The sequence below is a fragment of the Epinephelus fuscoguttatus genome, linkage group LG19, assembly GCF_011397635.1.
Source record: "Epinephelus fuscoguttatus linkage group LG19, E.fuscoguttatus.final_Chr_v1".
Taxonomy (NCBI): Eukaryota; Metazoa; Chordata; class Actinopteri; order Perciformes; family Serranidae; genus Epinephelus; species Epinephelus fuscoguttatus.
In genome coordinates, this window is record NC_064770.1 from 41,103,872 (window position 1) to 41,174,925 (window position 71,054).

Here is a 71,054-nt window from a genome sequence, read left to right on the forward strand (position 1 = left end):
CATTATTAATTAACTATCAAGTCAAGTTTATCATCATCAAACATGATGTCATCACGTCACCTGTCGGCTGTGTCTTGCCTGGACAGCGTGTTGTAAATTTGCTCCCTGGCGAGTCACAGCTGATCTCTCACCTGTGACAGGTGTTGTCAGACACACTCACGCACCTGTTCCATCAGAGCAGGGCTGTTCTGATTGGCTGTTGGTAGCAGGAAGTAGACAGACAGCGGTGGGCGGGGTTTACACAGTTTTATTGATTTATTCTGTAACGATGATAAAAAGAACATAAAAAACAGCTGTGATGTCAGAGGACGCGCTCGATGACATACAAGGGGGGGTGGGGGGGGCTTGAGGGCAGCAGCAGTCTGTTTCAGCCAATCAGAGAACAAGGAGGACAACTGAGGAGGAGCTTAACTGAAGACCTGTCTGTCAGAATGTTGCCTAGCAACAGTACTCCTCCAGCCAGTGGCAGGGGCGGGGCTTGGCTTGAGCAGGGGATGTGACGGGGGCGGGGTTAAAGGACGTCATCACTCTCAGCCGTGTGGAGCTGCGTGTCATCGGCGTCAGTCATGATGCTGCTGTCCTGACTGTCATCCACCTCCGCAGCTAGACAGATGGAGACAGAGAGACAGGTCAGAGACAAAGAGACAGGTCCGAGACAGAGACAGAGACAGAGTCAGAGACAGAGACAGAAACAGAGAGACAGGTCAGAGTCAGAGAGACAGGTCAGAGACAGAGAGACAGGTCAGAGTCAGAGACAGACAGACAGGTCAGAGACAGAGACAGACAGGTCAGAGACAGAGACATGTCAGAGACAGAGACAGAGAAACAGGTCAGAGACAGAGACAGAGAGACAGGTCAGAGACAGAGAGACAGGCCAGAGACAGAGACAGAGAGACAGATCAGAGACAGGACAGAGTCAGGACAGAGACAGAAACAGAGACAGAGAGACAGGTCAGAGACAAAGAGACAGGTCCGAGACAGAGACAGAGTCAGAGACAGAGACAGAAACAGAGAGACAGGTCAGAGTCAGAGTCAGAGAGACAGGTCAGAGACAGAGAGACAGGTCAGAGACAGAGAGACAGGTCAGAGACAGAGACAGACAGGTCAGAGACAGAGACAGACAGGTCAGAGACAGAAACATGTCAGAGACAGAGAGACAGGCCAGAGACAGAGACAGAGAGACAGGTCAGAGACAGGACAGAGTCAGGACAGAGACAGAAACAGAGACAGAGAGACAGGTCAGAGACAAAGAGACAGGACCGAGACAGAGACAGAGTCAGAGACAGAGACAGAAACAGAGAGACAGGTCAGAGTCAGAGTCAGAGAGACAGGTCAGAGACAGAGAGACAGGTCAGAGACAGAGACAGGTCAGAGACAGAGAGACAGGCCAGAGACAGAGACAGAGAGACAGATCAGAGACAGGACAGAGACAGAAACAGAGACAAAGAGACAGGTCTGAGACAGAGACAGAGTCAGAGACAGAGACAGAAACAGAGAGACAGGTCAGAGTCAGAGAGACAGGTCAGAGACAGAGAGACAGGTCAGAGTCAGAGACAGAGAGACAGGTCAGAGACAGAGACAGACAGGTCAGAGACAGAGACATGTCAGAGACAGAGACAGAGAGACAGGTCAGAGACAGAGACAGGTCAGAGACAGAGAGACAGGCCAGAGACAGAGACAGAGACAGAGAGACAGATCAGAGACAGGACAGAGTCAGGACAGAGACAGAAACAGAGAGACAGGTCAGAGTCAGAGAGACAGGTCAGAGACAGAGAGACAGGTCAGAGACAGAGAGACAGGTCAGAGTCAGAGACAGAGAGACAGGTCAGAGACAGAGACAGACAGGTCAGAGACAGAGACATGTCAGAGACAGAGACAGAGAGACAGGTCAGAGACAGAGACAGGTCAGAGACAGAGACAGGCCAGAGACAGAGAGACAGGCCAGAGACAGAGACAGAGACAGAGAGACAGATCAGAGACAGGACAGAGTCAGGACAGAGACAGAAACAGAGACAGAGAGACAGGTCAGAGACAAAGAGACAGGTCCGAGACAGAGACAGAGTCAGAGACAGAGACAGAAACAGAGAGACAGGTCAGAGTCAGAGTCAGAGAGACAGGTCAGAGACAGAGAGACAGGTCAGAGTCAGAGACAGAGAGACAGGTCAGAGACAGAGACAGACAGGTCAGAGACAGAAACATGTCAGAGACAGAGACAGAGAGACAGGTCAGAGACAGAAACAGAGAGACAGGTCAGAGTCAGAGACAGGTCAGAGACAGAGACAGGTCAGAGACAGAGAGACAGGCCAGAGACAGAGACAGAGAGACAGATCAGAGACAGGACAGAGTCAGGACAGAGACAGAAACAGAGACAGAGAAACAGGCCAGAGACAGAGAGACAGATCAGAGACAGAGAGACAGGTAAGAGACAGAGAGACAGGCCAGAGACAGAGACAGAGAGAGAGATCAGAGACAGGACAGAGTGAGAGACAGAGACAGGTCAGAGACAGAGAGACAGGTTAGAGACAGAGACAGAGACAGGCCAGAGACAGACACAGAGAGACAGATCAGAGACAGGACAGAGTGAGAGACAGAGACAGGTCAGAGACAGAGACAGAGACAGAGAGACAGGCCAGAGACAGACACAGAGAGACAGATCAGAGACAGGTCAGAGACAGAGACAGGCCAGAGACAGAGAGACAGGTCAGGGACAGAGACAGTTGGGGTCAGAGTTAGTTAAATTAATACCTGTCTCCTCTCATCAGAGGCTGATGTGTACCTGTCTCACCTCATCAGAGGCTGGTGTGTACCTGCCTCACCTTACCAGAGGCTGGTGTGTACCTGTCTCACCTTCGTCCTCTGGCAGGTATCTCTTGTCGATGGCTTCTTTGATCTGGTTATTGGCTCCTTTAGGATCCAGATCCATCGCCCAGCTGAAGTTCATCAGAGCCAGGTGAGTCTGACCCAGCTTCTTATACACCTGACAGACAGACAGACAGACAGACAGACAGACAGACAGACAGGGTTACTGTAACCATCGGCACTGAGACAGCTGTTGACCATCAGTAGTTAGAGAGCATCACTAGTTAACCCGTCAGAATCTTTACCCCAACTAGTTAACATGTAATATGTTCTAGTTAACATGTGAGATGAGTTAGTTAACATGTAATATGTTGTAATTAACATGTGAGATGTTCTAGTTAACCTGTTAGATGAACTAGTTAACATGTAATATGTTGTAGTTAACAAGGTAGATGACCTAGCTAACATGTAATATGTTCTAGTTAACATGTGAGATGAACTAGTTAACATGTAATATGTTCTAGTTAACATGTGAGATGAACTAGTTAACATGTAATCTGTTCTAGTTAACATGTTAGATGACCTAGTTAACGTAATATGTTCTAGTTAACATGGTAGATGAACTAGTTAACATATAATATGTTGTAGTTAACATGTTACATGAACTAGTTAACATTTAATATGTTGTAGATAACATGTTAGATGAACTCGTTAACATGTAATATGTTCTAGTTAACATGTGAGATGAACTAGTTAACATGTAATATGTTCTAGTTAAAATGTTAGATGAACTAGTTAAAATGTGAGATGAACTAGTTAACATATAATATGTTCTGGTTAACATGTGAGATGAGCTAGTTAACATGGTAGATTAACTAGTTAACATGTATTATGTTCTAGTTAACATGTAAAATGTTCTAGTTAACATGTAATATGTTCTAGTTAAAATGTGAGATGAACTAGTTAAAATGTGAAATGAACTAGTTAACATGTAATATGTTCTAGTTAACATGTGAGATGAGCTAGTTAACATGGTAGATTAACTAGTCAACATGTATTATGTTCTAGTTAACATGTGAGATGAACTAGTTAACATGTAATACGTTCTAGTTAACATGTTGGATGAACTAATTAACATGTAAAATGTTCTAGTTAAAACGTTAGATGAACTAGTTAAAATGTGAGATGAACTAGTTAACATATAATATGTTCTAGTCAGCATGTGAGATGAACTAGTTAACATATAATATGTTCTAGTCAGCATGTGAGATGAACTAGTTAACATATAATATGCTTTAGTTAACATGTTGGATGAGCTAGTTAACTAGCTGCAGTTCCTCAGGCTAACATGTTAAGTAGAGTGTAAATTACAAGTTACTAACTAAATCCTGAGTCCTGATTGGTTGGTATTATTTGAGAGCCAAAACATTTTTGCTTCTTCTTCATCTGGTGCAACTACTGAACATCTAGAGCGCCAACAGGTAACTAGGTAGGACAAAAAAACGCTCATTGGTGCAACTAGCGAAGATTTTTGACCTGACTAAAGAACTAATACATTAAAAAGAAGACTTTCACTGATGTAACCAGTAAATATTTAGAGCCTCACTAACCAATAAGTGAGGTCAGAAAAGATTTACACTGTTCAATGTTTCAATGTTTACTAATTAACTGATGATGTCATAAATGTTTACTAAAACTGATGATGTCAAACATGTTTACTAATAAACTGATGATATCAAACACGTTTACTAATAAACTGATGTCATATATGTTTACTAAAACTGATGATGTCAAACATGTTTACTAATAAACTGATGATATCAAACACGTTTACTAATAAACTGATGTCATAAATGTTTACTAAAACTGATGATGTCAAACATGTTTACTAATAAACTGATGTCATATATGTTTACTAAAACTGATGATGTCAAACACATTTACTAATAAACTGATGATGTCAAATATGTTTGAGTTCAGTAGCCTGAGATGAGACGTGACTAAAAACCAAAGAGGTGGTAACCTGTCAGGTCAGAGGTCAGCTGATGTCTCCTACCTTTCCTATGAGGAAATAAACCAGAGACTCTTTGGGAACGATCTGTTTCAGCTCCTCCAATTCCTGAAGAGCTGCCTGCAGAGAGACAGACAGAACAGACAGACAGGTCAGACAGACAGAGACAGGTCAGAAACAGACAGTCTAGCTGTATTGATGAGTATTGATTACCTTGTACTTGTCGTTGGCGAACAGTATGGAGGCTCGGTGAAACTTGCAGAGCGGGTTTTTGGGGTCAATCCCGATCGCTCTGTTCAGAGTCTCTAAAGCCGCATCAGACTTCTTTAACGCATGCTGCACCTGCACACACATCAATTATCCATCACTGTTCAATCAATCATCAATCAGTCACTGTTCCATCACTGATCAATCAAGTACAGATCACTAGCATAATGATGCCACGTGCTAACACAGCAGCTGTTGTGGACAGAGGATGCTAGGTGCTAACAGAGCAGCTGTTGTTGATGGAGGATGCTACATGCTAACAGAGCAGCTGTTGTGGACAGAGGATGCTAGGTGCTAACAGAGCAGCTGTATTGGATGGAGGATGCTAGGTGCTAATGGAGCAGCTGTTGTGGATGGAGGATGCTACATGCTAATGGAGTAGCTGTTATGGATGGAGGATGCTACATGCTATCGTACCACTCCGATGTGACACAGCAGCACGGAGCTCTGAGGGTTGATGCTCAGAGCTTTCTTAAAGTGGATTTCTGCCAAGTTGAACTTCTCCTGTTTGTAGTAGATCATGCCCAGACCATACCTGAACACACACAGACAGTTTCACACCAATCAGGACATCAGGGTCATGTAATTTATCGTCAGAGACACTGTATATACGGCTAACTACACTTGTTACTGTGGCTACCATACCATGCGTTGTAGTGTCTGTTGTTGACTCTGATGGCGTTGCGAAAGCAGGCGAGTGCTCTATCCAACTCCTCCGTCAGGACAAACTCATGACCCAACAGAGTGTACGCATAGGCAAAGCTCGGGTCCACCTGAGAGACAGACAGGAGGACAGAGACAGATGGGTCATGGAGAAAGACAGGAGGGCAGAGTCAGACAGGAGGACAGAGACAGACGAATCACAGAGACAGACAGATGGATCACAGAGACAGACAGATGAATCACAGAGACAGACAGATGGATCACAGACACAGACAGGAGGACAGAGACAGATGGGTCACAGAGACAGACAGGAGGACAGAGACAGACGGGTCACAGAGACAGACAGGAGGACAGAGACAGACGAGTCACAGAGACAGACAGGAGGGCAGAGACAGACAGGAGGACAGAGACAGACGGGTCACAGAAACAGACAGGAGGACAGAGACAGATGGGTCACAGAAACAGATGGGGACAGAGACAGACAGGAGGACAGAGACAGACAGGAGGACAGAGACAGACGAGTCACAGAGACAGACAGGAGGGCAGAGACAGACAGGAGGACAGAGACAGATGGGTCACAGAAACAGATGGGGACAGAGACAGACAGGAGGACAGAGACAGACGAGTCACAGAGAGAGACAGGAGGACAGAGACAAACAGGAGGACAGAGACAGACAGGGGGACAGAGACAGACAGGGGGACAGAGACAGACAGGAGGACAGAGAGTGAGACTGGAGGCTCACCTGGATGGCTCTCTGGAAGAACTTGATGGCGATGTCGTGCTCCCTCTGAAGACTGAAACAGTTTCCTGCTACACACCAGGCCTGCAGACAGACAGACAAGTCAGCAGACAGGCAGACAAACAGGTCATCAAAGACACAGACAGACAGGCAGTATACGGACGGTGTGAGGACAGTATGTGGAAAGTGTGAGAACAGTGTGTGGACACAGGGTATATGCAGGAATCCTGAGGTTAATTTCAATACTTTTTTAAGACCTTCCAAAAAAAACCTTAAGACCTCATCCCCACTTCAAGCTGTTGTTAGCAGCAACGCATCTTTAACTTACTAAACAGTTGTAGTTTGCAATTAAATCTATGGAGCACAAACATACAGCAGAACTCAGATAAGATGAGAAGGAATAAAGCTTGAAAGAATAAATTAAACCAAAGGCAGGTTTATTAAAATACACCTTAGGTCATAACAAGTAACACGGCTCTACAGCTCAAAATCAGCTATTCAAGAACGCAACACTAATCATGCCGTCCGTTTACGGTTGTTTTTTTTCCCCCTTTAGCCATATGTAAACTCAAAGAACGAGAAGCAATGTCTGTTGGGCATATAAGATTTCATGTTCCAGTTCCAGTTTGTGTTTTTAATTGATTGATTGTTTTTGGTTGGTTGACAAATAAAGGCCGGCCCCATTAGGCCGAGTAAAGAAGTCATCTGGTCTGATTGTTGCATGAATTGCCTAAAAAAGTTTCACAGTAAATCAGAAAACAGGGATATTATTATTGCCACAGCTTATTTGAAATGGACAAAGGTATTCTTTACTGGTGAGTTAAGGGAGAAAAGCCATCATGTAATTAAAAAAGAAAACATCTCCGACAAGGAAACAGAAAGCCTGACGTGCAATGAATGGAGACCTATTATCCTGCTTGAACACAAACGACTAAATTCTTTAAACGATGTGACTCAAAATAATGATAAAATAGATTTTATTGATGTAAAATGATAAAATGCTGATGGTGACATTTCCACCGAGCCGCTGCGCTCTGAGTCTGGTGTCAGTGACACATGCTGCTCTGAGTCGTGCATCTGTCTGCTTGCGCTGCGGTACGCCGAGGGTTTTAATTTTTAGTGTTAAATCAAAAGTTAAACACTACTTATCAGCAACCAGAAGTGTTTTTTTGTTTCTGAATATTTTTATCTTAATTCTAGAGTTGCAAGAAACTACCTTTTGCCATAAATTGAAAGTTATTAACTTTGTTGGACTTCTTAATTTTCCTACATTTGATTTATCAACTTTTAATACATTTTAAGACCCCGCAGACACCCTGGGACAGTGTGAGAACAGCGTGTGGACAGTGTGAGGACAGCGTGTGGACAGTGTGAGGACAGTGTGAGAACAGCGTGTGGACAGTATGAGGACAGTGTGAGGACAGCGTGAGGACAGCGTGTGGACAGTGTGAGGACAGTGTGTGGACAGTGTGAGAACAGTGTGTGGACAGTATGAGGACAGCGTGTGGACAGTGTGAGAACAGTGTGTGCACAGTATGAGGACAGCGTGTGGACAGTGAGAGAACAGTGTGTGGACAGCGTGAGGACAGTGTGTGGACAGTGAGAGAACAGTGTGTGGACAGCGTGAGGACAGTGTGTGCACAGTGAGAGAACAGTGTGTGGACAGCGTGAGGACAGTGTGTGCACAGTATGAGGACAGAGTGTGGACAGTGTGAGGACAGCGTGTGGACAGTATGAGGACAGTGTGTGGACAGTGTGAGAACAGTGTGTGCACAGTATGAGGACAGTGTGTGGACAGTGTGAGAACAGTGTGTGCACAGTATGAGGACAGCGTGTGGACAGTGAGAGAACAGTGTGTGGACAGCGTGAGGACAGTGTGTGCACAGTGAGAGAACAGTGTGGACAGTGTGAGAACAGCATGAGAACAGTGTGTGCACAGTGAGAGAACAGTGTGTGCACAGTGTGATAACAGTGTGTGGACAGTATGAGGACAGCGTGAGGACAGCGTGAGGACAGTGTGAGAACAGTGTGTGGACAGTGTGAGAACAGTGTGCGGACAGTGTGTGGACAGTGTTTTGAAAGGAATTGGCGATTAACCAAACTGGAAGAATCTCGTTTAATCTGGACAGACAGTCTCAAAACTTATAAGAGGGGCCTCCGCAATGCCAGAGCAAACTATTACTCAGCATTAATAGAAGACAATAAGAACAACCCCAGGTTTCTTTTCAGCACTGTAGCCAGGCTGACTGAGAGTCAAAGCTCTATTGAGCCTTGTATTCCTTTAGCCCTTAGCAGTAATGATTTTATGAGCTTTTTTAATGACAAAATTCTAACTATTAGAGGCAAAATTCATGACCTCCTGTCCTCAGATAGTACCTATCTAACCTCAAACACAGCTGTAAGACCTAATATATATTTAGATTGCTTCTCCCCAATTTCTCTTCAAGAACTGACCGCAGTGATTTCTTAATCTAAATCATCAACGTGTCTCTTAGACCCCATCCCAACTAGGCTACTTAAGGAGGTCTTTCCTTTAGTTAACACTCATATATTAGATATGATCAATATATCCTTATTAACAGGCTATGTACCACAGTCTTTTAAGGTAGCTGTAATTAAACCTCAACTAAAAAAGCCCACCCTGGAGCCAGAGGTGTTAGCCAACTATAGACCAATATCTAATCTTCCCTTTATATCAAAGATCCTTGAGAAAGTAGTCGCAGACCAGCTGTGTGATTTTCTCCAGGATAATAATTTATTTGAGGAATTTCAGTCAGGATTTAGAGTGCATCATAGCACTGAGACAGCACTAGTTAAAATTACAAATGACCTTCTGATTGCTTCTCTGTACTTGTTTTATTAGATCTTAGTGCGGCGTTTGACACAATTGACCATCAAATTCTACTGCAGAGACTGGATCACTTAATTGGCCTAAAAGGTTCTGCACTGAGCTGGTTTAAATCTTATTTATCTGATCATTTTCAGTTTGTTCACGTTCATAATGAATCGTCCTTACGTACCAAAGTTTGTTTTGGAGTTCCACAAGGTTCTGTGCTCGGACCAATCCTATTTACTCTATATATGCTTCCTTTAGGTAACATCATTAAAAATCACTCTATAAATTTCCATTGTTATGCGGATGATACTCAGTTGTATTTATCGATGAAGCCAGAAGAAAGTAATCAATTAACTAAACTCCATAACTGCCTTAAAGACATAAAAACCTGGATGAGCACCAATTTCCTGATGTTAAATTCAGACAAAACTGAAGTTATTGTTCTTGGCCCCAAACAACTCAGAGACTCTTTATCTGATGACATAGTTTCTCTAGATGGCATTGCTCTGGCCTCTAGCACTACCGTAAGAAACCTCGGAGTAACATTTGATCAAGATTTGTCTTTTAATTCTCATTTAAAACAAACCTCACGGACTGCATTTTTTCATTTGCGTAATATTGTGAAAATTAGGCCTATCCTGACCCGAAAAGATGCAGAAAATTTGGTCCACGCTTTTGTTACCTCAAGGCTGGATTACTGTAACTCTCTATTATCAGGTAGCTCTAGTAAGTCCTTAAAAACTCTCCAGCTAATTCAGAATGCAGCAGCACGTGTACTAACAGGAACTAAGAAACAACATCATATTTCTCCTGTTTTAGCTTCTCTGCACTGGCTCCCTGTAAAATCCAGAATTGAATTTAAAATCCTGCTGTTAACTTATAAAGCTCTAAATGGTCAAGCTCCGTCATATCTTAGAGAGCTCATAGTGCCTTATTATCCCAGCAGAACACTGTGCTCTGAGAACGGGAGGCAGACACCGTCTCCACATTTAAGACTAGACTTAAGACTTTCCTCTTTGATAAAGCTTATAGTTAGGGCTGGCTCAGGCTTGCCCTGTACCAGCCCCTAGTTAGGCTGACTTCGGCCTAGTCTGCCGGAAGACCCCCCTATAATACACCGGGCACCTTCTCTCCTTCTCTCTCTCTCTCTCTCTCGTATTCTATTACTGCATCTTGCTAACCTGGCCATTCTGGATGTCAGTAACTCAGCTTCTTCTCCGGAGCCTTTGTGCTCCACTGTCTCTCAGATTAACTCATATCACAGCGGTGCCTGGACAGCGTGACGTGTGTGGTTGTGCTGCTGCCGTGGTCCTGCCAGATGCCTCCTGCTGCTGCTGCCATCATTAGTCATTAGTCATACTTCTACTGTTATTATACACATATGACTATTGTCACACTTGTATACTGCCAGATAGTAATACATACTTTCAACATATTGTACCACAGTAGCCAGAACTATAACTATAATATTATTACTTTCAATAATGTTGTTGTAAGCTACTGTCATTACCTGCATCTCTCTCTCTCTCTCTCTCTCTCTCTCTCTGTCTCATTGTGTCATGTGGATTACTGTTAATTTATCATGCTGATCTGTTCTGTACGACATCTATTGCACGTCTGTCCGTCCTGGAAGAGGGATCCCTCCTCAGTTGCTCTTCCTGAGGTTTCTACCGTTTTTTTTCCCCGTTAAAGGGTTTTTTGGGGAGTTTTTCCTGATCAGCTGTGAGGGTCCTAAGGACAGAGGGATGTCGTATGCTGTAAAGCCCTGTGAGGCAAATTGTGATTTGTGATATTGGGCCTTATAAATAAAATTTAATTGAATTGAAATTGAATTGAACAGTGTGAGGACAGCTTGTGAACAGTTTGTGGACAGTGTGCGGACAGTGTGAGAACAGTGTGTGGACAGTATGAGGACAGCATGTGGACAGTGTGTGGACAGGTGTCGTCCTCACCTCAGGACAGTTCTTGTCCATGTCAGTCAGGTCTTTGGACAGGGCGGACAGGGCGACGTCTTTCTGCAGGTGCCACAGCGTGGTTGAATAAATCTCCATCCCCTCGACTCGGTACGACTCGATCCTGCGAACCTCGCTGAACAGACGCTCCGCCTACGAACACATCACCATGACATCATGACTCACCTGAACGCAGACACCCACAGCAGACCAATTCTGGTCGCTCACTGACTCCCACTGGCACAGGAAGAGTGTTACCTGTGTCAGGTGAGTATAACCTGTGTCAGGTGAGTGTTACCTGTGTCAGGTGAGTGTAATCTGTGTCAGGTGAGTGTTACCTGTGTCAGGTGAGTGTAATCTGTGTCAGGTGTGAGCTACCTGTGTCAGGTGAGTGTAACTTGTGTCAGGTGAGTGTTACCTGTGTCAAGTGAGCGTTAGCTGTGTCAAGTGAGCGTTAGCTGTGTCAAGTGAGCGTTAGCTGTGTCAGGTGTGAGTTACCTGTGTGTACTCGGCCAGTTCAAAGTAAGCCCTGCCGATGTGTGTGAGTACCCAGCCAGTGTTGTAGTGCTGAGGAGGGAGGGAGGTCAGGATGTTGATGGCTTCTCTACAGTTGTATGAGCACAACGCCTGGTAACCACGCCCCAGTTCCCTTAGCAACGCCATCACGCTGTCTGTGCACACAGAGAATGTCCATGTTCCCATATATGTAAACAACTTCCTGTTCTGATTACAGCTGAGAATCACAGAGTGAGGACAGGTTGCCCATGGTAACAACAATTATTATGATCCAGCACACCTGTCACACTACAGGACTCACCTGCAGCAGCTCTCTGGTACTGGGGGATCTTGGTGTCTGGTAGACTCAGACTGGGATCCAGTCTGAGGATGTCCAGACTCTCGTTCAGGTTGCTGCTGTTTGACGTCTTTGCTGATTTACATTTAGTTTTCCTGTTTGGGATCTTTGTAGGAAACTTCATCTTTAACTTCTTACTGTTCTCCTGCAGAGACACAGAGACAGAAACAGAGGACAGAGACACAGATAGAGAAACAGAGACAAAGACAGGGGACAGAGAAACAGAAACAGACAGAGGACAGAGGACAGACACAGAGGACAGAGACATAGGTTAGGCAGCTGTAGGACCGTATCCGTGTGTCAGTACAGTGCTGTAGTCCTGTAGTTTGGTACCTTGGCAGTAGAGCTGGCACTAGTAAACAGTCTGGAACTTCTTCTGGGCTGAACGTTGGGAGGACCAGACATACTGGGACTTAGGACCTGAGGGGACCCACTAAGGGACAGACAGATAGACAGACAGACAGGTCAACAGACAGTTTGTAGGTTCTGTCAGTTGTTACAAGGCTGAATCTCAGGTGGAACCAAAGTTCATGAGCACAAGTTCCACCAGTGAACTACACCGTTAATAGCATATGCTAAGTTAGCACTACAAGCTAATGTTAGCACTATAAGCTGATTGGCTGTGAGTCAACCACACTGTGATGATATCAAATAAGAGGCAGAGCTGCAAGACCAGCAGCAGGTTCCAAATAAGCTTAGCATCCAACACACACCCAAAATGCTAACACACACCCAACATGCTAACACACATCGAACATGCTGACACACATCGAACATGCTGACACACATCCGACACACTAACACACATCCAACATGCTAACACACACCCAACATGCTAACACACATCCAACAGGCTAACACACATCGAACATGCTGACACACATCCGACACGCTGACACACACCCGACATGCTAACACACATCCAACATCCTAACACACATCCAACACGCTAACACACATCCAACATCCTAACACACATCCAACACGCTAACACACACGTAACACCATCCAGCTGTGCTGATCACCAGGACAAAAAAAACATGCCACAGTCCAATTGTTCGTCCCCGCTGCTGTTACACAGCCTTCAGACAGGTACAGTCACCTGGTGTGAGGAGCAGAGGTCTGTGATTGGTTGAAGGGGATGGGGAGGACATCTCTGCTGTTACCACTCTGACTGAAGACAGACTTTGACTGACTGATCCTGGAGACAGACTGAAAGACAGACAAGTGAGACAGGTGAGGAGAGTCAGCAGGTCAGCAGGGGATGTGGCTTCCCTACAGGATATACAATACAATGAGTCTTCAGAATAAAAGTCCGGTGGAGCTCTCATTTTGAAACTCAGACACATGGAGTTCTTCCTGTGTGTGTAGTATGAGTGTGTATCCTGACTGTGTAGTACGAGTGTGTACCTTCTTGCTGGGAGCTGTAGACTGTGTTTCCATAGTAGCTGAATAGTTCTGTAGATATGTGGGGTCTCCAGGGCTGGGCTCCAGGGGCAGGATACCAAAACTACACAAACACAAACAAACAGGAAATGTCAGGTGTGATGGTGATGTGAAGGTTTCCATAGAAACACTTCAGACTGAAGAAACTGTGGACCGTGTCCTTAAGACACTTGTACAGGTAAGCTAACACACAGGTATCCTAACACACAGGTAAGCTAACACACAGGTGGACTTACACACAGGTAAGCTAACACAGAGGTGGACTTACACACAGGTAAGCTAACGCACTAAACTGAATCAGCTCTGTGAGAAACGTTTGATGTTTTCATGTTGTGTTCAAGACGTTAACCTCCACAGGTGAATATCACTTTAGGACGCAGGAACACAAAGTGCTAACATGCTAACATGTCTCCAGGTTCTCAGACGCATTCCCTCATCACTCTATTAAAGGTGAATGTTTGTAAGACACAAGTGTCATGTGAGCTTAACCTGTACAGGTATAGTTAAATAACTCACCTGGGCGTCAGCGGGCTGAGTGCTGCAGGTCCACCAAGTAAACTCCGCCCACTTTTGGGCTTGTTCTGTTTAGCCAATAAGGTGCCAGCTGACGCCATGGAAACTGTGTTACCCAACAGGGAGCCGGTCTCCGGGGAGATGAGGGAGGAGTCGATGTAAGAAACCGACAAATCAGACGTCAGTTTTCCATTAGAAGATTCTAGATTCAGACGATTCAACTCCTGTAGAGGAGAAACATATTTCAATCTGATTATCAGACTACATTCACCTCGGTAAACTCAAACACTGACTGAGGTGATGATGTCACATAGTGACAGGAAGAAGGGCTCCCGTCTGTATCACAGACTGAGTGTTTATTTACACAGATCAATAAAGTTGATCAGTTTGAATGTTGAATATCTGTAGACTCTGGGCTCAGACAGAGTTACAGATTATTATTATCTGGTTTGACGAAGCATTCAGACTGATGACGATATAACCTGATCCCTGATTTTAGATCAGACTAAAGTAATCTGAATAACCCATTAGATGACTTCACTGAAACCATGGTAGCCATATCCCTTTTGTTAGCCCATCTGTAAGCTGTTTACAGGAATACAACCATGAAGTAATCTGATTACCAAACCACCATTACATGATGACGTGTTCAGAGAGGATGAGAGGTGCGTTTGTATTACGTACCAGTGTGTCCTGGGGCGTCTCCATAAGGGCGGTGTCTAGACGGTTGGAGGGATTCTGGGCGGGGCTAATTGATGGAGGGGGCGGGGCTATAGAGGAGTTCTGTAGAGAGGACAACCTAAAGACCTGATCTGGATCTGGTTTCTCACCTGGAACACAGACCACGATGAATACAAGTCAGTGACATCATCATGTGATGACGTTTGTAAGTGTCACCTGGTCAGGTGTGTGTGTATATGTGTGTGTGTGTGTGTGTGTGTGTGTGTGTTACCTAGGTGACAGAGGTTCTGAAAAGGCGACCACAGGAATGGGTTGAGAGTTAAACTTCTCTGGAAACACTCTGCACCCTTAGCAACACGATCTGTCTTACTGCTCCAACAGACAGACAGACAAGGACACAGACAGACAGAGGGACAGAGAGACAGCGAAACAGAGAGTCAGGTAAATAATCAGCGTGTCCATCACAGTGAACTGGTTGAACTGGTCAGTCTGTGTTTGACACCAGTATCAGACTGATTATTACCAGTAGATGTGTCCCAGTAAAGACAGTGTGAAGGAGGCGGAGTCTCCAAACTCTGTGATGATGTCATCCTGACTCTTCTGTTTGTTCAGCACTCCACCAATCAGAACCTGCTCTCCTTCAGCCAGCCTGAGAGACACAGAGACAGACAGACAGGTGGAGACGGCGACAGACAAACAAGTGAAGACAGAGACAAATGGAGACAGAAACAGGTAGAGACAGGTGGAAACAGAGAGACACAGGTGAACACAGAGAGACACGGGTGGACAGAGGCAGACAGGTGAAGAGACAGAGGCAGGTACAGTAAGAAGTTTATGTAACTACTACATATAACTACATCTGTCCCCTACCTCTATACAGCTACACCTGCCCCCTGCCTATATCAAAACCTGTCTCCTACCTTTACATAACTACACCTGTCCCCTACCTTTATATAACTACACCTGTCCCCTACCTTTACATAACTACATCTGTCTCCTACCTTTATAACTACACCTGTTCCCTACCTTTACATAACTACACCTGTCCCCTACCTTTACATAACTACATCTGTCTCCTACCTTTACATAACTACATCTGTCTCCTACCTTTATATACCTAAACCTATCCCCTACCTTTATATAACTACATCTGTCCCCTACATTTATATAACCACACCTGTCCCTTGCGTTTATATAACTAACCCTGTCCCCTACCTTTATATAAACTACACCTGTCCCCTACGTTTATATAACTAAACCTGTCCCCTACCTTTATATAACTACATCTGTCCCCTGCCTTTATAGAACTAAACCTGTCCCCTACCTTTATATAACCACACCTGTCCCCTACCTTTATATAACTACATCTGTTCTCTACCTTTATATAACTACATCTGTTCCCTACCTTTATATAACCACACCTCTCCCCTACCTTTATATAACCACACCTGTCCCCTACCGTTATATAACTACATCTATCCCCTACCTTTATCAATCAGGTGTCTTCATACACTAATAGCACCTGCATTAATTCTGTGTGTGTGTGTGTGTGTGTGTGTGTGTGTGTGTGTCTGTCTGTATCTGTGTGTCTGTGTCTGTGTCTGTGTGTGTGGTGGGTGTGTGTGTGTGCTCTTACTTGCTGAGTTCGACGCAGCACTTTGCCAACAGGAATCGAACCTGCGGCGTGGAGCAGCTGTGAGCCTTCAGCAGCCGGTAAGCTTTATAGGGTTTCCCCGAGCGGTAGTAACATGTAGCCAACAGGTAGAGGGCCTCCTCTGACCTCACTGAGAGACAGACCGGTGGACAGAGACAAACAGCTGTTCAGACGGACAGACAGACAGATGGACAGACAGACAGGTGTTCAGAGAGTCACACAGGTGTTACCTTCAGCGTATAGTCTCTCTGCCAGGAAAACAGCGTCCAGGAAGGCGTAGTGGTTCAGAGCCTGCCACACTGCAGCCTGAGGGGACAAAGACAGAAACAGACAGGGACAGAGAGAGACAGTTTAATGTCCTTGCGTTTGACACACATGTCGGTACTTGGCGGCACAGGTTAAAAGGGAGGGGCCACATGTAGGTACCTGGCGGCACAGGTTAAAGGGGAGGGGCCACATGTAGGTACCTGGCGGCACAAGTTAAAAGGGAGGGGCCACATGTAGGTACCTGACGGCACAGGGTAAAGACTTTTCACATCAGCAGGGTGTCAAGGGACTATATTCAACAGTGTTTTCCATTAATTAACGAAACTATGGCGGCCCGCCATAGTTTAATTTGACCTGCCATAGTTTCTAAATAAAAGATTTAGGCTGCCAAAAGTACTGACTTCTCATGATATAAATAATATCTCGAACGCCGTAGAGTTTTGTGCCGATGTGCTCTGGCTGTCAGATCCAGCGCTCGACAGTGCGAGCGTTTCACTTGACTAAAAATACATGTGTGCAAACTGTAAAAAATATTTAGGGGCACATGCGCGCATAAAAAAAAAAAAAAAAAAAAATCAGCCGAAGCAGCCTATATTTTTGTCAATAAAAATATATGATAATCTAACCGCAAATGTTGGAGGAACAATGAATATAAGTCCCGCTGTCGGTAACGTGGAAATAAGTCAAAGGCCTCTAGTTTCCCGGCGCAGCACAGGGTGGCAAATCCCGCGCAGAGCTAGTTTCGAGCAGCGCAACCCGCTGAGTTTGGTAGTTTGGCAGACTGAGGTGCGCTGAGATGGGTGTGGCGGCGCGGCAGGGGGAGTTGTTGACAGATCCAGCTTGGCGCAGTGACAGTTTTGTGCCAAAAGGCTTCGCCGAAGGTGCACTAAAATTTCGCCATCTGAAACCAGGTCTACTGTCAGCGCAAGGGGAGCGCAGCCAAAATTGTTGACTGGCGGACAGTGCACACACGTCACCAAAACCTCACAGGCAGGTTTCCAGAATATCAGGCACATTAACAATGCAATAAATACCCACAAAACCACTATTCAGCGCAACTATCTGCAATCAGCACATAAATGTATCTCTATATCGACTGTCCCGTCACATGTGATGTCAGATCAAAGGGGATTGGCACCATTTGGCACGTTTGGCACGCGTAATGGAAACCCAACCTGATTTGATTAAACAGCTGCAAACTAATGAGTTCACATCCCTCTTGGCCAACCACAAACAGCCACAGCATCAGATAGGGAGTATATATTCAGCATCTGTCATCTTAGAAAAGTCAAAAGAAAAGAAACAGAGTGAGACTGCGAGAGAGAAAGAGAGAGCGCGCACGAGAGAAACGCATCATTGATTTACAATTGTGGTGACCTCCTCCCAGGCTACCTTTGCATCATCAGCCCGTGGAGGTCTGCTCGCAGTTCCGTATATTCGGACACTGCGAGCTTGGACCTCCCGGACCAAAACATCAGTTTCCTCCTGGGAGAAGTTTGGCCATCTGACACTGCTGCTCTCTTCTGCCATGGCGACTTGAGTAAACTCTCATTACGCCTTCGAGCGGCGCATTTAAGGGCGAGGAGAGGGGCTCATTTGATTGGTGTGATGTGTGTAAAACCCACTCCACGCCTTCTCTCCTCCCTCTTTCCGACTTGCACAGGTAGGAGGGACGGAGGTGGGACAGATGAGTAGCTGCGCCAGCGCGCACGGTGTGCCAAACTTGCAAAAGCCGCCTGGCCACACCCAGTTGGCGAAGCACAGGTGCGCTGCGCCCCCACCTCACCCGGTCTGCGAAACTAGAGCCTAAAGTGTGGAGAAGAGGGACCGGGAAAAGCGGTGGACCTCCGGGAAAGCCTGCTCCGTTCTCCCCGCAGTTAGGGACCGTTCGCCACGGTACTGCTGCTGGGCAGGGTGGAAATAAGTCCTGCAGAGTTACAGAGGACCTGGAGAATGTTTGAGGGTAGTAATAACATTATATAAGATAATCATATTGCAAAGTTAATATAAGATAATAACATTTAAGACAAAATTAAATTGCAATACTTTTTCAAAACTTGATGATTTTACCCCCCTAGTTTCCCAAAATCCTGTGGGAAAACACTGTTCAACTTACCTTGCATTGTAACATGCATTATGACAACTTAATAAGGTTTATGTTTGTTTATAAATGATTTGGAGGGGCCTACAAGTGTTTTGTTTAGTTTGTCTCAGAAGCTTCACAGGGACTCTGCAGCTCCGCTAACGGCCGATTTCCACCAGATGCGTTGGTTGCGTCTTCGCTCCGGCACGGCAGCGGAGCCGATAGGATTCAATTCTAGTCATTGTGCGTGTTTCCACCGGCTGCAGCTGTGCTGCGTTCTGGCTCCGTCACAGCTGCGGCGCTCCGGAGCCCTCCGCAACAGAACAAAATACACAGTGTTCACGCGGATCATATTTCCCTGCACTACACCTTAAAAACGACATAATGGGCAGAGGCAGGCCTGAAGTCAACAGGTCAGAGGCTTTCAGACGTCATTTCACCCCGTTAACACCATAGACGAGAACATATTAATCACGGCAGCACACCGAGATGTCTTCCGGCGGAGCTGCACCGCTCCGCACGGCAAACGCAGCCGGTGGGTATTGACGGACGGCAGAGCAGGCAGCGGATAACCAGCACTGCCGTTCCGCAACGGACACGCATCCAGTGGAAATCCGGCGTCAGCTGTCTGCTGCTACTGCGAGAGATCAGCTTTCATTGGGGGTGGGGAAAAGTACGAGGGAGTCAGCAGTCATTCAATTTGTTGCCCTAACCAAAGATACTGGATTACTACTGTACTATACAGTATATACTCTACTGTACTATTACGACTATTATTACTGGTTTATCCACCGTCTTTGCCCTAAAATCTTGGTGTCCTCCTTCATTTCTCTCTCTGTGGCAGGTAACGGTCCACAAACCTCACCGCACTTTAGGGACTGTTCTTTACTTATGAAGGGACTGTTCTTTACTTGTCAGGGGAGGAGGGTGGCTGATTGATTTTTATTTTATTTATTTCATTTATTTTGATCCTCCCTATGTTAATCACTTATTGATGCGGTTTTTGAAGTATGAATAAGTCAATAAGTAATTTATTCCATTGAAATATCATTGATGTATTATAGAAAAGTTATTGATCTTTTTAGAAATGACAAAAGGCACATCTGCCTCATTTTCGCTGTGGTATCCTGATACTACTCAGAACAGTGATATTTTCACTGGTACCGTACTGTGGGTCCCAATTTTGGTACTGTGACAGCACTAATCTGGAGAGGGTTCATCTGCAAAAACTAATGAAAAATTAAACAACGGTATTCGGTAGGGATGGGAATCTCTCTGTGATAGACGATTCAATATGTATCTAGATACATGGGTTACGATACGATTCAAAAACGATATATTTTTAATACAGAACGATTCGATACAGTGTAGGAACGTTATGATTCGATACAATTCTATGGTTAACATTTGTTGATGTAGACATTAATCATATATTATAAAATAAAGAAGGCAATTCTGTAAAAGTGACATTCTTACAGTATTTTCAAATTTGTAAAAGACCACATTCCCAAGCATTGATGCTGTATGGCACTTGCAAAAATAAAATAAAAAGACAAATAACAACAAAATCACACATTGTCTGTGTTTTTGTATGTATCTTATATGGACTTGAGTCTTTAATAAAGTTTATCATAACGCTGTACAATACAAACATAAAGCAGAATAAAATAATAACATGCAATGTAGGGGCAGAATCTGACATTTCCTGTTATTAGTTGATATCATGTGATGACTAGCAGCTTATCACTGACAGCATGTTCGATATATCAGTTCGGTTAGATATTTGGCTTTAAATCAAACCAGCACAAGCCTAATGCTGTGTTCCCACCAAATGCGAATTCGCAAATTCGTGCGTCAAGATTACATACAAAGTCAATGCAAAGACGCGATTAGACGCGAAATCGTGCCGGGCGGCGAAATTCGCGTCCAATGTCTCATCGCTCGAGTTGAAAATATTGAACTTTTGAGGCGAATTCGCGTGACGCTATGCCGCGAAAGCCAATCAGCGTTGAGATTCTCCCGACATCACTGGCGTGTCAACAACGTCCAGTTGTTGACACAGCAATAAACTGCTACTCACCGGAGACAGATGGGCAGACGCTCCGCAGCTGAAATGGAGCAGCCTGTAGTTGGTGTCCTGCCGGGAGATCCTGGCACCAAACCTCGCCAACAAGTCCTCAAACTCGGCCCCAGTCAGCCTGAAGTAACGTTACCGCTGAAAGCGGCTATCATCCAGACGGAGTTCCTGGAGGAGGTGGTGAAACTCGCTGAGCTGGATGCGCTTCTGCAGGATAGGGTGAACCCAAAAACGACGGCGTTTGGCCCTCCGACGCATTTCGGACATCCAGAGCAGGTACAAAGCAGCGATGGTGGTTATCTCAGCCATGGTCGTCAGTGGCTACCCGGAGCTACATGATACGACATGTCCACAGAGACCGCAACAAAAAGGAGCAGGCTTGGGTGAAAGATGCCAAGGAGACTGGTCTACTTGGTAAGTTCTGCAAATATGTGTCTTTAATTAGTTTGCAGAATGGTTGTACTATGAACGTTAGCACTAGCTTAACTCCAGTTAGCACAGCCGGCTTCCCCGCTACTCGCGCAAATGACGCAATAACGTGAATTAACAAAATGGTCAGGGGCGTCCAAACTCGGGCGTTACGGACGGCGCGTTACGAGCGATTAAATCGCGTTCATCACGTTTGGTGGGAACACAGCATAATACGAGCGCCGTGGTTTACCTTTAGAGCTGGTCTTCTGTCAGACGCTATGTTTCTTTTTAACCCTGTCCTTCACTCTCACATCTGACTGATTCTATAAACCCCACCTCCTCAACCTGAGACAGGTGTCAGCTGACCGCAGCTAGATCATCAGGGAGCTGAAGGTGTCTGACTAATGATAACGAGCTGCAGTCTGTGGTCAAGAGTCCTGAGGACAGATCAGAGGACAGAGGACAGAGGACAGATCAGAGGACAGAGGACAGATCAGAGTCCTGAGGACAGAGGACAGATCAGAGTCCTGAGGACAGATCAGAGCCCTGTCCAGAGGGGACGTCTCCTGTCTCATGTCCACTGTTTGTTTACATGATGAGACGGACAAACAGACTGAAGACACAATGTGGACAGACAGGTGATGTCACCTGACAGTGACTGACTCAATTCAGCAGAGCGTCCCAATATCAGATCAACAGTCAGACATCAAGTATTGATCTGTGATTATACAGATCAATAATTTACTGACACACTTTATTACTGAACTATTATTATAGAGTCAATGACGTCTTCTGTCCACTAGATGGAGCTGTTGTTACTGGTTTATCTGAGCTGTTGTTACTGGTTTATCTGAGCTGTTGTTACTGGTTTATCTGAGCTGTTGTTGCTGGTTTATCTGAGCTGTTGTTGCTGGTTTACCTGAGCTGTTGTTGCTGGTTTATCTGAGCTGTTATTACTGGTTTGTCTGAGCTGTTTTTACTGGTTTATCTGGTCTTTTGTTACTGGTTTATTTGGGCTGGTGTAACTGGTTTATCTGAGCTGTTATCATTGGTTTATCTGAGATGTTGTTACTGGTTTATCTGAGCTGTTGTCATTGGTTTATCTGAGCTGTTGTTACTGGTTTATCTGGTCTGATGTTACTGGTTTATCTGGTCTGATGTTACTGGTTTATCTGGGCTGTTCTTACTGGTTTATATGGGCTGTTCTTACTGGTTTATCAGGTCTGTTGTTACTGGTTTATCTGGTCTTTTGTTACTGGTTTATCTGAGCTGTTGTTACTGGTTTATCTGGACTGATGTTACTGGTTTATTTGGGCTGTTCTTACTGGTTTATCTGGTCTGATGTTACTGGTTTATCTGGTCAGTTGTTACTGGTTTATCTGAGCTGTTGTCACTGGTTTATCTGGTCAGTTGTTACTGGTTTATCTGGTCTGATGTTACTGGTTTATCTGAGCTGTTGTTAATGGTTTATCTGGACTGATGTTACTGGTTTATCTGAGCTGTTGTTACTGGTTTATCTGGGCTGTTGTTACTGGTTTATCTGAGCTGTTGTTACTGGTTTATCTGGGCTGTTGTTACTGGTTTATCTGGTCTGATGTTACTGGTTTATCTGGACTGTTGTTACTGGTTTATCTGGGCTGATGTTACTGGTTAATCTGGTCAGTTGTTACTGGTTTACCTGAGCTGTTGTTACTGGTTTATCTGGTCTGTTGTTACTGGTTTATCTGAGCTGTTGTTGCTGGTTTATCTGGTCAGTTGTTACTGGTTTATCTGGTCTGTTGTTACTGGTTTATCTGAGCTGTTGTCACTGGTTTATCTGGTCTGTTGTTACTGGTTTATCTGGGATGATGTTACTAGTTTATCTGGACTGATATTACTGGTTTATCTGGTCTGTTGTTACTGGTTTATCTGGGATGACGGTACTAGTTTATCTGGGCTGATGTTACTGGTTTATCTGGTCTGTTGTTACTGGTTTATCTGGGCTGATGTTACTTGTTTATCTGGTCTGTTACTGGTTTATCTGGGCTGTTGTTACTGGTTTATCTGGGATGATGTTACTGGTTTATGTTGTTTGTTTTACAGGTTGATCTGGGCTCACATTGCTAGTTGATCTGGTCTGTTGTTACTGGCTTTATTGGACTGACTGTGGCTGACATGGCAGCAAACCAGCTGATTCCTAACGTAGTTGATGTTAACCGGCAGCTAGCTGCTGTGAGTTAGCGTTAGCATCAAGAGGCTAACCAGTTGTTGGTTAACTTTAGTCTGTCTGCTGCGGCTGATCTGAAGTCAGACTCGTTACAACCGGAACACATTAACATTAAAGCCGTTTATGTTCACTTCTGAACTTTAGAGGAGACTCTGCTCACTGAAGCCGCTCAGCTAAACCTTAGCCTCGGTGTTAGCCGGCTAACGCTACTCCACTGTTAGCATTCTAGCATTAGCGAAGCTAATAATACAAATCTCCATTTGAAATCTCAGTGATTATTGTGTCCCTGTTTGTCAGAGAAAACACATACAGCTCTCTAGCAGACCTTTAACCCGTCAGCAAGGTCATGTGATAGATTCAGAAGACATACTGTGTTTGGTTCGTTATAAACTTTACCAAGTGTTTGCGCTGCTGTTGCTGCCGCCCTCAGTCAGAGCCGAGGACACCAACATACAACTTTCATCTTTTATAATCTCACTAAAACACAAGTTGTGTTTTACTTCTCAGCCGAAGCGACGAGCGGCGCCAAACAAATCACAAACAGTAACAGAAATGATTGTACTCGGTTTACTTTGTAACTGACGCCAACGGAAACATTAAACTGGCATATTTTTTAAAAAGGGTCTGGTGTGACCTAATCTGCTTGAACTGAGACCCAGCTGACGTTAGCAAACGAACTAACCTGATGTTAAAGTCTGGGACCACACGGCCCCTGGCAGACCAAACCTCACTGTAATCATCGACATTTTAAACACCGTGAAAACCTTCCGTGCTGCTAGCGGCGCTCTGCGGGGCCTGTGGCGGGGAGACAGCTCTCACACCGTGGACCCGAGCAGCCGCTGAGGCCGGGACGGAGCAGGCAGCACGGGCTTGACAAATACTCGGCTCTCCGCTCGTGACAACGACGTAAAGGTGTGATTTTACCTGGACAGGTTCCTGCAGCACCGTCATTCCGCTTCCACACTCCGTCTGCCTGCTCTTTTCTCTCGGCTCTTTCTTTACAGGAGTCTCCAGGAGGAGCTGCGGCCGAACATTTGAACACACCGACCGTTACCAGCCGAACACAGCCGAAGAATGCCGAGGCGGAGATGGACGACTGTCTGTCAACGGAAAAAGACGAAGTAGCTGATGCGCCTACTGCTGGTGACATCGTGTTTAGTTTCAAAATGCTTCACAGATTTTACCCAACTAATCTTTATCTGCAAAGACTCAAAAAAGACATTGATGTGAGCTGTGCCTTTTGTGGATTTTCTAATGAAACCCTTGTTCATTTATTCTGGTCTTGCCCGCACTCTCAACAGCTGTGGAGAAAACTGTCACGTTACATCATTGACCATGTCTATCACCACTTGACTTTATGCTGGAAGAATGTACTGTTTGGATACATTGAATTTGACAAGAATCTTATCTCTAAATTTTATGTAATTAATTTGCTTATTATTATAACTAAATTTTATATTCACAGGTCTAAATTCTCAAACAAGATGCCAAATTTTTTAGAGTTGTCTGCATATATCAAACAGTACATTTCTTCAATTTCTGACTGTACGAACAAGAAAGCAATTAAAACCTGTAATTTTTTCAAGCTTTACAAAATATTTACTTAGATATTCCTTTTATTTCTATCTCATTTTTCCTTTAATATTATCCCCCCTGGCGTATTTATAACACTGAACTGTCTGTTGTCCAAGTTGTATACACTAACATTTGTCATACACACACACTGTTGTGTATACTTGTATTTGCACTATGTTCAATAAAGCATTAAAAAAAAAAAAAAAAGACATCGTGTTTAGTCGCCTGCTGGTGACGTCACAGATGATTTTATTAAACGAAAACCGGACTGTTGAGGGACTGTTCGTTACTTGTGAGGAGAGGGAGAGGTGGAGCTAAAGGGTGGAGGCATGTCAAATAATTTGTTAAGCACTGGAATTGTTTTAGAGGAGGAGCATACAGATTTAAGTGTTTGTATTTGTTTTTTATATTCTACTACAGATTTTTAAATAAAACATTGAGGGTTTTCTTTAAGTCACCAGAATGACTTCATCTATCAGCCAGAAACTGTAAACACAGGAATTTCTGAATTTCTGACAGTCCTTGAACACATCACATGCAACAAACGCTTCTGTCAGAAAAGCAAACACAAACACACACAAACACACACACACACACACACACACAAAACCAAATCTGACCTTAAAACAGTGACATGGCATAAAAATCATTTCATCTTACGTTGCTTATAAAGTATGACCAATCACATCAGAGACTTTTTTAAACTTTTAACTTTCAAACATCAAAGTTTTGAAAAATGTATTGTTTTTTTATTTAATTTGCTGATTAATCTTTGGAGACGTTGGCAGTGAACTACAGAGTCCCTAAAGGGACATGGGGGAGAGAAACATAGATGGATGTAAAATATCTGTAATGAATCAATAAGAGAAGTGATTTGTCCCCAGTACGAGGACATTGTGAACACATTCACTGAGACATTTGTAGGGACAATTCTGTCCTCCCAAGACATTGGTAAGGACATGTCCCTATTGTCCACATGAAGACCTACACTCTCACAATCCATCAGTCATTTAAAACAATCAGTGACTAGGGCGTCGGTGGCATAGTGATAGAGCAGGTGCCCCATGTACAAGGCTGTTGTCGCAGGTTCAAATCCAGACTGTGGCTCTTTGCTGCATGTCATCCCCCCCCTCTCTCCCCCTTTCACACTTACCTGTCCTGTCCATTAAAGGCAAAATGGCCAAAAAAAAAATCTTTAAAAAAACAACAACAAAAAAACCAATCATTGACTAAAACATGACTCTGCTGTCACGTTTGTTTCAGACATCAGAGGGAATGTTCCCTCAGACATCAGGAGGAACTGTTCCCTCAGACATCAGGAGGAACTGTTCCCTCAGACATCAGGAAGATTGTTCCCACAGACATCAGTAGGATCTGTTCCCTCAGACATCAGGGGGAACTGTTCCCTCAGACATCAGGAGCAACTGTTCCCTCAGACATCAGGGCGAATGTTCCCACAGACATCAGTAGGATCTGTTCCCTCAGACATCAGTAGGAACTGTTCCCTCAGACATCAGGAGGAACTATTCCCTCAGACACCAGAAGGAACTGTTCCCTCAGACATCAAGGGGAACTGTTCCCACAGATATCAGGAGGATCTGTTCCCTCAGACACCAGGAGGAACTGTTCCCTCAGACATCAGGAGGAACTGTTCCCACAGACATCAAGGGGAACTGTTCCCACAGATATCAGGAGGATCTGTTCCCTCAGACACCAGGAGGAACTGTTCCCTCAGACATCAGGAGGAACTGTTTCCACAGATATTAGAGGAACTGTTCCCACAGACATCAGGAGGAACTGTTCCCTCAGACATCAGGAGGAACTGTTCCCACAGATATTACGAGGAACTGTTCCCTCAGACATCAGGGGGAACTGTTCCCTCAGACATCAGGACGAATGTTCCCACAGACATCAGTAGGATCTGTTCCCTCAGACATCAGTAGGAACTGTTCCCTCAGACATCAGGAGGAACTATTCCCTCAGACACCAGAAGGAACTGTTCCCTCAGACATCAAGGGGAACTGTTCCCACAGATATCAGGAGGATCTGTTCCCTCAGACATCAGGGGGAACTGTTCCCTCAGACACCAGGAGGAACTGTTCCCTCAGACATCAGGAGGAACTGTTCCCACAGATATTAGGAGGAACTGTTCCCACAGATATCAGGAGGATCTGTTCCCTCAGACATCAGGGGGAACTGTTCCCTCAGACACCAGGAGGAACTGTTCCCACAGATATTAGGAGGAACTGTTCCCTCAGACACCAGGAGGAACTGTTCCCACAGATATTAGGAGGAACTGTTCCCTCAGACACCAGGAGGAATATTCCCTCAGACATCAGGGGGAACACAAGGCTGACGACACAAACAGAGACATGTTTGAATGCAACACAGCACACACTTTATTACACATGGTGACAGTATGACATCACTTCCTGTTGATGGCTGTCATCATAATAACACCTGCTCCAACAAACAACTGAACACAGGCTAACACTGTGGCTAACACAAAGGCTAATGCTAATTAGCAGAGTGAGAAAACATGTGGGCGGGACTACAGAACACACAGCATTACATCATCCACAAGGGAGCGTGTCTTCATACTGGAGAGGTGGGGCTACAGGGTACAGTTGGCCTCAGGAGAGAGTCGACATTTAGCCACCGTCAGGTAGGTCTCCACCTGGAAACACAAACATCATCATCATCTGTGGCTCAGAGATAGAGCGGGTTGTCCACCAATCGGAAGATCCGTGGCTCGAACCCTGGCCCCTCCAGTCTGCAAGATACTGAACCTCCAATAGCTCCCAATGACGCTTCCATCGGCGTGTGAGTGTGTTTAAACTGAATATAAGGTGGCACCTTGTAAGGTAGCCTCGGCCACCAGTGTGTGAATGTGTGTGTGAATGGGTGAATGTGACCCGTAGTGTAAAAAGCGCTTTAAGCGGTAGAATGACTAGAAAGGTGCTATACAAATGCAGGTCCATTTACCATCATCGCTATGACATCATCATTAACAGTGACACAGCGGCCATGTTTATTTTTTGTTAGTGGAACGTTCACGACAGATACACGTCACCATCAGAGAGGAACACACGGGGTAGGAGGAAGTGTGGTGGACCATGAGACGAACACCGCTCATTACTTCTTCCCACTACCCAGCCAGACGAAGGTGAGGAGAGCTTGGACTGCCCCCCGACGTCCACAGCTGTTGTTCCCTCGTGTTTGCGGAGACCTGACTCTGCCCACAAGTCTCCGTGTTCTGTTCATCCTGTGCAACGTGAACGTTCTGCAACTACATTAGGTTCTAAATCCTCCTTAGACTCCAGACACCTCAACATACTCATCCTCCTTGACCTCACAGCAGCCTTCGACACCATCAATCACTCCATCCTGTTCTCCCAACTGGAATCATCTCTCCACATCACCGGCACAGCACTCTCCTGGATTCACTCCTACCTCACCAACCGACACCAGTTCATCAGTATAAACAACTGCACCTCCCCCACCACTCCCCTGTCCCAAGGTGTCCCCCAGGGGTCGGTGCTTGTTCCCTCCTCTTCATCCTCTACATGCTCCCCCTTGGCAAGATCCTCCGTCATCACGGCCTCCAGTTCCACTGCTACACCGCCGACATCCAACTGTACATCTCCACCAAAGCCATCACCAACACCACCCACTCCACACTCACCAACTGTCTCACTGAAAAAACATCATGGATGCAAACAAACTATCTCCAACTGAACAGTGACAAATCGGACATAATCATCATTGACCCCATATCCGGCACCAAAGCCACCCACAACCTCTGCCTCACCTTCGATAACTGCACTCTGTCTCCCTCAAAACACACCTGTAACCTAGGAGTCATCTCTGACAGCCAGCTAAGGTTTGATCACCACATCAATCACATCACCAGGACTGCCTTCTTCCACCTCAGGAACATCGCCCATCTCCGCCCCTCACTCACCTTCTCTGCTGCAGAAACCCTCATCCACGCATTTATCACATCCAGACTGGACTATTGCAATATCATCCTCTATGGCTCATCATTCAAACTCCTCAATAAACTTCAATACAACCAGAACTCTGCTGCCCACTTGCTCACCCACACCCGCTCCCGAGACCACATCACCCCTGTCCTCCAAAACCTACACTGGCTCCCATCACACATCACATACAGTTCAAAATCCTCCTCCTCACACACAAAGCACTCAACAACCAGGCCCCCTCCTACCTCACACACCTACTCCACCACCGCAACCCCTCCCGCGACCTCCGCTCATCCGAAGGAAATCTCCTCTCACTACCTGCACGGACCAAGCACCAAACCTGGAGGGACAGGGCCCTCTTCATCGCTGCCCCCTCCCTGTGGAACTCACTTCCCAAACCCATCTGTATCTGCACACACCTCCCAACATGTAAGACCATGCTCAAAACTCACCTTTTTAAATTAGCTTTTAATGTATAAGTTTATGTGTTTTATACTGTTTTACTGCTGCTTTCGAATTTTACTCTGACTTAGCTCTATTTTATGATTTTTTAAAAAACTGTATAGTGTCTTTGAGCATTTGTTAAAAGTGCTTACAAATAAAATTTATTATTATTATGAAATGAATTTTAGATCATGACATCATCACCGTCCTCCTCCTCTTCCTCACCTTGTGCATGTCTTTCTTGAAACACGCCAGCAGTTCGTAGGTTCGTCGCAGCGACTCATCGGCACCCAGACTCTGATAATAGTTCCCATAAGGAGCCAACTGGAGGGCGGAGCTGTCAGGGAAGAGCTCCGCTCCATCCTGATTGGCCTGCAGGATCAGGTGGTTAATCACATGGTTAGATCAGCTGATCAGGTGAGACTGATGTTTACAGTGTGCGTGTGTGTGTGTGTGTGTGTGTGTGTGCTGACCCTGATCAGCAGCAGGATCCCGGTCTTCAATTCAGACAGTTTGGGAGAAATCTGGTTTCTGGGAGCAGAACCTCCGGACAGGGACCGACTGGGGAACTCCCAGGACTCCACCAGCCGATAGGAGATTGACAACAGCTTCAACACCTGCAACCAATCAGACGACAAGACAGAGACAACAGTGTCAACACGTCTAACCAATCAGACGACAGGACAGAGACAACAGCTTCCTGGAGTGTAGCAGAGTGTAGTAGTGTGTCGTCGAGTGTAGCAGAGTGTAGCAGAGTGTAGCAGTGTGTCGTCGAGTGTAGCAGTGTGTAGTAGTGTGACGTCGAGTGTAGCAGAGTGTAGTAGTGTGTTGTTGAGTGTAGTAGAGTGTAGTAGTGTGTCGTCGAGTGTAGCAGAGTGTAGTAGTGTGACGTTGAGTGTAGTAGTGTGTAGTAGTGTGTCGTCGAGTGTAGCAGAGTGTAGTAGTGTGTCGTCAAGTGTAGCAGAGTGTAGTAGTGTGTCGTTGAGTGTAGCAGTGTGTCGTTGAGTGTAGCAGAGTGTAGTAGTGTGTCGTCAAGTGTAGCAGAGTGTAGTAGTGTGTCGTTGAGTGTAGCAGAGTGTAGTAGTGTGTCCTCGAGTGTAGCAGATTGTAGTAGTGTGTTGTTGAGTGTAGTAGAGTGTAGTAGTGTGTCGTCGAGTGTAGCAGAGTGTAGTAGTGTGACCTTGAGTGTAGTAGAGTGTAGTAGTGTGTCATCGAGTGTAGCAGAGGGTAGCAGAGTGTAGGAGTGTGACATCGAGTGTAGCAGAGTGTAGTAGTGTGTCGTTGAGTGTAGCAGAGTGTAGCAGAGTGTAGGAGTGTGACATCGAGTGTAGCAGAGTGTAGTAGTGTGTCGTTGAGTGTAGCAGAGTGTAGTAGTGTGACATCGAGTGTAGTAGAGTGTAGTAGTGTGTCGTCGAGTGTAGCAGAGTGTAGCAGAGTGTAGGAGTGTGACATCGAGTGTAGTAGAGTGTAGTAGTGTGTCGTTGAGTGTAGCAGAGTGTAGCAGAGTGTAGCAGAGTGTAGCAGAGTGTAGCAGAGTGTAGTAGTGTGTCGTTGAGTGTAGCAGAGTGTAGCAGAGTGTAGCAGAGTGTAGCAGAGTGTAGCAGAGTGTAGGAGTGTGACATCGAGTGTAGCAGAGTGTAGTAGTGTGTCGTTGAGTGTAGCAGAGTGTAGTAGTGTGACATCGAGTGTAGTAGAGTGTAGTAGTGTGTCGTCGAGTGTAGCAGAGTGTAGCAGAGTGTAGGAGTGTGACATCGAGTGTAGCAGAGTGTAGTAGTGTGTCGTTGAGTGTAGCAGAGTGTAGTAGTGTGACATCGAGTGTAGTAGAGTGTAGTAGTGTGTCGTCGAGTGTAGCAGAGTGTAGCAGAGTGTAGTAGTGTGTCGTCGAGTGTAGCAGAGTGTAGCAAAGTGTAGTAGTGTGTCGTCGAGTGTAGCAGAGTGTAGTAGTGTGTCGTCGAGTGTAGCAGAGTGTAGTAGTGTGACGTCGAGTGTAGTAGTGTGTCATCAAGTGTAGCAGAGTGTAGTAGAGTGTAGTAGTGTGTCATCGAGTGTAGCAGAGTGTAGCAGAGTGTAGTAGTGTGACGTCGAGTGTAGTAGAGTGTAGTAGTGTGTCATCGAGTGTAGCAGAGTGTAGCAGAGTGTAGTAGTGTGTCGTCAAGTGTAGCAGAGTGTAGTAGTGTGACGTCAAGTGTAGCAGAGTGTAGTAGAGTGTAGTAGTGTGTCGTCGAGTCTATTAGAGTGTAGTAGTGTGTCGTCGAGTGTAGCAGAGTGTAGCAGCATGTAGCAGAGTGTTGCACACTGCAGGACTCACGGAGCTGCGCTGCGTCTCGTGCTTGTCGATGGGGCTGATGATGTAATCAGAGTTACAGAAGTCCTGCAGGAAGATCTTGTTGAGCTGTCGCTGCTCCTCCGTCTGCAGAGTGCTCTCCTAACAAACACAAACACACACTGATGGTCAATGACATCACAAGTCTTTGTCTCTGGTGTCACTGTCTGTCACTGCCAGCTGCTGAAGACTTACAAAGTCGGAGAAGAGTCTCTGAGCAAGCAGGTGGAGATGTTGAACTCTGCTGACAGCGATGGAGAACAGACGCTGGCCGTCTGTGATTGGCTGAGAGGAAACACCCAGAGACACTACTGACAGCAGGAGGACGACTGAGAGACAGACAGGTAGGAGACAGGTGAGAGACAGGTTAGAGAGTCAGACAGGTAGGAGACATATAACCAGTAACGGAGCAATGTCTCAGGTCCTGGTGTCTCACCTCGTTCCATGGCTGGTCTGGGATCAGGTCTGGCTCTGGTGGATCAGGTCTGAGTTCAGCTGCTCAGAGCATTCTGATCTTCTTGCCTCAGTTTTTGGTTTTATAGAGGAAAAATTGATGATTTAATTCATCGACAGAAACATGACACGAACAAACAACCGCCACCTGTGTGTGTGTGTGTGTGTGTGTGTGTGTGTGTGTGTGTGTGAGAGACACCTTCATCATAATATTTAAAGCAGATATAAAACAAACTCCTGATTGATGGATTCTGAGCTGAAAATATTCCGACATGAAAAACAAGTCAATGTCATGACGTCAGAAGAAACTGAACCATCAGAACTAATGAGTTGATGATGTCACTTCCTGTTTGTGGAGACAATGCAGTCTCCGAAAGTTCCGAAAACTAACAAACACAAAAAAAATCAGTGTTTAACAGAAGAAGAAAATTAATCAGATTAAGTCAGGATTATTGAATCAGGAACAGATTTATAACAAATATTTCAACCTGTATACTGACAGTTAATGATCCGGTTATTGATCCAGTTATTAATCCAATCAGAACGACATCATCTGTATAATAAATGGACCGGATGAAGTCATTCATAATAAACTACACCAACAGTCGTTACTGAGTCTACAGATGTTAATGTGACAGAGTTAACGAGTCAGAGCTCAGAGACCAAACACAGAAACATTCACAGGACAAAAGACTTTGTTAGAACTAAAAATAGGACAGTAGAGATCAGCAGAGTACAGTAGAGCACAGTAGAGATCAGTAGAGTAGAGATCAGTAGAGACCAGTAGAGGTCAGCAGAGACCAATAGAGATCAGTAGAGTACAGTAGAGCACAGTAGAAATCAGTAGAGATCAGTAGAGTAAAGTAGAGACCAGCAGAGATCAGTAGAGACCAGTAGAGATCAGTAGAGACGAGTAGGAGTCAGTAGAGACCAGAAGAGATCAGTAGAGACCAGTAGAGTACAGTAGAGACCAGTCGAGATCAGTAGAGACCAGTAGAGTACAGTAGAGACCAGTAAAGACCAGTAGAGATCAGTAGAGATCAGTGGAGTACAGCCGAGACCAGCAGAAGTCAGTAGAGTTCAGTAGAGTACAGTAGAGATCAGTAGAGTACATAAGAGACCAGTAGAGATCAGTAGAGTACAGTAGAGATCAGTAGAGTACAGTAGAGATGAGTAGAGATCAGTAGACTACAGTAGAGATCAGTAGAGATCAGTAGAGATCAGTAGAGTACAGTAGAGATGAGTAGAGTTCAGTAGAGATCAATAGAGTACATAAGAGATCAGTAGAGCTCAGTAGAGTACAGTAGAGATCAGTAGAATACAGTAGAGATCAGTAGGGCTCAGTAGAGTACAGTATAGATCAGTAGGGCTCAGTAGAGTACAGTAGAGATCAGTAGAGATCAGTAGAGTCCAGTAGAGATCAGGAGAGATCAGTAGAGATCAGTAGACTACAGTAGAGATCAGTAGAGTACAGTAGAGATCAGTAGAGTGCAGTAGAGTTCAGTAGAGAACAGTAGAGTACAGTAGAGATCAGTAGAGTTCAGTAGAGATCAGTAGAGGACAGTAGAGATCACTAGAGTACAGTAGAGTGCAGTAGAGATCAGTAGAGTACAGTAGAGTGCAGTAGAGATCAGTAGAGACCAGTAGAGTACAGTAGAGTACAGTAGAGATCAGTAGAGTAGAGCAGAGATCAGTAGAGAGCAGTAGAGACCAGTAGAGTACATTAGAGTTCAGTACAGTACAGTAGAGATCAGTAGAGAGCAATGCCAGAGCAAACTATTACTCAGCATTAATAGAAGACAATAAGAACAACCCCAGGTTTCTTTTCAGCACTGTAGCCAGGCTGACTGAGAGTCAGAGCTCTATTGAGCCTTGTATTCCTTTAGCCCTTAGCAGTAATGATTTTATGAGCTTTTTTAATGACAAAATTCTAACTATTAGAGGCAAAATTCATGATCTCCTGTCCTCAGATAGTACCTATCTAACCTCAAACACAGCTGTAAGACCTAATATATATTTAGATTGCTTCTCCCCAGTTTCTCTTCAAGAACTGACCGCAGTGATTTCTTCATCTAAATCATCAACGTGTTTCTTAGACCCCATCCCAACTAGGCTACTTAAGGAGGTCTTTCCTTTAGTTAACACTCATATATTAGATATGATCAATATATCCTTATTAACAGGCTATGTACCACAGTCTTTTAAGGTAGCTGTAATTAAACCTCTACTAAAAAGCCCACCCTGGATCCAGAGGTGTTAGCCAACTATAGACCAATATCTAATCTTCCCTTTATGTCAAAGATCCTTGAGAAAGTAGTCGCAGACCAGCTGTGTGATTTTCTCCAGGATAATAATTTATTTGAGGAATTTCAGTCAGGATTTAGAGTGCATCATAGCACTGAGACAGCACTAGTTAAAATTACAAATGACCTTCTGATTGCTTCAGACAAAGGACTCGTCTCTGTACTTGTTTTATTAGATCTTAGTGCGGCGTTTGACACAACTGACCATCAAATTCTACTGCAGAGACTGGATCACTTAATTGGCCTAAAAGGTTCTGCACTGAGCTGGTTTAAATCTTATTTATCTGATCGTTTTCAGTTTGTTCACGTTCATAATGAATCATCCTCACATACCAAAGTCTGTTTTGGAGTTCCGTAAGGTTCTGTGCTCGGAGCAATCCTATTTACTCTATATATGCTTACTTTAGGTAACATCATTAGAAATCACTCTATAAATTGCCATTGTTATGCGGATGATACTCAGTTGTATTTATCAATGAAGCCAGAAGAAAGTAATCAATTAACTAAACTCCATAATTGCCTTAAAGACATAAAAACTTGGATGAGCACCAATTTCCTGATGTTAAATTCAGACAAAACTGAAGTTATTGTTCTTGGCCCCAAACAACTCAGAGACTCTTTATCTGATGACATAGTTTCTCTAGATGGCATTGCTCTGGCCTCTAGCACTACCGTAAGAAACCCCGGAGTAATATTTGATCAAGATTTGTCTTTTAATTCTCATTTAAAACAAACCTCACGGACTGCATTTTTTCATCTGCGTAATATTGTGAAAATTAGGCCTATCCTGACCCGAAAAGATGCAGAAAATTTGGTCCACGCTTTTGTTACCTCAAGGCTGGATTACTGTAACTCTCTATTATCAGGTAGCTCTAGTAAGTCCTTAAAAACTCTCCAGCTAATTCAGAATGCAGCAGCACGTGTACTAACAGGAACTAAGAAACTAGATCATATTTCTCCTGTTTTAGCTTCTCTGCACTGGCTCCCTGTAAAATCCAGAATTGAATTTAAAATCCTACTGTTAACTTATAAAGCTCTAAATGGTCAAGCTCCGTCATATCTTAGAGAGCTCATAGTGCCATATTATCCCAGCAGAACACTGTGCTCTGAGAACGCAGGGTTACTCGTGGTCCCTAAAGTCTCCAAAAGTAGATCAGGAGCCAGAGCCTTCAGCTATCAGGCTCCTCTCCTGTGGAATCATCTTCCTGTTACGGTCCGGGAGGCAGACACCGTCTCCACATTTAAGACTAGACTTAAGACTTTCCTCTTTGATAAAGCTTATAGTTAGGGCTGGCTCAGGCTTGCCTTGTACCAGCCCCTAGTTAGGCTGACTTAGGCCTAGTCTGCCGGAGGACCCCCCTATAATACACCGGGCACCTTCTCTCCTTCTCTCTCTCTCTCTCTCTCTCTCTCTCATATTCTATTACTGCATCTTGCTAACTCGGCCATTCTGCATGTCACTAACTCGGCTTCTTCTCCGGAGCCTTTGTGCTCCACTGTCTCTCAGATTAACTCATATCACAGCAGTGCCTGGACAGCGTGACGTGTGTGGTTGTGCTGCTGCCGTGGTCCTGCCAGATGCCTCCTGCTGCTGCTGCCATCATTAGTCATTAGTCATACTTCTACTGTTATTATACACATATGACTATTGTCACACTTGTATACTGCCAGATATTAATACATACTTTCAACATATTGTACCACAGTAGCCAGAACTATAACTATAATATTATTACTTTCAACAATGTTGTTGTAAGCTACTGTCATTACCTGCATCTCTCTCTCTCTCTCTCTCTCTCTCTCTCTCTCTGTCTCATTGTGTCATGTGGATTACTGTTAATTTATCATGCTGATCTGTTCTGTACGACATCTATTGCACGTCTGTCCGTCCTGGAAGAGGGATCCCTCCTCAGTTGCTCTTCCTGAGGTTTCTACCGTTTTTTCCCCGTTAAAGGGTTTTTTGGGGAGTTTTTCCTGATCAGCTGTGAGGGTCATAAGGACAGAGGGATGTCGTATGCTGTAAAGCCCTGTGAGGCAAACTGATTTGTGATATTGGGCTTTATAAATAAAACTGATTGATTGATTGATAGAGTACAGTAGAGTTCAGTAGAGATCAGTAGAGTACAGTAGAGTTCAGCAGAGTTCAGTAGAGATCAGTAGAGTTCAGTAGAGATCAGTAGAGAGCAGTAGAGATGTTGCTGATGTTTAAATGAAAACAGATTCAGGTATTTGTGATGTCTTGGTCTGATCAGTAGAACTCTGCAAACTCAGTAGAACTCAGGTCACATGTGTTTGTGATGTCGTGGTCATGACTTTATTCAGTGTTGTCGCTGACCTCAGATCAGACATTTAACACAGACCAGTTACATCACAGAGGAAACTGAATTTATTCATCGCTCTGTGACATAGATACCACCGGTAACAGGTCAGCTCACATACATGTTAATGAGGAGACGTGGCACGACAACTTGCAACAACACGTCAGTCTGATGAACAAACATGTTTACTGATAAACAAACATGTTTGCTGCTGATAGCATCTGATGGTCACTGATACATGAACATGTTTTATCAGCACACAGCTGATCTGAGACCAGATCACTGTACAGAGACGGATGCACCTCAGCAACATGTTTATGACACATAACACATTACATCATATGAACTTCTGCTCCATCACAAACATCATGAACATGTTAAACATCAGTGAAAAGATTTTCCTCCAGCTCCACTGTGTGTGTGTGTGTGTGTGTGTGTGTGTGTGCGCATGTGTGTGTGTTCTCCTTCAGCAGCTGTCCTCTTCTTGTCTTACTGTCTGAACTTTGACCATTCAGATCAAACGACAGCTGCTGCTGTTTGACAGGAAGTGGAGCCGACTGCTCTTTGCCACACAGGAAGTATCAACTTCATCTAACCCTCCTCATCCTCACACCCTTATCCTTACAAACAGGTCTGTTCAGCACTCCACACACCACCCTGTAGAACCCTATGGAACCCTGTGAATCACTGTTGAATGCTGTACAACCATGTGGAGCCCAGTGAAAAACTGTGAAACCCTGCTGAACCGCTATGGAACCTTGTAGAACTCTGTGGAACCTTGTGGAACCCTGTTGAAAACTGTGGAACCTTGTAGAACCCTGTGGAACCCCATGGAGCCCCGTGGAACCCTGTGGAGCCCTGTACAGCGCTGTTGAACCTTGTGGAACTCTGTTGAACCCTATGGAACCTTTTAGAAGCCTGTGAAGCGCTGCTGAACTTTGTAGAACCATATGGAGTCTGTTGAAACCTGCAGAACCTGGTAGAACCCTGTGGAGCAATATGGAACCCTGTGGAGCCCCGTTGAACCTTGTGGAACCCTACTGAACACTGTGTAGCCCTGTGGAACCTTGTGGAACCCTGGTGAACCCCATGGCACATTATAGAACCCTGTGCAGCCGTGTGGAGCCCTGCTGAACTCTGTGGAGCCCCGTGGAACCCTATTGAACCATGTGTAACCCTACTGAACCATTGGTAGCCCTGTTTAACCCCGTGGAGCCCTGAGGAACCCTGTGGAACCCTATAGAACCCTTTAGAACCCTGTGGAGCCCAGTGGAAAACTGTGAAACCCTGTTGAACCCGTGTGGAACCTTATAGACCTCTGTGGAACCTTGTGGAACCCTGTTGAAACCTGTTGAACCTTGTGGAACCCTACTGAACCCTGTGTAGCCCTGTTCAACCTTGTTGAACCCTGTTGAACCCTGTGGAGCCCTATGGAGCCCTGTTGAACCCCGTGCAGCCCTGTGGAACCTTATAGAACCATGTGGAGTCTGTTAGAACCCTGTGGAGCCCCGTGGAGCCCTGTGGAGCCCTGTTGAACCCTGTGATGCCCTGTGGAACCCTAAGGAACCTTGTGGAACCCTGTTGAACCCTGTTTAACATTATAGAACCCTGTCCAGCGGTGTGGAGCCCTGTTTAACCCCGTGGAGCCCTGAGGAACCCTGTGGAACCCTGTGGAGCCCAGTGAAAACTGTGAAACCCTGTCTAACCAATGTGGGACCTTATAGACCTCTGTGGAACCGTGTGGAACCCTGTTGAAACTTGCAGAACCTGGTAGAACGCTGTGGAGCAATGTGGAACCCTGTGGAGCACTGTTGAACCCTGTGGAGCCCTGTTTTATCCCGTGGAGCCCTGAGGAACCCGGTGGAACCCTATAGAACCCTGTGTAGCCCTGTGGAACCTTATGGAACCCTGTTGAACACCGTGGCATCTTAGAGAGCGCTGTGGAGTCTGTTGAAACCTGTTTATTCTTGTCGAACCCTGTGAAGCCCTGTGGAGTCCTGTTGAACCTTGTGGAACCCTACTGAACCCTGTGTAGCCCTGTGGAACCTTGTGGAACCCTGATGAACCCCGTGGCACCTTGTAGAACGCTGTGGAGCCCTGTTGAAAACTCTGAAACCCCTGTTGAACCCCTGCGGAACCTTGTAGAACCCTGTGGAACCCCGTTGAGCCCTGTGGAACCATGTGAAACCCTGTTGAACCCTGCAGGACTCTGTGGCACCCTCTGAAGCCCTGTGGAACCCTGAGGAGCCTCGTGGAATACCGTGGAACCCTGTGGAACCCTGTGGAACCCTGTGGAACCCTGTGGAACCTTGTGAGTCACTGTTGAACCCTGCGGAGCCCTGTTGAACCTTGAAGACCCCGATGGAGTCTGTTGGAACCCTGTGGAACCATAAGTGAAACTTGTGGAACCTTATGGAACCGTGTGGTGCCCATTGGAAGCCTGTGGTGCCCTATTGAACCCTGTGGAACCCTGCAGAACTCTGTGGCACCCTGTGAAGCCCTGTAGAACCATGAGGAGCCTCGTGGAACCATGTGGAACCCTGTGAGTCACTGTTGAACCCTGCGGAGCCCTGTTGAACCTTGAAGACCCCGATGGAGTCTGTTGGAACCCTGTGGAACCATAAGTTTAACTTGTGGAACCTTGTGGAACCGTGTGGCGCCCATTGGAAGCCTGTGGTGCCCTATTGAACCCTGTGGAACCCTGCAGAACTCTGTGGCACCCTGTGAAGCCCTGTGGAACCATGAGGAGCCTCGTGGAACCATGTGGAACCTTGTGAGTCACTGTTGAACCCTGTGGAGCCCTGTGGAACCCTGTTGAACCATTTGGAACCCTGCTGAACCCTGTAGAACGTTGTGAAACCCTGTGGAGCCCTGTAGAACCCTGTAGAATTCTGTTGTACCTTGTAGAACCCCGTGGAGCCCTGTTGAACCTTGATGACCCCGATGGAGACTGCTGGAACTCTGTGGAACCCTAAGTGAAACTTGTGGAACCCTGCTGAACCCTGCTGAACCCTGTGGAACCTTGTAGAATCCTGTGGAGCCCTTTGGAAGCCTGTGGTGCCCTGTTGAACGTTGTAGAGCCCTGTTGAGCTCCTGTGGAATCTTGTAGAACTCTGTGGAACCTTATGGACCCCTTTTGAAACCTGTGGAACCTTGTAGAACCCGTGGAGCCCTGTGGAACCCTGTGGAGCCCTGTAGAACCCTGTCCAACCTTGTGAAACCCTGTTGATCCCTGTGGAGCCCTGTTGAACCCTGTGGAACCTTGTGGAACCTTGTGGAACCCTGCAGAACTCTGTGGCACCTGGTAAAGCCCTGTGGTACCATGAGGAGCCTCGTGGAATACCATGAAACCCTGTGGAACCCTGTGGAACCCTATGGAGCCCTGAAGAACCTTGTGGGGCCCTTTGGAAGCCTGTGGTGCTCTGTTGAACCCTGTGGAGTCCTGTGGAATCCTGCAGAACCCTGTGGCACTGTGTGCAGCCCTATGGAACCCTGTGGAGCCCCATGGAAACCTGAAGACTCCTGTGGAGCCCCATGGAACCCTTAAGGACCTTGTAGAACCCTGTGGAACCCTTTTGAAAATTGTGGAACCTTGTAGAACCCTGTGAAGCCCTGTGGAACCCCGTGGAGCCCTGTTGAACCCTGTGGAACCCTGCAGAACTATGGTTCACCCTGTGGAACGTTGTTGAACCCTGTTGAGCCCTGTTGAGCCCTGAGGAACCCTGTGGATACCTGTGGAGCCCTGCAGAACCCTGTGGAGTCAAGTGGAAACCTGTTGGACCCTGTGGAACATTGTGGAGCCCTGTGGAACCCTGTGAATCACTGTTGAACCCTGTAGACCCCTGTGGAGCCCTGAGATGCCCTGTAGAATCCTGTGGAACCCTGAGGAACCTTGCTGAACCCTGTGAACACCTGTGCAGCCCCGTGGAGCCATGTGGAAACCTGTGGAACCCTGGTGAATTCTATGGAACCCTGTGGAACCCTGTGGAATCCAGTGGAACCATGTGGAGCCCTGTTGAACCCTTTTGAACTTTGTAGAAATACGTGAAGCCCTGTAGAACCCTGTGGAACATTGTGTAACCCTGTGGAGCCATGTTGAATCCTGTGGAACCCTGAAGAACTCTGTGGCACCCTGTGCATACCTGTGGAGCCCTGCAGAACACTGTGTAGCCCAGTGGAACCCTGTTGGACCTTGTAGAATCCTGTGGAGCCCTGTTGAGTCCTGAGAAACCCTGTCCATACCTGTGGAGCCCTGCAGAACCCTGTGGAGCCTAGTGGAACCCTGTTGGACCCTGTAGAATCCTGTGGAGCCCTGTAGCAGCCCGCAGAACCCCGTGGACACCTGTGCAGCCCTGTGGAGTCATGTGGAACCCTGAATTCTATGGAACCCTGTGGAACCCTTTGGAAAGTGTGGAATCCAGTGGAAGCCTGTCAAAACCTGTGAAGCCCTGTAGAACCCTATTAAACACTGTGGAACCATGTTGAACCCTATTGAAACCTATGGAAACTTGTAGAACCTTGTAGAACCCTGTGGTGCCCTGTGGAACCCCACAGAATCCTGTGGCACCCTGTGCAGCCCTGTGGAGTCCTGTGGAACCCTGTTGAGCCCCGTGGAACCCTGATAACTCCTATGGAACCTTTTAGAACCCTGTGGAACCCTGCTGAAAACTGTGGAAACCTGTGGAACCTTGTAGAACGCTGTGGAGCCTTGTGGTAACCTGCAGAACTCCACAGAACCCTGTGGCACCCTGTGGCACCCTGTGGAGCCCTATTGATGCGTGCGGAACCCTGTTGGGCCCCGTGGAACCCTGATGACTCCTATGGAACCTTTTAGAATCCTGTGGAAACCTGTGCAAATCTGTGGAGCCCTGTGCAACCCCTTGGACCCTGTGGAACCACGTGGAGCTCTGTGGAACAATGTTGAACCATGTGGAACCCTGAGAAGCTGTGTAGAATCCTGTGAAGCCCTGAGGAACCCTGCAGAACCCTGTGGAAACCTATGCAGCCTTGTGGACTCATGTGAAACCTTGTGGAACCATGATGAATTCTGGAGAACCCAGTGGAACGCCGTGGAGCCCCGTGGAATCCAGTGGAAACCTGTGGAGCCGTGATGAACCCTGTGGAATCCTGCAGAACCCTGTGACACCCTGTGCAGCCCTGTGGAACCCAGTGGAACCCTGTTGAGCCCCCTGGAACCCTGATAACTCCTATGGAACATTTTAGAGCCCTGTGGAACCCTGTGGAGCCCTGTGGAACTCTGTGAAATATTGCTGAACCCTGTGGAGCTCTGATCAGCCCTGTGGAACTCTGTGGGCCCCGTGGAACCCTGATAACTCCTATGGAACCTTTTAGAACCCTGTGGAACCCTGCAGAACCCAGTGGAAACCTGTGCAGATCTGTGGAGCCCTGTGTAACCCAGTGGAACTCTCTGGAGCCCTGTCAAACCCTGTTGAACACCGTGGAGCCCTGTTGAGCCCTGAGGAACCCTCTGGATACCTGCGGAGCCCTGCAGAACCCTGTGGAGCCCAGTGGAACCTTGTTTACCCTGTGGAACCACGTGGAGCTCTGTGGCACCCTGTTGAGCCCTATGGAGCCCTATGAATTAATGTTGAACCATGTGGAACCTCGTGGAACCCTGTCAAAACCTGTGGAGCCCTGTAGCACCCTGTTAAACCTTATGGAACCCTGCAGAACTCTTTAGAATCCTGTGAAACTTTGTGGAGCCCTGTTGAACCCTGTGGAACTTTGTAGAACCTTGAGGAACCTTGTGGAGCCCTGTTGAACCCTGTGAAGCCCTGTGGAACCCCGTGGAGCCCTGTGGAACCCTGTTTAACCCTGTGAAGCCTTGTGGAACCCTGCTGAACTCCATGGAGTCCTGTGGAACCCTGTTGAACTCTGCAGAGCACGGCGGAGCCCTGTGGAGCTCTGTGGAGCCCTGTGGAACCCTGTTGAACCCCCTGGAGCCCTGTGGAGCCCTGTGGAGCCCTTTGGAGCCCTGTGGAACCCTGTGTAGCCCTGTTGAGCCCTGAGGAACCCTCTGGATGCCTGTGGAGCCCTGCAGAACCCTGTGGAGTCCAGTAAAACCCTGTTGGACCCTGTGGAACCACGTGGAACTCTGTGGAACCCCGTGGAGCCCCATGGAGCCCTCTGAATTAATGTTGAACCATGTGAAACCCTGAGGAGCCCTGTAAAATCCTGTGGAGCCCTGAGGAACCCTGCAGAACCCTGTGGGAACCTGTGCAGCCCTTTGGAGCTATGTGAAACCTCGTGGAACCCCGTGGAGCCCCGTGGAGCCCCGTGGAATCCAGTGGAACCCTGTGAAGCCCTGTTGAACCCTGTGGAACCCTGTAGAACCCTATGGAACCTTGTGGAACATTGTGTAGCCCTGTTGAACCCTGTGGAACCTTGTCAAAACCTGTGGAGCCCTGTAGCACCCTGTTAAAACTTATGGAGCCCTGCAGAACCTGTTAGAACCCTGTGGAACCTTGAGGAACCTTGTGGTGCCCTGTTACACCTGCTCTGAGCTCTTCCTATACAGCTGACGATTTTCTAAAGTTTTTCACTGATAAAATCTCCCTAATAAGAAACAATATTATTAATCAACAGCTCTCCAGCAACAGGATAGATCAGTGCTCGGTGTCCTGGTCCACCAGTTCACTCTCACAGTTTGAGCCTATCTCCGCTGAGGCCTTGGCCTCTTTGGTAGCCACCTCAAAGCCTACTTCGTGCGCATCAGATCCTATTCCATCTGACCTCTTTGAAGAACCTTTTCCTATCCTAAGTGGCTCTACACGCACCATCATTAACACTTCCTTCTCTGAGGGGTCTGTCCCAGTAGCCTATAAATCTGCAATCATTAAACCGCTCCTTAAAAATCTAATAGTGATCCACTGGTTCTTGCCAATTATTGACCCGTTTCCACTCTTCCTTTTTTATCCAAAATACTTGAGAGAATTGTTGCTGATCAATTGACTGCCCATCTTTCTGCTAATAATCTCTTTGACAACTTTCAATCCAGCTTCTGCTCCTGTCATTCTACTGAAACTGCCCTGACTAGAGTTGTCAATGATCTGCTGATCACTGCAGACTCTGGATCAGTTTCCTTACTTTTAATTCTTGATTTGAGTGCGGCTTTTAATACCGTAGATCACTATGTCAATTCAATCAATCAATCAATCAATCAATCAATTTTATTTATACAGCCCAATATCACAAATCACAATTTGCCTCACAGGGCTTTACAGCATACGACATCCCTCTGCCCTTATGACCCTCGCAGCAGATAAGGAAAAACTCCCCAAAAAAACCCCTTTAACGGGGAAAAAAAACGGTAGAAACCTCAGGAAGAGCAACTGAGGAGGGATCCCTCTTCCAGGACGGACAGACGTGCAATAGATGTTGTACAGAACAGATCAGCATGATAAATTAACAGTAATCCACATGACACAATGAAACAGAGAGAGAGAGAGAGAGAGAGAGAGAGAGAGAGAGAGAGAGATGCAGGTAATGACAGTAGCTTACAACAACATTATTGAAAGTAATAATATTATAGTTATAGTTCTGGCTACTGCGGTACAATATGTTGAAAGTATGTATTAATATCTGGCAGTATACAAGTGTGACAATAGTCATATGTGTATAATAACAGTAGAAGTATGACTAATGACTAATCATGGCAGCAGCAGCAGGAGGCATCTGGCAGGACCACGGCAGCAGCACAACCACACACGTCACGCTGTCCAGGCACCGCTGTGATATGAGTTAATCTGAGAGACAGTGGAGCACAAAGGCTCCGGAGAAGAAGCCGAGTTAGTGACATCCAGAATGGCCGAGTTAGCAAGATGCAGTAATAGAATACGAGAGAGAGAGAGAGAGAAGAAGAAGAAGAGAAGGTGCCCGGTGTATTATAGGGGGGTCCTCCGGCAGACTAGGCCTAAGTCAGCCTAACTAGGGGCTGGTACAGGGCAAGCCTGAGCCAGCCCTAACTATAAGCTTTATCAAAGAGGAAAGTCTTAAGTCTAGTCTTAAATGTGGAGACGGTGTCTGCCTCCCGGACCGTAACAGGAAGATGATTCCACAGGAGAGGAGCCTGATAGCTAAAAGCTCTGACTCCTGATCTACTTTTGGAGACTTTAGGGACCACGAGTAACCTTGCATTCTCAGAGCGCAGTGTTCTGGTGGGATAGTAAGGCACTATGAGCTCTCTAAGATACGATGGAGCTTGACCATTTAGAGCTTTATAAGTTAACAGTAGGATTTTAAATTCAATTCTGGATTTTACAGGGAGCCAGTGCAGAGAAGCTAAAACAGGAGAAATATGATCTCGTTTCTTAGTTCCTGTTAGTACACGTGCTGCTGCATTCTGAATTAGTTGGAGAGTTTTTAAGGACTTACTAGAGCTACCTGATAACAGAGAGTTACAGTAATCCAACCTAGAGGTAACAAAAGCGTGGACCAATTTTTCTGCATCTTTTCGGGTCAGGATAGGCCTAATTTTCGCAATATTACACAGATGAAAAAATGCAGTCCGTGAGGTTTGTTTTAAATGAGAATTAAAAGACAAATCTTGATCAAATATTACTCCGAGGTTTCTTACGGTAGTGCTAGAGGCCAGAGCAATGCCATCTAGAGAAACTATGTCATCAGATAAAGAGTCTCTGAGTTGTTTGGGGCCAAGAACAATAACTTCAGTTTTGTCTGAATTTAACATCAGGAAATTGGTGCTCATCCAAGTTTTTATGTCCTTAAGGCAATTATGGAGTTTAGTTAATTGATTACTTTCTTCTGGCTTCATTGATAAATACAACTGAGTATCATCCGCATAACAATGGAAATTTATAGAGTGATTTCTAATGATGTTACCTAAAGGAAGCATATATAGAGTAAATAGGATTGGTCCGAGCACAGAACCTTGTGGAACTCCAAAACAAACTTTGGTACGTAAGGACGATTCATTATGAACGTGAACAAACTGAAAATGATCAGATAAATAAGATTTAAACCAGCTTAGTGCAGAACCTTTTAGGCCAATTAAGTGATCCAGTCTCTGCAGTAGAATTTGATGGTCAATTGTGTCAAACGCCGCACTAAGATCTAATAAAACAAGTACAGAGACAAGTCCTTTGTCCGAAGCAATCAGAAGGTCATTTGTAATTTTAACCAGTGCTGTCTCAGTGCTATGATGCACTCTAAATCCTGACTGAAATTCCTCAAATAGATTATTATCATGGAGAAAATCACACAGCTGGTCTGCGACTACTTTCTCAAGGATCTTTGACATAAAGGGAAGATTAGATATTGGTCTATAGTTGGCTAACACCTCTGGATCCAGGGTGGGCTTTTTTAGTAGAGGTTTAATTACAGCTACCTTAAAAGACTGTGGTACATAGCCTGTTAATAAGGATATACTGATCATATCTAATATATGAGTGTTAACTAAAGGAAAGACCTCCTTAAGTAGCCTAGTTGGGATGGGGTCTAAGAGACACGTTGATGATTTGGATGAAGAAATCACTACAGTCAATTCTTGAAGAGAAATTGGGGAGAAGCAATCTAAATATATATTAGGTTTTACAGCTGTGTTTGAGGTTAGATAGGTACTATCTGAGGACAGGAGGTCATGAATTTTGCCTCTAATAGTTAGAATTTTGTCATTAAAAAAGCTCATAAAATCATTACTGCTAAGGGCTAAAGGAATACAAGGCTCAATAGAGCTTTGACTCTCAGTCAGCCTGGCTACAGTGCTGAAAAGAAACCTGGGGTTGTTCTTATTGTCTTCTATTAATGCTGAGTAATAGTTTGCTCTGGCATTGCGGAGGCCCCTCTTATAAGTTTTGAGACTGTCTGTCCAGATTAAACGAGATTCTTCCAGTTTGGTTAATCGCCAATTCCTTTCAAACCTTCGCGATATTTGTTTTAACTTACGGGTTTGAGAGTTATACCAAGGAGCGAATTTTCTTTGCTTTTTTAACTTCTTTTTAAGAGGAGCTACAGAGTCAAGTGTTGTTCGCAGCGAGCCTACGGCACTATCGACAAAATGATCAAAGTCGGTACGGGAAACCTCTGTTACTGAGGGACTTGGTATTGAATTTAATGACGGAGTAATCTTTTCCTTAAATTTTGCGACAGCACTATCTGATAAACATCTAGTATAGTAACTGTTGCTGAGTGGCGTGTGATCGAGTAAAAAGAAATCAAAAGTAATCAGATAATGATCCGATAGCGAGGGATTCTGTGGAAAGACTTTTAGGTTATCAATTTCAATTCCATACGTCAGAACTAGATTGAGGGTATGGTTAAAACAGTGAGTGGGTTCATGTACACCCTGACTGAAGCCAATGGAGTCTAATAATGAGATAAACGCGGTAGCCAGGGAGTCATTATCAACGTCGACATGAATGTTAAAATCGCCTACAATAATAACTTTATCTGATTTAAGAACTAAACTGGATAAAAACTCTGAGAATTCAGATACAAATTCAGAATACGGGCCAGGAGCACGGTACACTATAACAAATAAAAGTGGCTGCGAGGTTTTCCAGGTCTGATGTAAAAGACTAAGAACGAGGCTTTCAAATGAATTATAATCTAGTTTAGGTTTAGGGCTGATTAACAGGCTAGAGTTAAAAATGGCTGCAACTCCCTCTCCTCGGCCGCTGCCTCGAGGAATGTGGGTATTATTATGACAGGGAGGAGTGGACTCATTTAGACTGACATATTCATCTGGACACAGCCAGGTTTCAGTGAGACTGAGTAAATCAATATGATTATCTGATATTAATTCGTTTACTAACACTGCTTTAGATGATAGAGACCTGATATTTAACAGTCCGCATTTAATTCTCCTGTTTTGTCTTTCTGTCACAGAAGAGGTTTTAATTTTTATGAGGTTGTTATGCACAACTCCTCTTTGTTTAATTTTAGATTTAAATAATTTAGGTGGTCGGGGGACAGACACCGTTTGTATAAAACTATGAAAACTATGGCTGGGTAACTGAACTAGAAGCTCAGAGAGGCGTATAGGACTGCGACTCTGAGTCCTGGTCTCAACTCTGGGTTGTCAGGGATTTAAATTACTAATAAAGTTTGCCAGGTTTCTAGAAATGAGAGCAGCTCCATCCAAAGTGGGATGAATGCCGTCTCTCCTCATAAGACCAGGTTTTCCCCAGAAAGTTTGACAGTTATTAACGTAACCCACATCGTTTGCTGGACACCACCTGGACAGCCAGCGATTAAATGATGACATGCGGCTAAACATATCATCACTGGTCAGATTTGGGAGGGGTCCAGAGAAAACTACGGAGTCCAACATCATTTTTGCATATTCACACACTGAGGCAATATTAATTTTAGTGACCTCCGATTGGCATAACCGGGTGTCATTGCCGCCAACGTGAATAACAATCTTACTGAATCTACGTTTAGCTTTAGCCAGCAGTTTTAAATTTGATTCTATGTTGCCCGCTCTGGCCCCAGGGATACATTTGACTATGGCCGCTGGTGTTGCTAACTTCACGTTCCTCAGAATAGAGCTGCCAATGACCAGGGTTTTATGCTCAGCAGGTGTGTCGCTGAGTGGGGTAAAGTGGTTGGAAACGTGAACAGGCTGGTGGTGAGCCGTGGGCTTCGGCTTGGAGCTGTGCTTCTGGCGAACCGTAACCCAACCTCCCGGCTGAACGGGAGTTACCGGAGGACAGTTAGCAGAGGCTAAGGCTATGCTATGTGGCTCCGCACTGGCTACAGGGGACTGGCTAACTACCACAGCTACTGAATGGTTTTCCATGGTGCGGAGCCGCGCTTCTAATTCACTAAGCCTCGCCTCCAACGCAGCAAATAAGCTACACTTATTACAATTACCACTGTCGCTAAAGGAGGCAGAGGCATAACTGAACATTTGGCACACCGAGCAACAGAGAGCAGAGGGAGAAGCCATCGCTAACTGTAAAGCTAATGTAGCTACCAAGGCTGGTAACGTGCAAACAACAGCTAAGAGATTAGCGAGAAAGTCGTAGAAAGGAGGAGAGCTATAAGTGCTTAAACAGAACTAGTGTGGGTTAAGACTTGAAGTAGACGTTAAAGCAACGTTAAAGCAACTGAAGTGAGAAAGCAGGCTAGTAGAATCCACCAGTGCAGTATAGAGACGCTGTCACAGAAACACCAGAAATGACACAACTCGCTTACCGCAATACGTCAGCACGTCAGCACCCGACCTGGGGTGACCTGTGCTTTTACATCGGTTAGGGCATTACGTTGGTGTACATGGGCTGGCACTCATGGTTCCAGTCTTATTTATCTAGCAGATCCCAACGCGTTAGTTTTAATAATTATTTTTCTGAATGATCTACTGTCATCTCTGGTGTGCCCCAGGGTTCTGTCCTTGGCCCTCTGTTGTTTTGTATTTACATGTTCCCTCTGGGCAAGATCTTTTCAGAATATGTCATTAAGTTCCATTGCTATGCGGCTGAGACACAGCTATACATGCCGCTGCAGCCAAATGACCCCTCCCAAATCCAAAATTTAGAGGCATGTGTATCCCAAATCAAACTTTGGATGTGTCACAACTTCCTTATGCTTAATACTGCAAAGACTGACTTGTTAGTGATTAAGCCTAATGACTATAAGCACTTGTCTGAGGATCTATGTCTTAATATCGATGGATGTATGATCACTGAGAGCTCACGCATTAGAAACTTAGGAGTTATTTTTGATCCGACTCTCACTTTTCTGCCTCATATCAAGGAAATCACTAAGACAGCATTTTTTCATCTCCATAATATAGCCAAAATCCGCCCTGTTTTATCTTTCCGAAACGCTGAGATTGTTGTTCATGCTCTTGTGTCCTCTAGACTGGATTATTGCAACGCTCTTTTCTCTGGCCTCCCTAGCTGTGCTATCAGAAGTCTTCAGCTTGTGCAGAATTCAGCCGCCAGACTTTTGACGAGAACCAGTAGATATAGCCACATAACTCCTGTCTTGGCATCACTTCACTGGCTGCCTGTTCAGGCTAGAGCTGATTTTAAAGTTCTTCTTTTAACTTATAAGGCCTTAAATGGACTTGCACCAGTGTATTTAACCGAACTACTTACACCCTACCTTCAACCACGTCCTCTTCGTTCTGTTAATTCACACCTACTTGTCATCCCATCGGTTAATAAAAAGTCAGCTGGCTGTAGGGCCTTCTCCTACCGTTCTCCTTATTTGTGGAATGGCCTCCCATTAGCTATTAAAGAAGCTACCTCCAACAGCAACATATTTTTAAATCCCATCTTAAAACATACCTTTTTACTCAGTATTTCGGTTAGTCTAATTTGTCACTGTTTTATCACTGTCTTTTTGTGCTTTTATTATTGTTTTTATTGTTTAATCTTTTATTGTACTTAGTTTTTATTGTAAAGTGTATTGAGACCATGGTGATTTTGCACTTTAAATAAATTGACTGATTGATTGATTGATTGATTGATTGATTGATTGATTGATTGTTGAACCCTGTGGAGCCTTGTGGAAAAAACCACTGTGTGTGTGTGTGTGTGTGTGTGTGTGTGTGTGTGTAAAGGGCCCTGTTTCAAAAAGCAGACTCACCAAACTCTGATCTCTGATCTCTGATCCTGATCAGGCCCAGTCAGCCTGAGGGAAGCTGGTTCACAGTGAGCACCAACAGACATCATCAGTAGAGTGCAGATAACATGACTCTCAGAGACAGGAAGTGGAGTTAAAAGCAGAGCCACTGATTTCATCCAAAACTGAATCAGATTTGAAGACATGAAAAATCAATGTGCTCTATCAGCTGAACAGAGTGAGGTGTGATGGGAACAGCCTGCAGAGCGTGTTCATATGTGAAGTGATGTGATGTCATGTGATGAGCTCATGTGTCTAACATACAGAAACATGTTTATATATTAACAGTGTTCATATATTTGAATATAATTTATTCAGCTGTAATGTGATGGAGCCCAAACACACTGGGCACAAACTCAACATCAAACACACAGATATTAAACACACTGGAACTGATCCTGACGTCATGACGAATTGGACACCAGGCTGATGGAGCTATTATGGGATGTTGATTCCCATCAATGGGCCAGTTCCATCTTTAAATATATGAGACGTCTTGATCAATGACCTCATCATGTGTCCAGGTAGATTCATTAACACTGACACACCTGCAGCTCTGTGGAATTCCTCTGTGATGATCCGCTCTGATTTGAACAGGCCACTTTTAAAGATGGGGAGAGTATCGGTGAACCAAAATTCAAAATCTCATGGAGCAAAGTCCATAAGCGGTTCACAGCAAGACCAGTAGCTGTTGAGAGGGACTGTGGCTACATGATGGCTATAGTGTCAGATCCAAAGCAGGGTACAGACATGAGAGTGAACCAAACCCAAACCATGGCTCCAGAACAGAGACCATCCACATCACAGACCATTTTTCAAATGCAGCAGTTTTCACGTTTCAAGTAGGCCTAGTTGTGTCATCACACACAGATGCACACACCACTGTTGTTCAAAGTAACAATAACTTTAATTTTAAATTCTGGTTGAGGTCAGTGTTTTCAAGGATAATAAATATTTGACAAATGGCATAAACAGTGTAAAGAAATACATCCTCACCAGATTTACAACATTTAACAGATGCTGAACAGTCTGATATGTCTGAAGAAGATGTCTCAGTCAGTCTACTGTCATCACATGCACATTTCCCCAGGCATTTCCACTTGTGTGTATTAATACTGGCATTACCACACCAACTGCAGTGGAAGCTGTTGATGAAGCAGATTAACTTATTTGCTGCTTTACAAACTATTTACAAATCAAAAGTTTTGATTTAGCAATAAGATTCCACCAATTTTATTTTAAGATACAAGTTTGATATAGATTCCTTTGCACAATGTTCAATATGTTTAAATATGACCACAATAAGAACTGTATTGTGCTCAGGGTGAAATGCCACCTCTTACAGGCCTGGACGCACCAAACGACTGTTGGGTCACCTCATGTGACCTGTGTCTCAGCCAAAGGTTGCACATGAACACGCCACGAAGACTACAGCCGACAGCCAACGGGTGAGTTTCTTATCAAAATTGTCTTATTAAAAATTTGAAGCAACTGGAGTTGATACTATGGCGGCCGAGACGTACATAAAAGGCTTTTCTCGCAGCACCGGCCGTGCTGGAAATAGAGCAGTGGGCTGAAGCAGAGTGGTGCGGCACGTCGGCCGGCACCGGTGTGGGTTTGTTCATAGAATACAACGGAGGTGGCCATTTTGACGCGCAGCGTATGGCGGCGGTGTGTGTTGCACTTTCCAGACTTTTGCAGACTATTTATCAAATCGCCATCTTTAAATAGGAAACAAGTGGACATACAGTTAAGTTATTGATATTTTATTGTTTGTTCAATTTTTGTTTCCTCTTCAGGGAGGTATTTTTATAAGCCCATTTGGGTTTTCAACCTCTCCAGCACTTAATGTTATTGTTTTGTCTGTGTTTTTATAATTGTTATTGTTTTTTATGCAAATAAATAAACTCTCTAAACTCTAAACAAGTGGACATGAATTGCTGCAGACACTGAAGACTGCTACAATCTTCAGCTGATACGTATAGGGTTAGCTCAGAGGTTCACAGAAAACATCCCAGTAACTAACATTACTTTGCGAGCGTGTGTTTAGCAGCTTGCTACGGTAACTGGAATATTCACTGGGGTTTGCTCGGACTGAGTTTACCACTGTGGCAAATGCTAAACTCTGAAATTATTAACACTAGAATATGTTTAATCATACAATGATGATATGAGCCATATGGTGACCTTGAACAGCTGCTGACAGAAAGCAGAGCTCTTTACGACAAACACTGTCCCTCTCGGCTGCCATAGCCAGCCAGGTGCCGCACAGACTCCGCCTCCTCACCTCTCCGATCTTCTTCGTTTTGATGACTGTGTTCACTGTGGACCTCCTCACTAACGTTGCACTCAGGTTCAAATTGAAAAGGCTGAACAGGTGACATGTTTTTGCTGCCGTATAGTGAAGAGAATGGGATGAAAGGCCAGTGCAACCATCTGACGTCACTACCCAGACTGCATTGCGGTGTAAACAACAATGATGGCCAACAAGAGAAAAAATTGTTTCAAATTTAATAAAAAATAATACATCTACAGTGTTTTTAAAATTACCTTTACATAGCTGATGCCAATCTAGTAAAGACTACAAGTCTTCATGGTCGGGGTTCCTGTTAACACTGACACACCTGCAGCTCTGTGGAAATCCTCTGTGATGATCCCTTCTGATTTATGTCCAGAGAAAACCACTGAAACAGCTCAAAGTCTTTTCAGAGCCAGAGACACTTTTCTTACGGGCCGACAAACCACTGTCTCTCCTCAGATGATGATGTGTAATATGTGATATATGTAGGTGGAACAGATTGTTAGATAAATTATAGTGTGAGGTCAAACAGTATCTTTCATATAGACACTCCTCCAGGAACCACAAGACATCACCTTCTCCTTACACAACAGGCCCTAAATCATTTCTGACTCAACCTCCACCACTTCATTCACTAAAGGACACGCCATGTTTCTACTTCCTGCTACACGCTCAGGAGTATGTTGCCATAGTAACAGACTCAGAGTTACACTGATCCTGGTTTGTGCTATTTGTGAAGAATTACAGCGGAGACATTTCCTGGACAGTTTGAAGCTTTAATCATTTTGTCTTCACTGCAAGCAACAACCATCATCATCATCAGCATCATCATCATCTGCCATAATCATCACCCTCAAACATTCACATCAACCAAACAGCTGATGACTCTGACATTCATTCACCAATCACGATGTCTGGTCTTATCCACAGTTTGACATCGAGTGAAAACAACTTCTGAAGTTGGAAATTAAAAGTGAATCATAAAAACACTCGTTTATTAGAATTCATACAAAAAACACCACAAAATGATCACGTTAGAAATAAAGATGTTAAAGAAAGACGTCAAAGACGTTAAACAAAGAAATAAAGAAATAAAACTACTGCGGGACAAAAAGCTGCAGATTAATAAATTCATTAATAAGTTTGACTTTTCTCAGTAAATCTATTGACTGACTTGACATCTATGTTCAAACACTTGAGATTTTGTCATCTGGAACTTCCCGTTGTTGTTGTTTACAGAAACTGAATCTATTTCCTGTTTACAGCTTTGTTTACTTCACAACAGCACTGATGTCTGGACCTGTGAAGGTTGGACTGATTCGTTTTGTTGCCTCAGTGATGTTCTAACTTCCACTGTGACTGTGATGTCATAACATCTGACATGATGTCATAGTGTCCACTGTGATGTCACATTTTGTTCCAGATGTAAAATGAAAGTCGTGTGTTCAGCTGTCAGACGATGTGAGTGGACAGGAAGTCTGAAGACATGTCAGTAGTCACGCCATCTGCAGAACGTCAGCAGGACGCCATCACTGCGTACGCATCTCACTGAGTCAGAGCTGTTGCAACGTCGACTGTTTCACCTCAGTTAGTTTATACGGACAAAGTTCATCATGTCGCAGCTTTTCCTCTTTAATTACCTGTAAATTATCATAATAATAATAATAATAATAATAATATAATCAGGAGGGGTAACAAGTTCTTTCTCAGACCTGTTGTTTTGCCATAATCCTGCTGACCAACAAACAAACAAACAAACAAGCAGAACTGAAAATATAAACCTCCTCTCTGGATCAAACGTGGTGAGAAATTCAAGCTCATTTTGTTGTTTTCTATCCTGTAATTTTATCATGTTGACCTGTTGTCCTTCTGTCTTTCTGTCCATCTGTCCTTCTTGACGATGGACCCCTCCCCAGGTTTCCTTCATTTCTCCCTGTTGAAGGGTTTTTGGGAATTTTTTTCTTTGTCTGCAGGGAAAGTCTGAGGACAGACAGGTCTGAGGACAGACAGGTCTGAGGGTCTGAGGACAGACAGGTCTGAGGGTCTGAGGACTCGACTTTAATTACTAAAGAAAATAAAATACAGAATCTGATGAATGACAAGCTGCATCCCTCACCATGGTTACTGATCACATCACTGTCAGTCATGTGATCAAACTCAACAACCAAAAAAACTGTTTGTCTCATCAGATTCAAATGTCGTTATGTTGTGTGTGTGTGTGTGTGTGTGTGTGTGTGTGGTCAGAAGTGGGCGGAGTCTCGTCTGTGACTGATTAAAGAGTTGAGCAGGTTAGTATCAAACTGTCAGACTGAATAACGTCACGTGATTGGTCATCTAAAACCTTCAGTCTGACTGATAAACACTTGCAACAGGTAAGAGTCACCTGGTCTGAGGTCATCACAGGTCATTGATGACATCATCATAACTGAAGTACGAGTGTACAGAGTGTCTGAACTGAATTCATCCCACAGGAAATGAGATCGATTTTCAGAATAAGAGTATGTTGAGTCATCGATGGTTCAGGCTTGCCGTCTGTTGTGACGTGTCACTGAGTCTTTACGGCCAGGTTTGTCCAACGCTCCTCCGACAGGTGAGTTCTCACAGTGTAGAGCACAAACATGTTAAATAGCAACTGTCATCACACCACTGACTCCCTCAGGTTCTCATTTTGTACAGACTCAGAGGTGTTTAAGGGAGGAGCAGCATGGAGGAGAAACTCACTCTGAAGCTCCACCCGGGAGGGACGTACCTCACCCGAGACACCTGAGACAGGCTCATCTGTCTCCTGGCTGTCTCCATACAGCTGACTGATTCGTTTAGAGAGAAGTCCTCCTGTCTCGGGCGGCGAGACATCTCGCTGCCCCTCCTTCTCTCTGTATTTGTAGGATGCCAGTTTGACTGTCCGCTGCAGAAGGTGTTTCCTGTACGCTCTCTGGATCACTGTTGCCGCCACTTCTTCCTGTTTCCTCCGCAGAGTGCTGCTGATTGGTTCATATGACACCTGCAGGTAAGAATCATTATCACCTGTGACTTCAGAAAACTTTGAGAAATTATCAACAACATCAGTTTGTTTTTATGTCAACAAATACGATAACGATGACATGACGTGATGGCACGAGACAAGAAGAGAAGGGACAAGACATTGTGACCTGAAGAGATGAGATGAGACGAGACAATATGAGATGAGATGTGACAAGACATGACGACGTGACGGGATGAGATGTGACGAGACAAGATGAGACGAGTTGAGACAAGATGTGACGTGATGACACGACAAGATGAGCAACAAGACCAAACAAGACATGATGACGTAACGAGATGAGACGAGACAAGATGAGACGAGACAAGAGGAGAGGAGACGAGATGAGATAAGACGAGACATGACAATGATATGACATTATGATGACACAAGTGTAACCTTGGAGGGGTTGTTGGCCATGAACTTCTCCTCCATGCTGGCCTTCAGAGTGTCCATCTCTCCTGAATCACCTAAAACCTGCAGACAAATGATTCAGTAAGATTTAATGAAATACGATGAAACATCACAATACTATAAAATATAATGAGATATAAATGTAGAATAAGTGATGAAGCTGAGGTGAGCAGGTGATGATGTTACCTGTGCCGTGAGCGCCAGCAGGATGTCCAGACAGTGGATTTTGTCTCCAGGAACCAGAGGTAGATCCATGTGGATCAGTCGGATGGTGTTGGGTTTGGGGATCCTCAGAGGATCCTTCAGAGTGTCGCAGAATTCAGACAGCTTACTGTGGAACACATGAGAACCTGTTAGAGTTCTTAGGAGAACACACCAGAGTCAGACAGAAGGACATGCAGGTGGGACTCACCTGTATTGGATGAACTGGGAGGCGTCGGGGTCAAACTTCTCCCAGGTTTCATAAAACATCTCAAAGTCATCCTCGCACAGCGGGTCAGCGCTCTCCTCTGTCGCCACATTGAAGTTCTCCAGGATGATGGCGATGTACATGTTGACCACCACCAGGAAGGACATGATGATGTAGGTGGTGAAGAAGATGATGCCGATGCCCGGGCTGCCGCAGTCCCCTCTGACCAGAGATCCAGGGTTTTCTAAATCAGGGTCACAGTCCGGCGGCGTGTTCATGATGGGATTCAGCAGACCGTCCCATCCGGCTGACGTGGTAATCATAAACAAGCAGATCATGCTGTTCCCAAATGTCTCAAAGTTAAACATGTCATCGATCATGGCCTCCTTCCTCACATACGCAAAGTTCGACATGCCGAAGATGGAGAAGATAAACATGATGAGGAAGAGGAGGAGGCCAATGTTAAAGAGGGCAGGAAGTGACATCATCAGGGCGAACAGCAGCGTCCGGATCCCCTTTGCTCCACGAATGAGACGAAGGACTCGACCGATACGAGCCAATCGGATTACACGGAAGAGTGTGGGCGAGACGAAATACTTCTCTATGATGTCAGCAAGGAGAAGGCCTGAAGAGAAGGAGGGAAGAAAAGGAAAGGAAAAGGGAAAGGAAAGACAGAACTGTATTTGCATCTAGTTTCCTTCTGAGGTCAAAGAGGAAAAAAAACTGATCATGAAAAGAGGAAACAGAAAAAAATACTCACTTCATCTCTGATTAAAATTTCAAACTTAATTTCTTTAAATTTTAGACACGAGAAGATTTCCGATGTTCTGAATGAACGATAAGACGATTACATCAGCAGACAACGATTTACCAATTTACCGACTCACCTACGATGGACAGGATGACGACCACAAAGTCAAAGATGTTCCAGCCGACAGCGAAGTAGTGCTGCCTGAGTGCAGTCAACTTGAGAACGCACTCTGAGGTGAAGATGATGATGAAGACAAGGTTGACCCAATAGAGAATGATTTCTTTCTCCTGACTCTGCTCATCTGTCTCCACCATCATGGTCACCATGTTGAGACAGATCAACACCATGATGAAGATGTCGAAGAACTGTGTGGTGACCAGGTCAAAGACCAGACCCTGGAATTTATTCTGTCGGACAGAAAGAGAAGAAACACCTGAGCTCACCTGATCGCTCTAAATCACGTCAGACAGGAAGTACGTGACCTGACCTCAGGGCGGGGAACAGGTTTCTGAGGTTTCTTTGAGCCCAGTTTCTTCATGGCGTTGTAATATTTCTTCTGCTCCTCCGTCATGAAAATATCTTTTCCTCCCAAGTGAAGAAAAAAAAGACAACAACCGTTAACTCACAGATGAAAAGAAAGTGCTCAAAGTGTATTATCTCGACCCCTCTGCTGAAAATCAATTCTTTATTAAATTTATTATCTCGACCCCTCTGCTGAAAATAAAGTCTCTGTTAATGTGATGTTTTTATCTAGCAGACGCATCATGGGTGAAATAAACAGTCAACACAGTGGCAAAACATTTCCACTTACGGTACATGAACCTGTACATGTATTGGACCTTTCAAACTCTTAAACACTACACGTGTTAAATTCACACGCTGGTGGCCAAGGTGACCCTAGGAGGTACCACCTGTTTAAACAGCCATCAGGAGAGATGTGGTGATCAGTATTTTACCCAAAGACACTTCAACATACAGACTGGAGGATTAAACCTCCGGTCTTCTGATTAGTGGACGATCCGCTGTACCTCCTGTGCCACAGACGGATTCAGACAGCTGGGGTTTATGATGTCACATATCCAAGGAACCAATCCTGTCAGTGTGGAGCTTTTCATTAGCATGACGCTACGACGAAACGAGGGGTGTCAGGAAAATCTTGGTGAAGCTGTGTATCAGCGAAATTTATTTCATCTTCACTACACTGTGAGACAAACAGTCACCATCAGAACAGAAAACAAGCAAAACAGGCAAACAGGTGAGCTTGGGCTGCAGGTGAGTGTCTGAGGGTGGAGAATGAACATCAGAGCCAGTTTAACACATGAACAGATTCTTCACATGTAAACAAACGTGTAAACAAGATGAACATCAGACTGTCAGAGAGGAGAAACTCATCTTTGCTTTCTGCTGGTTGAAGTTGTCGATGATGACTCCGATGAAGAGGTTGAGAGTGAAGAAGGAGCCAAAGATGATGAAGATGACAAAGTAAAGGTACATGTACAAGTTGTCCTCGTACATCGGCTGGGACTCCACCTGCACACACACACACACACACACACACACACACACACACACACACACACGCATTATGGTCACCATGGTAACCACTTTCAGGTCAGTTTTACTTTACGTTGTAAAATCAAACTTGTATTTCTTAAAGTAGGGTTAAAGTGTGTCTGTCTGAGAACAAAGGTAAGATTATTTCAGTACTACTATGAGTACTAGTACCTGTTACAGTTCTACTATGAGTATTAGTATCTTTTACAGTTCTACTATCAGTATTAGTATCAGTGACAGTACTACTATCAGTATTAGTATCTGTTACAGTTGTACTATGAGTATTAGTATCTGTTACAGTACTACTATCAGTACTAGTATCTGTTACAGCACTACTATCAGTATTAGTATCAGTGACAGTACTACTATCAGTATTAGTATCTGTTACAGTTGTACTATGAGTATTAGTATCTGTTACAGTACTACTATCAGTACTAGTATCTGTTACAGCACTACTATCAGTATTAGTATCAGTGACAGTACTACTATCAGTACTAATATCTGTTACAGTTGTACTATGAGTATTAGTATCAGTGACAGTACTACTGTCAGTACTAGTATCTGTTACAGTTCTACTATGAGTATTAGTATCTGTTACAATACTATTATCAGTACTAGTATCTGTTACAGCACTACTATCAGTACTACTATCTATTACAGTTGTACTATCAGTACTAGTATCTGTTACAGCACTACTATCAGTACTAGTATCTGTTACAGTTGTACTATGAGTATTAGTATCTGTTACAGTACTACTATCAGTACTAGTATCTGTTACAGCACTACTATCAGTATTAGTATCAGTGACAGTATTACTATCAGTACTAGTATCTGCTACAGTTCTACTATCAGTACTAGTATCTGTTACAGTACTACTATCAGTATTAGTATCAGTACTAGTATCTGTTACAGTTCTACTATCTATTACAGTTGTACTATCAGTGCTAGTACCTGTTACAGTTCTACTATGAGCATTAGTATCTGTTACAGTACTACTATCAGTACTAGCATCTGTTACAGCACTACTATCAATGCTAGTATCTGTTACAGTTCTATCAGTATTAGTATCAGTATCAGTGACAGCACTACTATCAGTATTAGTATCAGTGACAGTTCTACTATCACTAATAGTATCTGTTACAGTTCTATCAGTATTAGTATCAGTGACAGTTCTACTATCACTAATAGTATCTGTTACAGTTCTATCAGTATTAGTATCAGTGACAGTTCTACTATCAGTACTAGTATCTGTTACAGCACTACTATCAGTATTAGTATCAGTGACAGTTCTACTATCAGTACTAGTATCTGTTACAGCACTACTATCAGTATTAGTATTAGTCACAGTACTACTATCAGTACTAGTATCTGTCACAGCACTACTATGAGTATTAGTATCTTTTACAGTTCTACTTTCAGTACTAGTATCTGTTACAGTTCTTCTATCAGTACTAGTATCTGTTACAGCACTACTATCAGTATTAGTATCAGTCACAGTACTATCAGTATTAGTTACAGCACTACTATCAGTATTAGTATCGTTACAGTACTACTATCAGTACTAGTATCTGTTACAGCACTACTATCAGTATTAGTATTAGTCACAGTACTACTATCAGTACTAGTATCTGTTACAGCACTACTATGAGTATTAGTATCTGTTACAGTTCTACTATCAGTAGTAGTATCTGTTACAGCACTACTATGAGTATTAGTATCTGTTACAGTTCTATTATGAGTGTTAATATCTGTTACAGTCCTACTGTCAGTACAGTATCTGTTACAGCACTACTATGAGTATTAGTATCTGTTACAGTTCTACTATCAGTACTAGTATCTGTTACAGCACTACTATGAGTATTAGTATCTGTTACAGTTCTACGATCAGTACTAGTATCTGTTACAGCATTACTATCAGTATTAGTATCTGTTACAGTTCTACTATGAGTATTAGTATCTGTTACAGTTCTACTATCAGTAGTAGTATCTGTTACAGCACTACTATGAGTATTAGTATCTGTTACAGTTCTATTATGAGTATTAATATCTGTTACAGTCCTACTGTCAGTACAGTATCTGTTACAGCACTACTATGAGTATTAGTATCTGTTACAGTTCTACTATCAGTACTAGTATCTGTTACAGCACTACTATGAGTATTAGTATCTGTTACAGTTCTACGATCAGTACTAGTATCTGTTACAGCACTACTATCAGTATTAGTATCTGTTACAGTTCTACTATAAGTATTAGTATCTGTTACAGTTCTTCTATCAGTATTAGTATCAGTCACAGTTCTACTTCTATTAGTACTAGTATGTTACAGTATGGTGTTAGTACCAGTATAAGTGTAACTATTATCCGCTCCATTATAAATAAAAGTCACTGTTGTGTAATAGATTAAATTTACTCATCCACCTCTTTAAAATGTAATCAGTAATGTAACTATTCCAGTCCATCAAAGTATCTTATTATATTTGATTTGTTTTCTAACAAATATTGTAAACTGGGTAATAAAGCTAAAAGGTTAAAAACCACAAGTCCACAAATGTATTTTAATTTTTCCCAATGGCCTGGCTGAGCTCCTTTGTCCAGAAATGTGTTCAAATAATAAAGAAAGCAACAGAATCAATGTTCGATCCAACATTTAAACTTTTTACCACAAAAACATTCAGAACTTTGATTAGTCACTGTAATTTAGTTATGTAACCCTAACCCAGGACCAGTATCAGGACCAGGACCAGGGCCAGCATCAGTAACGGTATTAGTATCAGTGAACACATTAAAAGTATCAGAGGGTGAACTGACGTCTCTAGAGTCCACGGCAGCGTACATGATGTCCATCCATCCTTTAAACGTGGCCTGAAAGACACCAAGTAAACAGTTAAAAAAGTGAAAGTAGAAACAGACTCAGCTCAGACAAGGAGTTTTCAGTTGCACAACATTTCTCACAGATCTGACTTTAACGTCATGTGATTCACAGGTAATCAGTGGTTAAAGTGAGGAGGTGAACACGTGTTGGCGTCATCAGACAAATATAACAGACACCATGTTTCTACTTCCTGACTCTGGGCTGGGCCCCTCAGATCGAGACCCCAAGGTTGGAACCCCCGGGTTGAGATCCCCAGTTTGGGACCCCTGGGTTGGAACCCCAGGGTTGAGATCCCCAGTTTGGGACCCCTGGTTTGGGATCCCAGGGTAGAGACCTTCAGGTGGGGACCCCAGGGTTGGGACACCCGGGTTGAGATCCCCAGGTTGGGACCCCAGGGTTGGGACCCCCGGGTTGAGATCCCCAGGTTGGGACCCCTGGGTTGGGATCCCAAGGTTGGGACCCCCGGATTGAGACCTGTTATATGTGATGGTTTAATATTTCAGATGTCAGACTGGATCTCTCAGACTCACCACCTGCAGCAGCGACAGGTAGCCCATCCCAACATTGTCGTAGTTGACCTTTAAGTTCTTCCAGCGGACCTCGGTGGAGTTGTCTGCTATCAGCGCGAGACACTCTGTCCTGTTGTTGACGTCCTCGGGGGGAAACACTTCCTGGGACGTCTCATTGAAACAGTAATAAAACTTTCCCGCGAACAGATTGACGCCCATGATGCTGAAGATCAGCCAGAAGATCAGACACACGAGCAGCACATTGAAGATGGATGGGATCGCTCCGACCAGGGCGTTCACCACCACCTGAGGACAGACAGGGACAGATAGACAGGTCAGAGACTGAGAGACAGGTCAGAGACAGACAGAGACAGAGACAGAGACAGACAGACAATGAGAGACAGACAGAGAGACAGGTGTTAGGGAACAGACAGACAGTCTGTCTGTCTGTTCCCTAACACCTGTCTGTCTCACCCTCATGCCCTCGAAGCGCGACAGGGCCCTCAGGGGCCTCAGAGCTCTCAGTGTCCTCAGAGACTTGATGGCTCCCAGCTCAGAGTATCCAAGGACGTTTGCTGTCAGAGACACCAGAGACACCTAGAAGACACAGGACACCTGCTGATGACATCATAGCACAGGTGACCAATCAACAGACAACAAGTTCTCCTTGTTTACAGTGTGTCTGTGACCACTTTAACTCATCCATATGTAATCAATAATCAGTTACTGATCAGTTTATATGTCCACAACAAGGATGACTCAGCACCAGGTACTGATAGGATCAATAACACTGAGAACATGATCAATAACACTGAGGGGAGTTTTTCCTGATCAGCTGTGAGGGTCATAAGGACAGAGGGATGTCGTATGCTGTAAAGCCCTGTGAGGCAAATTGTGATTTGTGATATTGGGCTTTATAAATAAAATTGACTGATTGATTGATCAGTGAGAACACGATCATGTTCTCACTGTTTTTGATCATGTTCTCAGTGTTATTGATCGTGTTCTGTGTTATTGATCGTGTTCTCAGTGTTATTGATCCTGTTCTGTGTTATTGATTGTGTTCTCAGTGTTATTGATCCTTCATCTTCTAACCGCTTCATCCTCTTGAGGGTCACGGGGGGGCTGTAGCCTATCCCAGCTGACACTGGGTGAGAGGCAGGGTTCACCCTGGACAGGTCACCAGACTATCACAGGGCTGACACATAGAGACAGACAACCATTCACACTCACATTCACACCTACGGACAATTTAAAGTCACCAATTAACCTGCATGTCTTTGGACTGTGGGAGGAAGCCGGAGTGCCCGGAGAGAACCCACACTGACACGGGGAGAACATGCAAACTCCACACAGAAGGGCTCCCACACCCGGGATCGAACCGGCAACCCTCTTGCTGTGAGGCGAGAGTGCTAACCACCACACCACCGTGCCGCCCTGTTATTGATCCTGTTCTGTGTTATTGATTGTGTTCTCAGTGTTATTGATCCTGTTCTGTGTTATTGATCGTGTTCTCAGTGTTATTGATCCTGTCCTGTGTTATTGATCCTGTTCTGTGTTATTGATCCTGTTCTGTGTTATTGATCGTGTTCTCACTGTTATTGATCGTGTTCTCAGTGTTATTGATCCTGTTCTCACTGTTATTGATCGTGTTCTCAGTGTTATTGATCCTGTTCTGTGTTATTGATCGTGTTCTCAGTGTTATTGATTGTGTTCTCAGTGTTATTGATCCTGTTAAGCGTTATTGATTGTGTTCTCAGTGTTATTGATCCTGTTCTGTGTTATTGATCGTGTTCTCAGTGTTATTGATTCTGTCCTGTGTTATTGATCCTGTTCTGTGTTATTGATCGTGTTCTCACTGTTATTGATCGTGTTCTCAGTGTTATTGATCGTGTTCTCAGTGTTATTGATCATGTTCTCACTGTTATTGATCATGTTGTCAGTGTTACTGATCATGTTCCCAGTGTTACTGATCAGTTGTCAGTGTTATTGATCGTGTTGTCAGTGTTATTGATCGTGTTGTCAGTGTTACTGATCATGTTCTCACTGTTATTGATCATGTTGTCAGTGTTACTGATCATGTTCCCAGTGTTACTGATCAGTTGTCAGTGTTATTGATCGTGTTGTCAGTGTTACTGATCAGTTGTCAGTGTTACTGATCAGTTGTCAGTGTTATTGATCGTGTTGTCAGTGTTACTGATCATGTTCTCAGTGTTACTGATCATGTTCTCAGTGTTATTGATCATGTTCTTACGTCCACAATAAGGAAGTCCAGCCAGCACCAGGCATTGGTGAAGTAGGTCTTGAATCCATAGGCGACCCACTTGAGAACCATCTCCACCACAAACACGTAGGTGAACACCTGGTCTGCATACTCCAGAACCATCTTTATGACCCGTCGCTGCTCCAGGTAGATGTCCTCAAACGCCTGTCCACATGGTCACATGGTTGTGTTGTTATTTATGTTGTGTGAAGTCATCATCAGTTCTTGTTTACATAGTCATTATTAGACATTATGCCACTGTTGATTAATGATTATTAAACGATATGTCACAGTGAGCACTGAGTTTGTTAAAGACAGTCTCACCTGTGTCAGCTCTGGTGGCCATGTTAGTAATCAGAACGTCAGCCACATGTGTAGTCCACTGTTAGCCATGCTAGTAGTCCTGTGGTCTGTTTATTAGTGTCCTGCCTTCAGCCATGTTGTCTCCACAAGTTAGTACACACACATCCCTGAGAACCAATCAGATCTCACTCGCTCAATCGCATGATCAGATCAAACAAACCAACCAGCAGATGGATTAAAGACTGTCTTTAAATAAATGTCACAACAAGCATCACAGAAAAAGTAAAAATTAATCAAAAAGAAATCAAATTAAAAGAAGTATCAACACTGATCACGTCTGAATCAATAATCATATCTAATATTTAACTGACACTTATCATTAATCATTACTAATACTCTGAATAATAATATTTACCAGAGCTCCACTGCTCATCAGAATCATAAAGATGATGAAGGTCTCAAAGTAGTTGTGTTCTACAATGGAGAAACAGGTTCTTCTGATGTTAGACCACACCTTCCCTCTGCCCTGGGATGTGTCTATGTCCAGGAACGGACAGCGGTGGTAACACTCTGAAATATACAGAACCAATCAGCTGCTGAAGTTAAAATGTAATGTACAAATGACCTGTTTCATTCATTCATTCATTATCTATAACTGCTTATCCTGTCAGGGTTGCCGGGGCGGAGCCTATCTACTTGCTCCAGCTGAAATTAAACATGTCACCTGATGTTTTCTGTTGTTAACCTGCTGATCGACTGACGGAGCGTCACAATGATTCATCGTCTGTACGTTCATTGTCGTCCGACACTTGGAGACACTGTGAGACACTGTGAGACACTGTTACACAATTGGAGACACTGTGAGACACTTTGAGACACTGGGAGACACTCAAAGACACTATTACACACTCAGAGAGACTGGGAGACACTGAAAGGCACTGGGAGACACTGGGGGACACTGGGGGACACTGAGGGACACTGGGAGACACTGAGAGACACTTTTAGAGCTTTTTACACCACTGCTAGGGCTGATCTGAGGAGAGGGATCAGTGTTAAAACTGGTGAACCAGGAGAGAATGGACTCAAACGCACGACTCAAGAGGCAGTTCAGGTAAGTAAAAAGTCTTTACTGGACAAAATAGGTTGAGGTACACACAGGGAGATCACTAGAGGCAAAAGTATCCAAAAAGGGACAAGGCAGAGGCAGAGTCAAAAAACAGGCTAAGCCCAAAAACCCAACAAAGAGGCACCGGGAATCAAAAAGCTGGAACGTCGACACACAAGGAGCTAAGACGAACTGGCACAGAGAGAAAACAAGGCACACACTAAGAGGCCGTTTACATGTACACGGTGATTTTGATAAACGGAGACATCTTCCTTCGTTTGTGCCCTTCGTTTACACGCAAACGGAGATTTCTCCTCTGAAAACGAGTCTTTCTAAAAACTCCGGCCAGAGTGGAGATTTTGGAAAACTCCGGTTGCGCGTTTGCATGTAAACTGAGATAAACGGAGATAAACGGAGTTATAGGCAGCCAACGTCACAGTATGCGCCGTAACTTGCACCTGTGTCAAAAGTGCGACCTATGTTGCTATGGTGACAATGGATACATGGAAGGCTTGAGCTTCTCGTTGCACTGCCACCTACAGGTTTGGCATGCTCTTGTGTATATATACACGGGTAAGTGTAAACGAAGATCTTTTTGAAAACGGAGACGGTGAAATGTCCGTTTATGAAAATAGCCGGCAACGTGTAAACGGCCTCTAAATACTGTGGTGAGGGGAAGGATAACAAGGCACAGGTGAGACTAATCAGGGCGGGACAGACAATCAGACACAGGTGAAGCCATCAAAAGGGAGGGAAAACACACAGGGGCAGGAAGTGAAGTGATCTGAAATGAGAAGAGATGTGAGTTTCAAAGTAAAACAGGAAACAACATAACTGAATAAAAACAACCTAAGAAACCTGAGCTGTGACAATCAGGGCTGCCAAGCTGGCCTATAAAGGCAAAATTGAGGACTTAGTCTCGGACGACCCAAGACGAGTGTGGCAGGGGCTACAACATCTCACCAACTATAAAGGCAGCAAAAAGGCAGTAACAGCAACAAATAGAGCCTTGCTGGCAGAGGAGCTTAATAACTTATTTGCCCGCTTTGAGACCAGAAGCTCCTCCACTCCACCCGGCCTGGGCACTGACACACCTGCCCTCACTATTCAGGAGCATGAGGTGAGGCAGGTTCTCAAAGCGGTGAATCCAAGGAAGGCTGCCTGCCCTGATGGGGTACCTGGGAAGGTACTCAGGGCATGCTGCAATGAACTCTCTCCTGTCTTCACCATCATCTTCAATTTATCTCTCGCCCAGGCCACTGTTCCCCTTTCTCTGAAATCAACAATAATCATCCCTGTTCAGAAGAAACCATCCTCAAGCAGCCTAGCAGACTACAGACCTGTGGCCCTCACCCATCTCATAATGAAGTGTTTTGACAAACTGGTGTTCAGACACATACAAGCCAGCCTTCCCCCATCCCTGGACCACCACCAGTTTGCATTCAGGCCTAAGAGATCCACAGATTACGCCATATCCATCACTCTCCATACTGCCTTGAACCACCTGGAATGCAGAAACAGCTACGTCAGGATGCTCTTTGTGGATTACTCCTCCGTCTTCAACACCATCATCCCAGACATCCTGATGAATAAACTGCTGACCCTCGGCCTCCCCCCACCCACCTGCAGCTAGATCAAAGACTTCTTGACTAACCGTCCACAGTCTGTCAGAGTAGGCCCTCACCTTTCTTCCATAATCCACACTCAGCACCGGCTCACCTCTGGGCTGTGTGTTGAGTCCCCTCTTCTATTCACTATGCACCTCTGACTGTACACCGACATTTCCATCTAACTCTGTTATTAAGTTTGCAGATGACACTACTGTGGTTGGACTTATTACAGGTGGTGATGAGTCTGCCTACAGGCAGGAAGTCCAAAACCTGTTTGAGTGGTGCTCTGTCAACAACCTCATCCTCAACACTACATAAACAAAGAACTCATAATTGATTTCAGGAAACACAATACAAGTCACCAGCCTCTCTTCATAAATGATGAGTGTGTGGAGAGAGTTCACTCATTCAAATTCCTTGGCGTCCACATCACAGACTGTCTGTCCTGGTCATCTAACACCTCAGCGACTGTTAAAAAGGCACAACAGCACCTCCACTTCCTGAGGATTCTCAGGAAAAAACAACTGATTGAAAAGCTGCTGTTTTTTTTTTCACAGATCAACAGTCGAGAACATCCTGGCTTACTGCATTTCTGTGTGGTTTACTGGATGTTCTGTTGCAGACAAAAAAGCTCTCCAGAGAATCATAAAGACAGCAGAAAAAAATCATCGGTTGCCCCCTCCCCTCTCTGTCAGACATTGCAAACAGCTGCATTCTCTCAAGAGCTAAAAACATCATTAAGGACAATACACACCCCGGTCATCATCTGTTTGAACTGTTACCCTCCGGCAGGTGTTATAGGTCCATCAAGTCCAAAACCTCCAGACTCACTAACAGCTTTTATCCAGATGCTATAACGTCATTAAACAAACACAGATAATAAACCCTCCCACCTGCCACCCTCTTGCACATGAACACTTGCCCTGCATTTTAAATTGTTGTTTTTGTATTTATTGTACTCGTACTCGTACTCGTACTCATCGTCCTCCGCTTATCCGGGTCCGGGTCGCGGAGGCAGCAGCCTCAGCAGAGAAGCCCAGACAGTCCTCTCCCCAGCCACTTCCATCAGCTCTTCCGAGGGAACCCCGAGGTGTTCCCAGGCCTGGCAATGTAGTCCCTCCAGCGTGTCCTGGGGCGGCCCCGAGGTTTCCTCCCAGTTGGACATGCCCGGAATACCTTCCAAGGGAGGCGTCCGGAAGGCATCCTTACCTCAACTGGCTCCTCTCGATGTGGAGGAGCAGCGGCTCTACTCCGAGTCCCTCCCAGATGTCCGAGCTCCTCACCCTATCTCTAAGGCTGAGCCCAGCCACCCTATGGAGGAAACTCATTTTGGCTGCTTGTACTCGCGATCTCGTTCTTTCCTTCACTACCCAGAGCTCGTGACCATAGGTGAGGGTTGGAACATAGATTGACCGGTAAATCGAGAGCTTAGCTTTCTGGCTAAGCTCCCTTTTCACCACAACGGACCAGTTAAGCGTCCGCATCACTGCTGACGTTGCCCCAGTCCGCCTGTCAATCTCCCGCTCCAATCTACCCTCACTCGTAAACAAGATCCCGAGATACTTAAACTCCTCCACCTCAGGCAGTACCCCCCCCCCCCCCGACCTGGAGTGGGCAATCCACCCTTTTCTGGCTGAGGACCATGGCCTCAGACTTGGAGGTGCTGATTCTCATCCCAGCTGCTTCACACTTGGCTGTGAACCATCCCAGCAAGAGCTGGAGGTCGCTGTTTGATGGAGCTAGGAGGACCACGTCATCCACAAAAAGCAGGGACGAGAACCTCCCGTCACTGAACCTGACACCCTCCACCACTCAGCTGCGCCTAGAAATTCTGTCCATGAAAGTTATGAACAGAACCGGTGACAAAGGGCATCCCTGGCGGAGTCCATCCCTCACCGGGAACAGGTCTGACTTACTGCCGGCCACGCGAACCAGACTCACGCTCCTTCAGTACAGGGACTGGATGGCCCTTAGCAAGGGGCTACCAACCTCATACTCCCGAGCACCCCCCACAGGATCCCCTTGGGACACAGTCGTAAGCCTTCTCCAAATCCACAAAACACATGTGGACTGGTTGGGTGAACTCCCATGCCCCCTCCAGCACCCTGGCAAGGGTAAAGAGCTGGTCGACGGTTCCTCAATCTGAGGTTCAACTATTGACCGGACCCTCTTCTCCAGCACCCTGGAGTAGACCTTACCGGGTAGGCTGAGGAGTGTGATCCCCCTGTAGTTGGTACACACCTTCTGGTATTTATTGTATATTCATTCATCTTCTAACCACTGCATCCTCTTGAGGGTCACGGGGGGGCTGTAGCCTATCCCAGCTGACATCGGGCGAGAGGCAGGGTACACCCTGGACAGGTCGCCAGACTATCGCAGGGCTGACACATAGAGACAAACAACCATACACGCTCACATTCACATCTACGGACAATTTAGAGTTATCTATTAACTCCTCCAGACATCTGCATGTCTTTGGACTGTGGGAGGAAGCCGGAGTGCCCGGAGAGAACCCACGCTGACACGGGGAGAACATACATCTGGAATACAGAAGGGCTCCCACACCCGGGATCGAACCGACAACCCTCTTGCTGTGAGGCGACAGTGCTAACCACCACACTACCACGCCGCCCATTTATTGTATATTGTATTTATTTATTGTATGTGTGTACCCAGTGGAGTTGCACTCTGAATTTTGTTATACTGTAATGTACAATGACAATAAAGGCTTTCAATTCAATTCAATTCAATTCAATTCAATTCAGTTCAATTCAATTCAATTCAATTCACAACCATTCACTCTTGCTGACGCTACCTTCAGACTGTAGGAGGTGGAAATGGTTAATGTGTGTTGTAACAGGAAGTTAGGGTGTGACTGTGTCTTTCCTTTTTGATAAAGCTTAAAGGTAGGGCTGGCTCAGGCTTGCGTTGGACCAACCGAGGGGACCTCCTTTAATACACCTCCGATAATACACCACCTGTAACACACCTCCTATAATACATCTCCTATAATACACCACCTATAATCCACCTAATATCATTCTGAATTAGCTGGAGAGTTTTTAAGGACATACTAGAGCTACCTGATAATAGAGAGTTACAGTAATCCAGCCTTGAGGTAACAAAAGTGTGGACCAATTTTTCTGCATCTTTTCGGGTCAGGATAGGCCTACTGCATGTCACTAACTGGGCTCTACTGCATGTCACTAACTGGGCTCTACTACATGTCACTAACTGGACTCTACTACATGTCACTAACTGGGCTCTACTACATGTCACTAACTAGACTCTACTACATGTCACTAACTGGACTCTACTTCATGTCACTAACTGGGCTCTACTGCATGTCACTAACTGGACTCTACTACATGTCACTAACTGGACTCTACTTCATGTCACTAACTGGGCTCTACTACATGCCACTAACTGGCCTCTACTACATGTCACTAACTGGACTCTACTACATGTCAC

General features: G+C 44.9%; 4 protein-coding genes across 22 annotated transcripts in view; 1 reads left to right on the forward strand and 3 right to left on the reverse strand.

The window, feature by feature from the left end:
• Positions 1-210: 210 nt before the first annotated feature.
• On the reverse strand, positions 211-24,538 carry cdc27 (cell division cycle 27). Of its 2 annotated transcripts, none has more exons than XM_049560895.1 (20): positions 24,384-24,538; positions 16,646-16,721; positions 16,398-16,545; positions 15,285-15,410; positions 15,033-15,130; positions 14,765-14,910; positions 14,084-14,304; positions 13,532-13,631; positions 13,224-13,333; positions 12,455-12,554; positions 12,086-12,266; positions 11,767-11,939; positions 11,269-11,421; positions 6,484-6,564; positions 5,723-5,850; positions 5,495-5,612; positions 5,024-5,152; positions 4,856-4,930; positions 2,848-2,977; positions 211-603 (listed from the first exon to the last, which is right to left on the reverse strand). In XM_049560895.1, the coding sequence occupies exons 1-20, from the start codon at positions 24,408-24,410 to the stop codon at positions 512-514; spliced, it is 2,412 nt and encodes an 803-aa protein (XP_049416852.1). In that variant the 5' UTR covers positions 24,411-24,538; the 3' UTR covers positions 211-511. The 2 variants fall into 2 exon arrangements, with proteins under 2 accessions (XP_049416852.1, XP_049416850.1); XM_049560893.1 differs by having other exon boundaries at positions 2,839-2,977.
• Positions 534-2,832, forward strand: LOC125879221 (octapeptide-repeat protein T2-like). Of its 15 annotated transcripts, none has more exons than XM_049560954.1 (4): positions 547-652; positions 987-1,025; positions 1,503-1,645; positions 1,880-2,832. In XM_049560954.1, exons 1-4 carry the CDS (start codon positions 612-614, stop codon positions 2,518-2,520), a joined length of 864 nt encoding a protein of 287 aa, XP_049416911.1. In that variant the 5' UTR covers positions 547-611; the 3' UTR covers positions 2,521-2,832. The 15 variants fall into 15 exon arrangements, 13 of the variants coding, with proteins under 13 accessions (XP_049416913.1, XP_049416911.1, XP_049416912.1 ...); XM_049560955.1 differs by lacking the exon at positions 987-1,025 and adding an exon at positions 1,274-1,312; XM_049560949.1 differs by having other exon boundaries at positions 598-703; positions 742-1,082; positions 1,629-1,799; positions 1,972-2,832.
• A 2,871-nt stretch (positions 24,539-27,409) lies between the features above and the next one.
• On the reverse strand, positions 27,410-32,298 carry gh1 (growth hormone 1). The gene is made up of 6 exons (XM_049560959.1): positions 32,224-32,298; positions 31,983-32,116; positions 31,773-31,889; positions 29,938-30,081; positions 29,690-29,836; positions 27,410-27,711 (listed from the first exon to the last, which is right to left on the reverse strand). Exons 1-6 carry the CDS (start codon positions 32,231-32,233, stop codon positions 27,649-27,651), a joined length of 615 nt encoding a protein of 204 aa, XP_049416916.1. The 5' UTR covers positions 32,234-32,298; the 3' UTR covers positions 27,410-27,648.
• A 21,231-nt stretch (positions 32,299-53,529) lies between these two features.
• scn4ab (sodium channel, voltage-gated, type IV, alpha, b) overlaps positions 53,530-71,054 on the reverse strand; it is a 90,830-nt gene continuing 73,305 nt past the window's right edge. For all 4 annotated transcript variants that reach the window (XM_049560890.1, XM_049560889.1, XM_049560888.1 and 1 more), the window contains exons 20-31: positions 65,284-65,438; positions 64,557-64,730; positions 62,777-62,899; positions 62,324-62,608; positions 61,730-61,783; positions 58,760-58,897; positions 57,855-57,959; positions 57,504-57,774; positions 56,620-57,241; positions 56,394-56,538; positions 56,193-56,270; positions 53,530-55,775 (exon numbers count right to left, since the gene is read on the reverse strand). In XM_049560890.1, the coding sequence (XP_049416847.1) occupies positions 55,413-55,775; positions 56,193-56,270; positions 56,394-56,538; positions 56,620-57,241; positions 57,504-57,774; positions 57,855-57,959; positions 58,760-58,897; positions 61,730-61,783; positions 62,324-62,608; positions 62,777-62,899; positions 64,557-64,730; positions 65,284-65,438 (2,513 nt within the window). In that variant the 3' untranslated portion in view covers positions 53,530-55,412. The remainder of the gene's footprint in view (positions 55,776-56,192; positions 56,271-56,393; positions 56,539-56,619; positions 57,242-57,503; positions 57,775-57,854; positions 57,960-58,759; positions 58,898-61,729; positions 61,784-62,323; positions 62,609-62,776; positions 62,900-64,556; positions 64,731-65,283; positions 65,439-71,054) is intronic.

What these genes read in the sequence shown, in the direction of transcription:
- LOC125879221 (XM_049560943.1), top strand. Translation starts at nt 612, where the DNA reads ATGGAGACAGAGAGACAGGTCAGAGACAAAGAGACAGGTCCGAGACAG. An exon ending in AAACAGAGAGACAGGTCAGA is followed by an intron (nt 1,026 to 1,502) that starts GTCAGAGTCAGA and finishes ACAGAGAGACAG; the next exon opens with GTCAGAGTCAGAGAGACAGG. An exon ending in GGTCAGAGACAGAGAGACAG is followed by an intron (nt 1,800 to 1,971) that starts GTCAGAGTCAGA and finishes ACAGAGAGACAG; the next exon opens with ATCAGAGACAGGACAGAGTC.
- cdc27 (XM_049560893.1), bottom strand. Translation starts at nt 24,410, where the DNA reads ATGACGGTGCTGCAGGAACCTGTCCAG. An exon ending in AGACGCCCCAGGACACACTG is followed by an intron (nt 14,305 to 14,764) that starts GTACGTAATACA and finishes TCTCCTCTACAG; the next exon opens with GAGTTGAATCGTCTGAATCT. An exon ending in TCGCCAACGACAAGTACAAG is followed by an intron (nt 4,931 to 5,023) that starts GTAATCAATACT and finishes GTCTCTCTGCAG; the next exon opens with GCAGCTCTTCAGGAATTGGA.
- gh1 (XM_049560959.1), bottom strand. An exon ending in GGATCCTGCTGCTGATCAGG is followed by an intron (nt 29,837 to 29,937) that starts GTCAGCACACAC and finishes CTGATCCTGCAG; the next exon opens with GCCAATCAGGATGGAGCGGA. An exon ending in TCAAGAAAGACATGCACAAG is followed by an intron (nt 27,712 to 29,689) that starts GTGAGGAAGAGG and finishes TTGTGTTTCCAG; the next exon opens with GTGGAGACCTACCTGACGGT.